Source organism: Haliotis cracherodii, unplaced genomic scaffold, assembly GCF_022045235.1.
Source record: "Haliotis cracherodii isolate W230 unplaced genomic scaffold, xgHalCrac1.p SCAF_14, whole genome shotgun sequence".
Taxonomy (NCBI): Eukaryota; Metazoa; Mollusca; class Gastropoda; order Lepetellida; family Haliotidae; genus Haliotis; species Haliotis cracherodii.
In genome coordinates this window covers 24,699,472-24,752,210 of record NW_027266269.1, presented here as the reverse complement: position 1 = coordinate 24,752,210, position 52,739 = coordinate 24,699,472, and the positions used below count along the sequence as shown (strand labels likewise).

Below are 52,739 nucleotides of genomic sequence, written 5' to 3'. Positions count from 1 at the left end.
ACCGCCCCGCTCCTCACCACACCTCACCTCACCGCCCCGCTCCTCACCACACCTCACCTCACCGCCCCGCTCCTCACCACACCTCACTGCACCTCACCTCACCGCCCCGCTCCTCACCTCACCGCCCCGCTCCTCACCTCACCGCCCCGCTCCTCACCACACCTCACCTCACCGCCCCGCTCCTCACCTCACCGCCCCGCTCCTCACCACACCTCACCGCCCCGCTCCTCACCACACCTCACTGCACCTCACCTCACCGCCCCGCTCCTCACCTCACCTCACTGCACCTCACCTCACCGCCCCGCTCCTCACCACACCTCACCTCACCGCCCCGCTCCTCACCTCACCTCACCGCCCCGCTCCTCACCACACCTCACCGCCCCGCTCCTCACCACACCTCACCGCCCCGCTCCTCACCACACCTCACCTCACCGCCCCGCTCCTCACCACACCTCACCGCCCCGCTCCTCACCACACCTCACCTCACCGCCCCGCTCCTCACCACACCTCACCTCACCGCCCCGCTCCTCACCTCACCTCACCGCCCCGCTCCTCACCTCACCTCACCGCCCCGCTCCTCACCACACCTCACCGCCCCGCTCCTCACCACACCTCACCGCCCCGCTCCTCACCTCACCGCCCCGCTCCTCACCACACCTCACCGCCCCGCTCTTCACCACACCTCACCGCCCCGCTCCTCACCTCACCTCACTGCACCTCACCTCACTGCAACTCACCGCCCCGCTCCTCACCTCACCGCCCCGCTCCTAACCTCGCCACACCTCACCGCCCCGCTCCTCACCTCACCACACCTCACCATGCTTGCCGTAAACGGCGACAATGCTTGTCGTAAGAGGCGACTAACGGGATCGGGAAGCGTGGATCGATGCTCATGATGTCAATCACTGAATTGTGTGGTCCAGACTCAATTATTTACAGACCGACGTCATATTGCTGAGTGCGGCGTTAGGCTAAACAACAAACAAACAAAACAAATCATATAATTTCCATAGTTGTTTTCCCTTTACGCCAAGAGGAATCTGTTTAGGCAGAAAATCTACATTGGTTATTCCCATGCATTGACAATTCAAATTTGTTTATTTCAGGCAGAGTGGTCAAGATTGGCTCCTTCGCTCAAGAGAGTGCAGTTCCGTTACACATACTTGGGATGGCGCTGTGCACCGGAAACATCTTGGGACCACTGATTGTCTCCCCTTTCTTAACGAGCACCAACAGGCATAGCAACTCTTCCAACGCCTCTCTCGATGCTGACCAGAGAGCCCAGTGTTCTCAATCACAGTCGGAGATCTATTATGCCTTTCTGATAATTGCTGCCTTTGGTATACTTCTGACTTGCGGGTTGATTATCATAAATTGTAGGCAAGATAAACACGATGAAAACGTCAAATTTAAGATGACCGAAACGAAATATAATCTGGGGATGTATAAAGTTGCTTTAGTATCAGGCCTCATCCTGTTTTTTGGTAATAGGAGGAGCGACCAATTTTGTATATGGTGCCTTACTCTCACTCTATGGAACCCACTGCAGCCTGAGCATTCCTGGGATAACCATGGCACTGATGACGTCATCGTTTTATATTGTGAGAGCGTTAGGGCGTGTGTGCGGGATCTCCCTGTGTTTGATAATGTCTCAGATAAGTCTGGTAATAACATGTTTGATTGGAGTCCTAGCTTTGTCCCTTCTTTTGTTATTTACTGCAGAAATGAGTACAGTATTTCTGTGGAGCGGGTCTCATGTTTTAGGGCTGTTCTACGCGCCTGTATTCCCATCTGTAGTTGCTTGGGGAGTTGAACACTTACCAGGCAATGACAATATCTACGCAGTCGTGGTTTTCTCCGACTTGGCTGGAACTTCTTTAGTGTCGTTGATTGTTGGAGAAGTTGTGGCTTCGCATAGCCCTCAAATGCTGCATGTGTGCATGGTTTCAATAGCTTTGTAGCAAATGGTGATATTTGTAGTATTAATCTGGCTTGGAGCTCAGGTAAAGAACTGCGCCAAAAAAAACGAGGTGAGGTGAAATGGGGTTTGACGTCGCGTCCAAGATTATATAGCGACGTGAGGATTATAAGGCATTGAGAACAATATAAATATGCTTTTTCTGCAATTTCTTATTAACTTTGAGTTGACAAAGTAAAAGAAAGGTTTGAATTTCAGTGAATGTGTGTGTGCGTGTTCGTGCGTGTGTGTGTGAGAGAGAGGGGGAGGGATAAGAGGGGAGAGAGATAGAGGGAGAGGGGAGAGAGAGAGGAAGAGAAAGGGAGGGGAGAGGAGAGAGAGGGAGAGGGGAGAGAGAGGAGAGAGGGAGAGGAGAGAGAGAGGGAGAGGAGAGAGAGAGGGGGAGAGAGAGGGGGAGGGAGAGAGGGGGGAGGGAGGAGAGAGAGATAGAGGGAGAGGGGAGAGAGAGGAGGGGAGAGAGAGAGGAAGAGAGAGGGAGGGGAGAGAGAAAGGAAGAGAGAGAGAGAGGGAAGGGAGAGGAGAGAGAGGGAGAGGGGAGAGAGAGGGGAGGGAGAGAGGAAGAGAGAGGGAGGGGAGAGGAGAGGGAGAGGGGAGAGGGAGGAGAGGGAGAGGGGAGAGGGAGGGGGGAGAGAGATAGGAGAGAGATGAGGGGAGAGAGAGGGGGGAGGGAGAGAGAGGAGGGAGAGGGGAGGGAGAGAGAGGGAGAGGGGAGAGAGATAGAGGGAGAGGGGAGGGGGAGAGAGGGAGGGAGAGAGAGGAGAGGGAGTGGGGAGAGAGATAGAGAGGGAGAGGAGGGGGAGAGGGAGAGAGAGGGGGAGGGAGAGAGAGGAGAGAGATAGAGGGAGAGGGGAGAGAGATAGAGAGGGGAGAGAGAGAGAGAGAGAGAGAGAGAGAGAGAGAGAGAGAGAGAGAGAGAGAGAGAGGGGAGAGGAGAGGAGAGAGAGAGGAAGAGAGAGGGAGGAGAGAGAGGGGAGAGGGGAGATAGAGAAGGGGGAGAGGGGGAAAGAGAGGGAGGTCTTTAGCAACCCATGCTTGCCGTAAATGGGAAGCTGGAATATTGCTGAGTGCGGCGTTAGGTGACAAACCAAGAAAGATAAGTGTGTGCCTGATATTGTGAGCATCGATCCACGCCGTCGGGGGACGATGACACACTTTCAACCAAAAAACATAGTTTGTCCACCCGACCAAATAGGTCTCCTCATAATTATTACCCAGAATCCCAAAGGTCGCTTGTATTACAGTATATTGTATTATGATGCATCGTCGTCGTCGTTGTCATGATGTGAAAGACAAGCGTTGTTTAACGCCGCACTCAGCAATATTCCAGCTATATGACGGCGGTCTGTAAATAATCGAGTCTGGACCAGACAATCCAGTGATTAATATCTTGAGCATCGATCCACGCATTTGGGATCGATGACATGCATCAACAAAGTCAGCGAGCCTGACCACCCGATCCCGTAAGTCGCCTTTTACGACAAGCATAGTCACCTTTTACGGCAAGCATGGGTTGCTGAAGACCTATTCTACCCCGGAATCTTCACGGGTCTAGTACATGTATTGCTGCATGTCATATTGTCTGCTGTAGACAGGCGATATATGGAAATACATGTAGTTAGGCAGCTGGCACACCGTCGTGATAACTAGTACCACATTGCTGTTGTCTTATCGTGTTGATGACAGTTTCCCGCAACCCTCGCCTACCTCAGTCATACATCTGACTGGACATCTGGCATGGATAGAATCTGACAAGCTGCGGCAAATTACGGATTATATATTTGGAAGATTTTGAGCTTTCCTTCCCAAGGAACAGATAATCGATGATTCAAAACTTTTAGAAGGTTATTCAGGAACAATACTCATTCAAAGAAAGAGGGGCGGTCGGGTAGCCTAGCGGTTAAAGCGTTCGCTCGTCACGCCGAAGACCCGGGTTCGATTCCCGACATGGGTACAATGTGTGAAGCCCATTTTCCGGTGTCCCCCGCCGTGATATTGCTGGAATATTGCTAAAAGCGGCGTAAAACCATACTCACTCACTCAAAGAAAGAAAACGAAGAACAGTTAGAGGCTATCATGTTATGATCTGTTTGTATTGTTTTTTTATTGTTTTTTAAATTGTTTTTTATTATTATTATTCTCAAGATAGTTGCCACGGTAATATGTCTACGGTTATCAATCAGTTGCCTGTTGATAATAAATACAAACAGCTTGTGTAGAAAATATATCATTATATTATTCCCTGTAAGAAACACCTACATACTAGTAGATAAATATAATGACTCTGATGTCTGTGAAGAATGTTTGTTTGTTTTGTTTGTTTGTTTGTTGTTTAACGCCGCACTCAGCAATATTCCAGCTATATGACGGCGGACTGTAAAATAATCGATTCTGGACCAGACAATTCAGTGCTTGACATCATGAGCGTCGATGACATGCATCAACCAAGTCAGCGAGCCTGACCACCCGATCCCGTTAGTCGCCTAGCTTTTACGCCAAAAGAAGTTAAAATATGGTACTTGTTACCTTATATCTATAAATAGTATATATATTCATGGCGGGATTTTTCCATCAATATCTCCAGAAATGTCACAGATTAAAAAATAACGCCAAGGCACTGTAGCTCCCCAGCTAGCACACCTACATCGGGCCGACGTTGGCTTTGCATCGGCAACCGCCGGCAATATCGGCAACGGCAAACTGCAGCTGTCCGCCGTCGGGCCAATGCTGGTGATTGGCACTGACATTGAACCTAATATATGATTTGATTTTGTTATGGGCCTACCTTTAGAATACAGTACCACAAACTTTTCAAACACGTGATCATACCCTATGACGTAATTTGTAGTATTTTGTTGCCAGTCACACTAGACTGGTTCCCGTTCGTTCCTGCGACACAAGCCACTTTCACCGGCTACATTTTTCATTACTGATTCAAAAGCGAACTCACCGTTGTGTCGTCACTAGTCATGCTTATTCCTCCATCGTTCCTTACTATTATCCACATCATCCATACAGTGTTCCCTACCACACTTTTCTGTCACAAAAATCACCCGACGAATTATTAAATACCATATCATTCATGCGCACTCGCGAGTTCGACGTCTGACGTCTGACGTCTGACGCCTGGAGCCGTTTTCAGTTCGCGGCATATCGGCTCATTCCTCACCACCCGGTATCTTGTAGATTACGGAATGGGACGAGTGTGCCAAATGCCATCGGGATCATTCGTAAGTGTCCGTAGACTAAAGTCACGAGACACCATGCCTACCCGTAACCTTCGTAAGTGTCCGTCACCTATTCGACCCTTTTCGTACAGTTCCGTAACGTCATAGGCATGACTAGGTAAACTTGCACTAAGTTTAACAGAGTGGACGTAGCTCAGTCGGTTAGCTGTCAGGCTAACAATCCGAAGGTCGCGAGTTCGCGTCCGACGGATTCTCACTAAAACTGGTTGCTTGGCTTGTGACATGTGACCTACGGCAGAGATCGTCATCACGAGAAGTTGTGGTACTGTATTCTAAAGGTGCTCCCAACATCAAGCTCCTCACAGCGATAGTACGTTCTCGGAGCTCTCTATACTATCGCTGCCACCAGTCAAAACTCCCCACTGTGAAAAGGTGGCCACAACCATGCTTGGAGTTGAACTCGCAACCGAATGACCGTTATGTTTACAAACAAGTGACGACTGTCGTGACGCCGAATACACTTATCGCTGCTTAATTACTTTCTTCATTTGTCAATTTGAATTTCTATTTCATTAAAACTATCATATTATTGATATAGTAAGAATGTAAGGGAGAAGTTGGTTGATTTTCCGTTAGTCTGCAATCTCGAACCAATCTGATTATCAAAACAACAAAGTAAATTCATCTGGAAAACATGGTCAGTCGTAAACCTTTTCAAATTGAAATATGATGGCATTCCCAAAGACATAAACAAAAGTATAAACGTTACTACATATGGGGTTGGAGGGCAAATTTCAAGATTCTTGAAATGGCCGCGCCCACACTGGTGGCAGCGATGTTACCGAGAGTGTAACGAAGGTGTCACGCGCTGGGAAGGAGCTTGCTCCCAACATGCTTCAAGGGAAGCTACTCTTATAGAGGGCGCTGTTACTCACGCGCGTCTTTTCAAGCAGACGACGAAAGGATGATGCGTGGAGGGCTGAGGGAAGACCTATTTTGCGGTAAATGTTTACTTCATTACTGTATTTACGAGGTGTTCTTTTTATTTTCAAACCTTACAATTGAATCGAGAAACAGTGTTCATTCAAAAGTGTCAACGTGAGTAGATAAATCTAGGCCTGTGTGTTTTGGAAGTTCGAGAACCACACTCCTATCAATGGATCCTGCCTATTTTACGTCCGTGGAATATGTCGTGACACTGCATCCTCACTGTTTATATTTTTTAAACACCATATTCATATTTCTAGCAAAACGCGGGGACAAGGGAAAATGCAAAACATGACAAGATATGTTTCATTACCATGTAGATTCTGCGATGTTCAACCCACGAGTCGCAAACAGCAGCAAGCAAATGAAAAGCCAAACAATTACTTACATTAGTATTTTTGAATGAACATTGCTTCATTTGTCATTGTCGCAGTCGTATTTGTTAAGTGTGGGGATGGATGAGGTTGGGAAATTAATTTCAACCTCGAATTTACAAGTCAATTTTGTGATTGCGGTCAGCACAAAAAGCAGTGAACATGAAATTCATAACGAGGCTTTCGGAAACTTTCAGCATTGCGTGTGCATGTCATGCGGTCTAGCTAATGTTCCTACTGATCGATGAACGGAGCTACACTGCCGAGTTCGGTTTTCGATCACCAAACAGTTGAAATAATTTATTACGGTATGTACGGTAGTCTTATAAATTTTTATTTTTTTTATAATGTTTTTATTTTTTCAATCATTTTACATGTATTTGATAAAATGTGACATTCCAGTACATAGTTGATTAATCATCTAAATAGATGATGGCATGTTGACCAAAATCTATAGAATAGGCCAATGTCACACTCAATAATCACTGCACATTTAGTAAGGTTGTAGTAGTCTTATCATGTTAAGAAATTTATTATGTACATTTGTGATGAAATACTAAATATAATATTTCAAAAATGTACTATTTCAAAGGTAATTGATGCGAAATATATTACAAGACAATTTAAAATGTCATTTATTTAATCAAAATTCAAATTAATGGTAAAACTTTGATGAGGAAGAATAGATACTGCAGTACAGATGTTTCAGGACATTATCCATTGTACAAAAACACCCAGAGCCTTGTTTCAAATTTGATTTATTCCAACTAAAGATATATTATTTCAGTTTATCATTATCCCTTTTCCTATGTTTACAAGCAATGAAACTCTGCATAAAATTACTTTTCCCCTCACACAACCAGTCCCTCAGACAACCACTCCAACCCTCACACAATCAGCCCCAACCCTCACACAACCACTCCATCACACAACCACTCCAATCCTCACACAACCACCCCACTCCTCACACAACCAGCCCCAACCCTCACACAACCACTCCACCCCTCACACAACCAGCCCCAACCCTCACACAACCACTCCCTCACACAACCACTCCACCCCTCACACAACCACTCCCTCACACAACCAGCCCCAACCCTCACACAACCACTCCCTCACACAACCACTCCACCCCTCACACAACCAGCCCCAACCCTCACACAACCACCACAACCCTCACACAACAACAACCCCTCCAACCTCACACAACCACTTTAACCCTCACACAACTACCACAACCCTCACACAACAACAACCCCTCCAACCTCACACAACCACTTTAACCCTCACACAACTACCACAACCCTCACACAACAACAACCCCTCCAACCTCACACAACCACTTTAACTCTCACACAACCAGCCCAACCCCTCACACAACCACCACAACCCTCACACAACAACAACCCCTCCAACCTCACACAACCACTTTAACCCTCACACAACTACCACAACCCTCACACAACCACTCCAATCCTCACACAACCACCACAAACCACACACAACCACAACCACCACAACCCTCACATAACCACTCCAACCCTCACACAACCACTCCAACCCTCGCACAACCACTCCCTCACAGAACCACTCCAACACTCACACAACCACCACAACCCTCACACAACCACCACAACCAGCACCAAAACCCTCACACAACCCTCACACAACCACAACCACCCCAACCCTCACACAACCACTCCAATCCTCACACAACCACAACCACTCCAAACCTCACACAACCACTCCAACTCTCACACAACCACCCCAACCCTCACACAACCACAACCACACCAACCCTCACAGAACCAGCCCCCACCCTCACACAGCCACTCCAACCCTCACACAACCACTCCCTCACAGAACCAGCCCCAACAGATATTTACCACTCCATCCCTCACACAACCACTCCAACCCTCACACAACCACTCCAACCCTCACAAACCACAACCACCACAACCCTCACACAACCACTCCAATCCTCACACAGCCACAACCATCCCAAACCTCACACAACCACTCCAACCCTCACACAACCACTCCAACCCTCACACAACCAGCCCTAACCCTCACACAACCAGCCCTAACCCTCACACAACCAGCACAACCCTCACACAACCACAACCACTCCAACCCTCACACAACCACTCAAATCCTCACACAACCACTCCAAACCTCACACAACCACAACCACACCAACCCTCACACAACCAGCCCCAACCCTCACACAACCACTCCAACCCTCGCACAACCACTCCAACCCTCACACAACCACTCCAACCCTCACACAACCACTCCAACCCTCGCACAACCACTCCCTCACAGAACCAGCCTCAACAGGCATTTTACCACTCCAACAACCACTTAACCCTCACACAACCAGTCCAAACCCTCACACAACCAGCACAACCACAACCACTCCAACCCTCACAACCACTCCAATCCTCACACAACCACAACCACACCAACCCTCACACAACCACTCCCTCACAGAACCAGCCCCAACAGACATTTACCACTCCAACCCTCACACAACCACTCCAACCCTCACACAACCACTTCAACCCTCATACAACCACTTTAACCCTCGCAAACCACTCCAACCCTAACAGAACCAGCCCCAACAGACGTTCACCACTCCATCCCTCACACAACCACTCCAACCATCACACAACCACTCCCTCACAGAACCAGCCCCAACAGACGTTACCCGATCCCACCCTCACGCATCCAGCCCCAACGCTCACACAACCACTCCCTCACAGAACCAGCCCCAACAGACATTTACCACTTTGGTGAAACCTTCAAACATGTGTATTTTTGCTGACAAAACTAGACAAATAAATGAAGCCTCAAGACTAAACTGCCCAACTTAAGGCCTTGTGAAGGCTAAACTGCCCAACTTAAGGCCTTTTGAAGGCTAAACTTCCCAACTTAAGGCCTTATGAAGGCCATCTTCAACCCAGGAGCAAGGGAAGAGACAAACCAATAAACCGAAATTCAAACCCACAGTGAACGGTTCATGGAGTGACAAACAGACACAGCTTGCTCCTAAGGCTCCAGGCCACCTGTATTACATAGTGTCACGTTATTACCATGATCATAGCTGACACGTTATATTACATTATATCTATAAATAGTGTATATATTCATGGTGTGATTTTCCCATCAATATCTCCAGAAATGTCACAGATTAAAAAATAACGCCTAGGCACTGTAGCTCACCTGGATTAGGTAGTCAACTGTAAAATGTTCAAGAAAGACAGACACTGATAAACTGATAACAACATCAATACGTTATCAACATTAATACTGTGGCCCAAACTCTAACACTAAAAATGGAGAGGTGAGGTGAAATGGGGTTTAACGTTGCGTCCAAGATTATTGCATTTATACAGCGACGTGCATGCAAGTGTGTGTGTGTGTGTCTGCTTGTACTATGCCAATTTACAGTGCTAGTCCACTGAGACACCATGCCGCAGTTTAACATGAATATCCCGCTCAGACACAGTATACTTACTCCGAGCAGACCAGTCCTTGTTTTAGCCACTTAAAGCCGAGCACCAGACAGGGTAACATCAAGCACTATCTCCTGTCGGACGCTCTACCACTAGACCACAGAGGTGGTCCCTCTTGATGAAGATAACAGATGATCAGTTCAAGGTCAAGATATAAAATATTCCAAGTGAGTGAGTGAGTTAATATTTAACGTAACATCGGAAATATTTCAACCATATCGTGACAAGAGTGAGTGAGTGAGTGAGTGAGTGGGGTTTTACGCCGCTTTTAGCAATATTCCAGCAATATCATGGCGGGGGACACCAGAAATGGGCTTCACACATTGTACCCTTGTTGGGATTCAAACCCAGGTCTTCGGCGTGACGACCGAACACTTTAACCACTCGGCTACCCGACTGCCCCTTACGTTTTGAACACAAATGACACAGTAAGGACCATACACAGAATTTTCAACATGGCTGATGAGGTAGATGAGATTCGAACCTCTTGAGTAAGTTAGCAAGTTGGGCTCAGCACAGCTTTGAACAGCATTTCAGTTATATCACAGCGTGCAAGCTGTGGGAGGAAAGTTCGATGTGATACATTCTCAGACATTTACCACTTTGGTGAAGCCCACGAGGGTCTGGTGCTGAAAAACCTAGAAACAATTGAGTGACCCGGGATTCGATCCCATGAACATAGAATTCAGGTGTGCTCCATGACCGCAACTCTGCACAGCCAATTGCAGTGCCTTAGACGACTGGGCAACTAATTCGATCCCATGAACATAGAATTCAGGTGTGCTCCATGAATGCAACTCTGCACAGCCAATTGCGGTGCCTTAGATGACTTGGCAACTAATTCGATCCCATGAGCATAGAATTCAGGTGTGCTCAAGGAACGCAACTCTGCACAGCCAATTGCAGTGCCTTAGACGACTGGGCAACTAATTCAATCCCATGAACATAGAATTCAGATGTGCTCAAGGCACGCAACTCTGCACAGCCAATTGCGGTGCCTTAGATGACTGGGCAACTAATTCGATCCCATGAACATAGAATTCAGATGTGCTCAAGGCACGCAACTCTGCACAGCCAATTGCGGTGCCTTGGATGACTGGGCAACTAATTCAATCCCATGAACATAGAATTCAGGTGTGCTCCATGAGCGCAACTCTGCACAGCCAATTGCGGTGCCTTAGATGACTTGGCAACTAATTCGATCCCATGAACATAGAATTCAGGTGTGCTCAAGGAACGCAACTCTGCACAGCCAATTGCAGTGCCTTAGACGACTGGGCAACTAATTTGATCCCATGAACATTGAATTCAGGTTTGCTCCATGAACGCAACTCTGCACAGGCAATTGCGCTGCCTTAGACAACTGGGCAACTAATTCGATCCCATGAACATAGAATTCAGGTGTGCTCAAGGCACGCAACTCTGCACAGCCAATTGCGGTGCCTTAGACGACTGGGCAACTCGTGTCCCCGCAAACCTCTTGGACAGATCGGGGTGTCCTCATGGTGGGTACAAACATGTAATATTCAGCTCCATTGGTCTAGTGGTTTATAATGTTTACAGTGCAAAGAAATGCAGAGAGAATTGAGAAACATAGTTCAAGTGCAAAGGTTAAATAAAGCTTCATATCTAAAATGTCGTGAAAAACAAAACGTATGTTCAGCCCGATTTTCAACTAAGAATGTTCATTTCATTCCATTTTTGAAAATAAATGACCATGTGGTTATCGTTGGCGATACGTTAGTGGTCTACAGACAAAAGGCAAACGTAGAGGACTTGTGTGAAATCAGACAACCATTTATTGTTTGTTTTCTCTCGTTACAGTTTCGTCAGAAAAGTTCATTCACTTCCAGGAGTTATAGGTGAACAGATGCCGCCACTAGAGAGGTGAACAGAATGGGTAAGATAAAACAATGCCTCTACTTACTCATCTTTTAACAAACACAATTAAAGCACTAACAATGGCATCAAAAATCATCTACAATCAAATGTTAAGTGGTCGCAAATGTTCTAAAAATCTCTAACTGCAAATGAATTAATCAGATCATTGGATATATGAACGTTTGCTGAAATATTCAACATAACAAAATAAATATGATAAAGCACATGAAATGGGACATCTTCAATTGCAGAATATGAGTCATAACGTCCCCCACATTAAGGATTACACATGAATTGGGACAACCTTCGCATGCGGAATATGAGTGATACCGTCCCCCACAACAAAGGATTTAACACATGAATTGGGACAACCTTCGCATGCGGAATATGAGTGATACCGTCCCCCACAACAAAGGATTTAACACATGAATTGGGACAATCTTTGTTTGTGGAAAAGAAGTCACAACATCCCCAAGATTAAGGATTTCCACCCAGTGGAAGCAAACCTTTCCTCTCACCTTTAGGCTAAAAAAATAATAGTCTTGGTTCTCAGGCACCACCCGCATCATCATAAAGTTTGCAGCATGTTTCGCTTTTGTTTCCATTTTAAAATAAACAACAAAAATCCTTAAATATTCCAAGTCCAACTGAAGCCAAATATTGTATTCCTGTATTTTACTCATCAAGGAATACATTTATGTAGGGAGGCCCTTTCTCGGGTTGATTGTACACAACTATTTTGGGGGTTATACAATTATTTATTTGGTTACATACTAGTTTGAACAAAGAAACCAAAACACAAAAGATCTTTTTAGAAAAATCACCACCCGCCCACACTATATTTTCAAAAGCCATTGCCTGAGAACCAATTCTTTTATTCTTATTAAGCCTTACCGAGAAAGTGTATTGACAGGCCTAAGACTGAAGGTTGATACATTTTCTCATGATGTGATACATATCTGGATAGTTTCGGTGAAAGGATACACAATAACACTTTTGTATCTGGTTTTGATACATATTAGGTTTCATTGGCAGGCCTGTGGAACACAACAGTCCAGAACTATGGGTTTAACATGTGATAACAGCTTCATTACCAATGGCAACACTATACACATGTACATTACGCTCCTCCATCACCCCTAAATACATCTGGCTGGTCATCAAGTAGTGTGGCCTTGTAGCGATCATGGAAGTGAAATGACCCCAACTCTGTGCATGAACCTCGAATGAACCCTGCCAAGAACCACCCTACCACTGCCTGATGCTGGAGCAATGTGGAGTGAGTGAGTGAGTATGGTTTACGCAACTTTTAGCAATATTCCAGCAATATCATGTCGGGGGACACCGGAAATGGGCTCCACACTTTGAACCCATGTCTGGAATTAAACCTGGGTCTCCGGCGTGACAAGCCAACGCTTTAACCACATGGCTACCCTTCTGCCTTGGAGCAATGAGGCCATCAAGATGTGGCATGTGTTAAACGTCGAATATTGCCATCTCGGGGATGTAATCGTACTCATGGTCAGAGCACCTGTTCAGTTTTTTATCAGAGACTCAACTTTCAGGTTTTTACAGTCCAAGTAAGTAAATAACTCAAACTCATAAGTTTACGCTGAATATGAACCGAAGCAGCTATAAACCAAGTAGAGTGAAAAAATATGTTGACATCCCCCAAATCTCTACAGAATAAAGAGCTACATGAAATTGCAAAGCAGAATTCGCTTGACAAAAGAATCTCTTTCAGGATTCCAACATTTTTCCAATACCTGATGAAGGAATAAGAATACTCCAAAACATTGTGTTCCTCATTATAAAGAATTTGACATCCATAAATTCTCTTCCTTATTTTTCCAATAGTTTATTTTGTGGGGTATTTCTAAAAAAATAAGAATTGCAGTTTCAAGTCCTACACTGAACTTTTGAAGCAATTCCTTGAGGGTCACGGTTCTCCCCTCTAATCTCAAACACAATAATCAATGACTATAACACTGATGCAAGTCAGTGTTCATGGAAATAGTCTCAGTGCAATATCGCCCATCTTCCCGAGGCAAGAGCGTTAAAGTCTTGTTTCCACCCTTGCCACATCAAGCCCACTTTCCTGTGCTAAATATGATTGGACCATCCCAATTATCGATAGTCCAATCAGAGAATCAAAATCAACATCCACGACTGGTACACCTTTGTATGAAAGTGATTACCACTGCCTGTCTTTGTTGACACGAATGTCTTTTTCATGCAACGATTGCCCATGTTTTTATGTCAGGAATGAAATGGTGAATGTTTTCGTTATCTGATCGACTAGGTCATCGCCAATGGTAGTCACCATTTTTGTGAAGCTATACGAGATAAGAACTGTGATCAGATTGGATATCGCATTTTCATTACAGGGGGCACAACTAGTGTCCTATCGAGGTGGCACCAGGGTCGAGACAAGAAAAGTGGGACGTGATGCGGCAAGGGTATAAACTAGGCTTTGATATAGACTAGTGTACACACTGGCCTCGGGAAGATGAATATCACTATGCTACACTGTCCCTACCAGCTGCACAGTTCAATCACAGCATGAAGAGTCTTAAATCTTTCACTTTACAGACATACCATAGAGAGTCCTAAATCATTCACCTTCAAAGACATATACAAGTCAAAGCACCGTGAAACAAGAAGCCTTGAGAAACAGAGCCCAAGTTATTAGTATAAAGGTATATCTTCCAGAACATTATCATTTGCAGAAGCCCGAGGTCTTCAATTAACTGCCCAACAAAGGCAGCCATAGCTAAAATGGATAAAATTTGTTATCAAACAGAAATAAACAACATTATCGGTTTTGAAATATTTAGTCTAATCAACACAAATTTCACTGACCCACTTTTACAAATATGGAAAAGTCATAGAACAAATCAGATGACGTCACTATTGAATGTGACGTCACCTATCCGGGCGTGATAATAATTCTATCCATTTTAGCTGTAATACAAGTTAGCGCCCTCCTCTGCTCGTGATAGGGACTTCAGCTGAGACTTTAGTTTATGTCACCAACTTATGCCAAATGGGCCGCAACACACTCCGGCGCAGTGGTGACTCAGCATAACACCACTTCCACATGCTAATTTGCATATCACGTGACCGGGCTTTTCTCTTGTTAGTAAACAAATGCGCTTTTTCAGAAATCAGAACAAAACAGACTTTTGCAAGTATTTGGGAGTGCTTTACATATTGTTTTGCATAATTATATAGATATGCTAATACAACTGCGACAGTGAGTTGCATGACAATATATATTTACACATCAAAGTGACTGTATCGCTAGCTCTCCGTAGGGCTTCAAGACAGCACATGGAGCCGTAGAACCAATGTAAACATAGGATAACTACAGAAATGGAAATAGTTTTTCAAGATTTAGGATATTTTCTCAATGAAAGTTAACCATTCTATGACATGTTTATCTAGATGTCTAAATTTGTCAAAAATGAAACAGATGAAAAACATATGCAATATCTTGAATAGATTTTGTAAGATGTGACGAATCATCACATGACGCTGGCCTGTGTCAGAGGTACTATGCTGGTCGCATGGAAATCTGGGTAGGAGAGTTGGGCCAAAAGCGTGATGCGCTTTCTATGAGGAGGCAGAGCTGTGAACCAAGGCTTGCTCTCACTGAATCATCCAACCTCCACACATGGCATGTGCAGGGTCATGACAAACAATCCCAACCCACCTCTATGAAAGACATGATGGCCCCTTGTCAGTTACTGGAGGGGTAGTTTTCAAGTCCTTAAAACATTCACATACGGCATGGATCAAACAGATTTATGTAGCCTTTCTCTGAGGAGTGAGTGAGTGAGTATGGTTTTACGCCGCTTTTAGCAATATTCCAGCAATATCACGGCGGGGGACACCAGAAATGGGTTTCACACATTGTACCCATGTCGGGAATCGAACCCATGTCTTCGGCGTGACAAGTGAATGCTTTAACCACTAGGCTATCCGACTGCCCCTGCTTTCTCACAGGGGGCCTAAAACTGGCAAATGTCAGTAAAAACAAATTAGAAGAACATGATGTCCACTGCAGAACATTAATAACTTGTGTTATGGGATGTATTTCACTGATGAGTAAAGGATCTTATATGTTTAGTTACATGAGTGCATTGAATGCAATCTGAAATGCAATGTGATACTACCTGAACTTAGAAAAATAAAATAAATAAAAATCTATTTTGAACAAAACTATTTTCTCCCAGTTTGTCGACCAAGGGAACTTAGTTTTGAACTAGATAAACCCCTGTTATGATGCTACAAAATATTACATGGCCAATATATGGTCAAAACTGACCGTGTGAAAACAGAGCACTTGTTGCAGGGATTGAATGCACGTGTTGACAAGGAATTACTAAATTATATCAAAGCAATATATTTTTCACAAACTGATAAACACATACTATACATGGGTGGATACAGCTTTTTTGAAAAGGGGGGAGTGCACAATTAAGATCTATTTATTGTCTTTGGTGGTAATTTATACAGAAATAAAGATTTTTTCGAAATAAAAGGGGGGGGGGTTGGGGTGGGTATCTGTATCCGCCCATGCTATAACTTGTTTCAAAGTTTATTTTGTTAGTCACAATATGCAGATCTGAGAACCTGTACAAGTTGAAAATGGATAACTTGTGTGCACGGGCAGGCAAAACAAAAATCTTACCTTAAATTTAAGGCCATTATTTTTCATTTGTTGGATCACATGTGTGACAAATGGCGAATTTATTTCCTTTCTTTTTATCTCTCCTACAGGTAACGTCTGTAAAAACATTTTGTGATCCAGTTGTCAAAATAGAGAAAATATGAATCCCTCTTCGGACTTTCACAATAATAACCCATGATCCAACTAAATAAAAATATAAACTGTTTATGGGAAATGCAAGGATGGGTGAAACAAATGGAGTTATCTCCCTTGAGACACCAACAGAATGCATCAACACTTCATCAAGGTGGCCAGGTAAAGACAACTATAACAATGCACCTGACATGATGCAACACTTCATTAACCCTGGCATATACTACTCAAAAGAAGTTAAAGAACACCCTATTTTGTCATATGACCATAGTTAATCTGACATGGCTGGTGGGTCTTGCAACACAACATTCCAATTGTTCCTTAACTTGTTTTGAGAGGTATATACCATGAAGCCATTTTCAAGGGCAGATCCAGCATTTTTAAAACAGAGGGGTCCAAAATATCAAAATCCTCTCTGACAAATTTAATGCCTACAACATACTACATTTGGTTTTCAAAAAGTATGTTGAGGGGAGATGTTCGTTTGGTTGGTTTGTTGTTTAACGCCGCAATATTCCAGCTATATGACGGCGGTCTGTAAATAATCGAGTCAGGACCAGACAATCCAGTGATTAATATCATGAGCATCGAACCACGCAATTGGGATTGATGACATGCATCAACCAAGTCAGCGAGCCTGACCACCCGATCCCGTTGGTCGCCTTTTATGACAAGCATAGTCACCCTTTACGGCATGCATGGGTTGCTGAAGACCTATTCTACCCCGGAATCTTCACGGGTCCGGACCCTCTGGACTCCCCCTCTAGATTTGCCCAGGCACCTGTCTAAACTCTAACTCAGCACAGGATTCTGTCTCTCCTGAACTTGACATCAACAACCATCTCCTGAATGACTGGCATAGATCACTTTGTACAAACAAGCCCTCAAAATATTTCATCGCTTCAGAAGACCGTTGTAAGTTAAGTTACTGCTGGAGGATTGTTTCTGGAGTACTAAGATGGGGAAGGGGACAGTCCTTTTGCTATAATGTCACGGTTGTGTTTCAGGCAGCACATAAGGTTATGCCAGCATTGGTAGTATCACTGCTTATTCCACAAATGAGAGCTAAGTGATTTGTGTATTTTAAATGGACATATTTTTACCAGACTCAAAAAGAGCATATGCCGGCAGACTGTATCACAATCAAATGGAGTTCAAATACACTGGATAATCATGGAAATGGTTAGGGCCGTCACGATACAGGAACCTCACGATACGATACGTATCTCGATTTTGAGGTCAAGATACGATATGTATCTCGATACAGCAATACCGACCTTTTATGCATAAATTTAGAAGCAAACTTTTTAATCTAATCACTATCAGTAGATTATTTTGTAAAATAATAATACTTAGAAAAGGTTGATTCTGTTTATTCAATCAAGTGTCAGACACTAACAAGTTTTCGTATGTGTCAAATTCAGAAAATATTATGACATTTGATTCAAAAAGAAAAATCAATCAATATGCGAACAAATGGATACCGATTTCAATAATTTTTTCTATCGGTGTAAATTTACATGAATCTTGTATCGTATCATGAGAATTATTTGCCAATGCATCGTTACAATCGGTGAATCGTGACTTCCCTAGAAATGGTACGGATATATTTTTCAGTTCTTTGGCAAACAACCCTGAACCCATTAAAACCTACAAGGATGATGGTGCAGTTCGTGCCATGCTACCTCACTTAGCACTTTGTTTGAGGACAAATACAGGTCACCTTACTGCATAGCCTCACCAGCATCCAGTTCAATCTCACGGGACACAAATTTGCTCTGAATATATATATAAGTAATCTTTGTTCTGTCAACTGGAAATGGATATAAATCATCAATTAAACAACGCAACACCTGCCGGCTGGTCAACACATGGGTCATATGGGAGGATGGGCGTGGCAGGGGGAAATTAGGGGCGGGGAAGGGCAGAGTCTGGGTCGGTGGTGATTACTGTTAGTTTAGCAGGGGACCGCAATCATTGTATTTTTTCACTTTTACCTATTTCAGGTGAGCTACGTGAGATATTCTCCATCAATGTGTTTATTGTACTTGATAAAACATCATACATGTGAAATACCTCTATTTTTCATTAAATCTTGTCAATTTAAAAAAGATTCTGTTGATAATATTAAAATGAAAAAATTGTAGCCACCCTTTTGCCGAAAATACTTTTGTGTTTTCAACATTTGCAAAAACAAAAGAGCTTTCAGAGATAAAAATCATTTAATTCCATATTCAAGCAATTTTCAAAGATACACCGAAACAGCGTAATTTTCTCTGAGAACATGTCTCCAAAACCAACCACACTGTGACCTTGCAATCTTTGCCTGCCCACACTCAAGGAGACCAGAAGACAAAAGTGTTATATTGCATAACAGTGTCGCTGTCAAGATGAAAGACATAACAAGCTCAGCCTATAACTCTAGCTATATTTCAGTAAGAGCATGTCAAAAATATGTACAAAATGTCAGGTAAATAGTCTCTTATTGCAAAACTCATATATGTACAGAATGATGCTTTGTACCATACAATAACTTAGCCTGGAGGAGCACACACCAAGCTGAGGGCACACTGATAAAGCACATGGAATACAGTACCATAAGGAGCCACGAGGCCATCCTGTATAGAGTACCACGAGGCCATCCTGTATAGAGTACCACGAGGCCATCCTGTATAGAGTACCATGAGGCCATCCTGTACAGAGTACCACGAGGACATCCTGTATAGAGTACCATGAGGCCATCCTGTATAGAGTACCACAAGGCCATCCTGTATAGAGTGCCACGTGGCCATCCTGTATAGAGTACCATGAGGCCATCCTGTATAGAGTACCACGAGGCCATTCTGTATAGAGTACCACGAGGCCATCCAGTAAGTAGTACCATAAGGCCATCCAGTAGAGAGTACCATGAGGCCATCCTGTAAGTAGTACCATAAGGCCATCCAGTAGAAAGTACCATAAGGCCATCCTGTATAGAGTACCATGAGGCCATCCTGTATAGAGTACCATGAGGCTATCCTGTATAGAGTACCACGAGGCCATCCTGTATAGAGTACCTAAGGCCATCCAGTATGGAGAACCATAAGGCATCCACAATACCAGGACTATAAGACCATCCAGAACACAGTACCATGAGGCCCTCCAGTATACAGTACCATCCTCCATCCAGTATGGAGAAACATAAGGCAATCCACAATACAGGACTATAGGATGCTCCAGAATACACTATAGGGCCATCCAGAACACAGGGATTTAGGGCTACACAGAATACATACAGCACGGTAGGGCCATCCAGAACACAGTACCATAAGGCCATCCCAAACACAGTTTTAGACTTGAGTATAATCTATCTGGATTTTCTTTGCTTCTCATCTCCTGTCACCCATTTGCTCACTCAAATAGCTAGTATCTCGTCTTGGAAAACAACAATTAATTAACTTCCCATTTTACTGAACGATTCATAATTCACGTTAACCTTATGCGAAGAAGGGAGGTAACTCTGACCATGAAAGTATAAACTCTCAACATCAATATAGCAACTGCTTGAACATAGCAAAATAGTGATTAAACTGCAAAACATTTTTGCGCACATCTTTAACAATGGACAACTTATCAATTCCCGACCAGAGGCAGATTTCTAATGTTAATTTTCTTAAGGCCTACCAGTAAACATGGAGATGGGTGAGTGAGTGAGAGAGTGAGTTTGGTTTTACGCCGCTTTTAGCAATATTCCAGCAATATCACGGCGGGGGACACCACAAATGGGCTTCACACATTGTACCCATGTCGGGATTCGAACCCGGGTCTACGGCGTGACGAGCGAATGCTTTAACCACTAGGCTACCCGACCGCCCAGATGGGTGAGTGAGTGAGTGAGTTGGGTTAATAACGCCTCTCTTAACAATATTCCAGTTATATCATGGTGTGTCAGCTTAATGTGGGAGTAAAGCTAGAGTGTTGCTGGTCTCAGACGTTTACGACTTCGGTGAACCCCACGAGCACAGGTATGGAAACTTAATCAGGCAGAACTTAATTCCGACCATAGTTTCGGGCCCAAGGGACGCAACTCTGCAGCAGGGAGGTGAAGAACACACAAAACTTTAATGTAGCATGCTTTTGTTTGTTTGTAATTTAACGCCGCACACAGCAATATTCCAGCTACATGATGGCAGTCTGTAAATTATTGAATCTGGGTCAGACAATCCAGTGATTGATATCATGAGCATCGATCTACGCAATTGGGATACGACATACCAAGTTAGTGAGCCTGACCACCCGATCATGTTAGTCGCCACTTACAACAAGCATAGTCGACTTTTATGGCAAGTAGGCCTCCTCACTTAAAGCAATATACACAGAATCTGTAAAGTTACTCTTGCGCCTCAAAAATATTTCCAAGCGATGAATAAAAGAGGCTGAAAATGGTTGTGGCTAATTAACAGCAAGAGTAAGTGGGTAACCATGCCAACAGAATTTTTCAGCTTTTGTCAGTCATATATGCCTGCCTAATGTCATGCTAGGGCATTTTACTGATCCAAGCAGCACTGGAGCACCCTGACTCCAAGCCCTTCATATATGGGCTACTACAGGCTCCCCAGCCCAACAGTATATATAGCAAGATCAGCTGAACTGTGAGTGTTGGGCTCTCATGCTACAGATCTCAGTTGCACCACAGAGTGAGTGAGTGAGTATGGTTTTACGCCGCTTTTAGCTATATTCCAGCAATATCATGGCGGGGGACACCAGAAATGGGCTTCACACATTGTACCCATGTTGGGAATCGAACCCGGGTCTTCAGCGTGACGAGCCAACGCTTTAACCACTAGGCTACCCGACCGCCCCGTTGCACCACAGAAAATAAAAGGAGTAGGCTGTAGACCCTTACAACTTTGCTGCAATCCACAAGCATGGTACAATTCTGGAACACCAAGGTTCTTAGTCGGACCAGGGTTTCAAAGCCCAGATCAGCAGATCCTGGCACTGCTATGGGCCATAACACTGCACAGCTAATAGAAAAAGACTGATTGATAAATGTAACAGAAAGTGCCAATAACATTACAATGAACTCCTTCAGGCATCAGAAAGGATGTATGTCAGCTAACTGCATAAACAACTCATTGTGGACCAAAGCTTCTGCTGAATAACCAAAACAAATCTTATTTGTGGTCATGTGACCAACAATACCGCTGACTTTTCTGTTAGGTCTTTTTCCTTTTCATTGTCTGGCGAAATGTCAAATCATATGAATTTCCAGAACGCTCTGTACAGAGATTGCAATGGTTTATTTAGCCCTCACCAACACTCACTGAAAGAAGGCGTATTGTGTACATCAGAAAGGTCCCTGAAAGTTTCAATGCAAAACAGTCAACAAACTAAGGAATCCAAAGATCTCCCTTAAGGCACTGGTCATTTATCATAGGGTGGGGTGGGGTGGGGTGGGTCAGAGGGAACCAGGAGGGTCTCTAGGGGAGGGTCATAAAAAATAATACACATATTTGGGGAGGGTCATGAATAAATGGACATTTTATTATCAAATATAAAGCGCTTTTGCATTTTGTCTGTTCTGGGAGAGTCATGAAAAAAATGTACAGACATGAGGAGGGTCATCCTAAATATGACGAGAATTGGGGGAGGGTAATCATTTTCTGCACCCAAAAACCTCTGAAACACCCACCCACCCACCCCTAAAGTAAATGACCGGTTTCTTGAGGTTTCTTCCTATAGTAGTTGGTCCTAATTTCAATTTTACACTCTTAGGGTGATGGACCCCTTGACTTTCACGTTTAGTATTGAACACTGATGATGACAATATCCCCCGGGATCAACAATCCGGATCAGATACGCTGCAGAACCATCAAAAGCACAAATATTTACATTCATGACACATCCTGGAGGTTGTTTAAAAATCATAGTAACTTTTGTACGACAATGGCAGTTGTCAACAGCCACTGTCCTGGCTGCCATCTTGAATAGTAACCATAGTAACATTGAAAGGATAGTGAAGAACAAGCAGGACAAGCCAGCGAAGCACAGAACGTAGGCTCCGGTTTCTGTCAGCTTGGTCTGTGCTCTGTTCGTAAGTGTCCATGTTTTTATGCATCGTGGCGGGAACGCACCAAGTTTCTGCCCAGGGTCGCAATAGTGTCCATGACAACGACCCTACGATTGAGTAAACAAAGGCCAATATTATATGCACGTATAGCCTTCAGTTCAGTCAGTAACAAAACTAGTTCAATCACATGACAAGGTTCTGCCAATCAGAGAATCGAACACCTCCAGAAAGACTTCTTGGGGGTGTTTTCCTTCTTTAATTGGTAGCCTCCTCCCCGGCTTGATTGACCTGAGGCATCCTGCAACGACAAAGAAGAAGGGGGAGTAAGTGAAAGGGACGACTTAGTCGTGGTCAGCAGTCACACATTTTCACCAGCGAGCTTTCACATAACCTAAATCCAGGCTACACAATACATTTAATGATTAGCACAAATGTTCAAGTCTGCACACCCTGCAGTTTAAATGTCACCATAGAAAATCATTCTCAGCTAGATCAACTGATCCTTGCAAAGCTAAGGGACATAACTGTGCACAGTAAACAGGCAACAAAGAGGTGAAGAACTTAGTATGTGGCCAACCATGGGTTTATACTGACCTGCTCAGAGGCTGCTATTTGGCCTCAAGTCAGCAAAATTCCCAAATTGGAACTTAAATCCTTCCCAGTTATAATAATAATAGGCTATTTACATTGCACATATTTCCACACCACTCAGGGGCATGTTCAAAGCACTATTATTACCCCAGCCACTGGATCAATGTGTACTCAAGAATCATTCTCAGCCCCCTGGGGAGTATACATCCCAAGCTGCCTGTCATGCGCTAGAAGGTTAACAACCACATTGCCATCACATCCTACCGGGTACCCATTCACTGCTGGGTGAACAGAGGCCCATATTCGAACAAAGTCACTTGCCCAATGAGACGCCACATGTGTTATGTGTGATTCAGAACGGGGCAGGACTGAAGCCCTGGAAACTCTCAGGAGCCAAGCTGCCGAAATGCTGTCACCCATCCAAGGACTCTCTGCAACCGACATTGCTTAACTTCACCTGTTATGAGCACTGTGTCCCTCTACTTACTGATTTCCTGTCCATCTTGAGCTTAATGTCTCTTGCTAGTGTGAAAAAGGCCTCCTCCACGTTGTTGCTGGCCTTCGCACTCGTCTCCATGAACTTGATCCCGTGTTCCACAGCAAGCTGCAACAGACAGGTCAGTTAGCGGAGCCATCGCCTGTGTTTTGGTGGTCAGTAAGTGGGAATCATCGCCTGTGTTTTGGTCAGTAAGTGGGAGCCATCGCCTGTGTTTTGTTGGTCATTAAGTGGGAACCATCGCCTGTGTTTTGGTGGTCAGTAAGTTGGAACCATCGCCTGTGTTTTGGTGGTCAGTTAGCGGGAACCATCGCCTGTGTTTTGTTGGTCAGTAAGTGGGAATCATCGCCTGTGTTTTGGTCAGTAAGTGGGAGCCATCGCCTGTGTTTTGTTGGTCATTAAGTGGGAACCATCGCCTGTGTTTTGGTGGTCAGTAAGTGGGAACCATCGCCTGTGTTTTGTTGGTCAGTTAGCGGGAACCATCGCCTGTGTTTTGTTGGTCGGTAAGTGGGAGCAATTGACTGTTTTGTTGGTCAGTAAGTGGGAACCATCGCCTGTGTTTTGGTGGTCAGTAAGTGGGAACCATTGCCTGTGTTTAGGTGGCCAGTAAGCGGGAACCATCGCCTGTGTTCTGTTGGTCAGTGAGAGGGTATTTACCATCACTTGTGTTCTGTTGGTCAGTGAGCGGGTATTTACCATCGCCTGAGTTCTGTTGGTCAGTGAGATGGTATTTACCATCGCCTGTGTTCTGTTGGTCAGTGAGGGCAGTGGGGCAATTTTGCATTGATTTTTAGATTCCATTGGGTATAAACACTATAAAAAAGGTTTAAAAAATCCTGAATATCTGGTCTCATATTTGAAAACAAATTTCAATCAATTTCTTTCAAGTTTAAAAGAAAACAACACCAGTTAGAAAAAGACCATAACATAATTTAAGTCTTAAAACTATGTCCATTGTACAATGTAAATATAGAATAAATTAATAATCATAAAATTGTTAATTAGAAAGTAGATAGGACCCATTTTGCCAACAAAGTAATTCCACTGCTGTTCCAAATTCTCCATGTGTGAATCGATACAGAAGTTAAATATGAATTGATAGAGGATACATAGTGGATACACTATGAGGCGAGTATGATACATATCATAAATATAGGGTTACGAATACGAATATCTATTCACGAATACAATAACAAGTTACTTCCGGTGTTACGTGCTCACAGTAATCAGCTGGTATTTTCTTTCCATTGGGGAAAAACATTGACTCAGTGTAAAACGAGAATTTTACAAAAATGTACGTAATTGTATGTCATGCAATTGCTTAGGTTGGAACATTTCTGAGATATTTTTTTGAGAAGCAAACAAGCAATACATTGCAACAATGACGCTTATACTATAGCCTAATGTTTAGGTTGACAGCACCATTAGGGGCCTTGACACACTGACACAAGTTATGCTACTGCTGGATGGCTTAAATTCCATTTTGCATATCTCGCTTTGATAAATAACTGTCGAGTTAAAAAACACTGTTTACCAAAAAGTTATACATATTCAATTCTAGGGACCACGAATAACAAATTCAATTCATGAAGTATACAGTTCGATTCATCGAATGTGCGAGTGAGTCGTAACAGCCCTAATTAACAGTATTGGGGAATCATAACATCCCCAATAAACACTGTAACCAATCCTCGTCAGAGGGCTTGACAACCATCCCTACCTGCTCGCCCTTCTCCTTCGACACCTGTCGCCTGTCATTCATATCACACTTGTTGCCCAAGATCATCTTCTCCACATCCTTCGATGCATGCTGAAAACACATCAACCATCAACATCCATCAGTGCAAGGTTCTACTTGTCTGTTTGTTTCTAATGTCGCAATCAGCAATATTCCAGCTGTATGACGACAGTCGGTAAATAATCGAGTCTGGACAAGACAATCCAGTCATTAATATCATGAGCATCAATCTGCACAATTGGGATCGATGACATGCATCAACCAAGTCAGCGGGCCTGACCACCCGATCCCATTAGTCGCCTCTTACAACATCCATCAGTGCAAGGTTCTATTTGTCTGATTGTTTCTAACGTCGCAATCAGCAATATTCCAGCTGTATGACGACAGTCGGTAAATAATCAAGTCTGGACCAGACAATCCAGTCATTAATATCCTGAGCATCGATCTACATTATTGAGATACGATGACATGCATCAACCAAGTCCGTGAACCTGACCACCCGATCCTGTTAGTCGCCTCTTACAACATCCATCAGTGCAAGGTTCTATTTGTCTGTTTGTTTCTAACTTCACAATCAGCAATATTCCAGCTATATGACAGTCGGTAAATAATCGAGTTTGGACCAGACAATCCAGTCATTAATATAATAAGCATCGATCTACATTATTGAGATACGATGACATGCATCAACAAAATCAGTGAACCTAACCCCCCATCCCGTTAGTCACCTTACAAAAAGCATTGATTGATAATGACACAATTGTTTAACGCCGCACTCAGCAATATTCCAGCTATATGACGGCGGTCTGTAAATAATCGAGTCTGGACAAGACAATCCAGTGATTAATATCATGAGCATCGATCCACGCAATTGGGATCGATGACATGCATCAACCAAGTCAGCGAGCCTGACCACCCAATCCCGTTAGTCGTCTCTTACGACAAGCATAGTCGCCTTTTACGGCAAGCATGGGTTGCTGAAGACCTATTCCACCCCGGCTCTTCACAGGTCTGGTTGGGTGTCGGACTGACAGAAATGAATGGTTTAAGCTCTTACCTCTTCTATGTTACGGATCCAATTCCGTATGTTTTCAAAAGATTTCTCATTTGTGATGTCATAGACCAGCATGATGCCCTGAAACACATAACGATGTATTGAAAATAAAATTGTGAATTTTTTTTGTCAAGGCATTTTGTCAAATACGCAGGAGTGCTCTGTCGATGCATAAGCAACTGGATTTCTGTCACTGCTTGAGTGAGTATGGTTTTATGCCGCCTTTAGCAATATTCCAGCTATATGACGGCAGTCAGTAAATAATTGAGTCTGGACCAGATAATCCAGTGGTTGACATTATGAGCATTGATCTACGCAATTGGGATATGAAGACATGCATCAACCAAGTCAGCATGCCTGACCACCCGATCCCGTTAGTCGCCACTTACGACAAGCAAAGTCGCCATATGTTTTTTGCACCCCCCCCCCCCCCCCCCCACCACTATATATCTTTTGCATACATGTGTACATATTGTGTCAGACGCAATATTTTTCACACGTCTAATCCTGCTCTCAATTTTTATAGATGTAGGCACAGTATGTTCCATCCAGCTAAAGCTTTGCCTCCCCTATTTGAGTGAGTATGGTTTTACGCCGCTTTTAGCAATATTTCAGCAATATCATGGCAGGGGACATCAGAAATTGGCTTCACACATTGTACCCATGTGGGGAATTGAACCTGGGTCGTCGGGTCCCACCCATTACTGTGAGGCTTACCATAGCCCCTCGGTAGTATGCTGTGGTGATGGTGCGGAACCGCTCCTGTCCAGCTGTGTCCCTGAAACAGATAAATCATAGTTTTGTTTGTTTGTTTGTTTGTTGTTTAATGCCGCACTCAGCAACATTCCAGCTATATGACGGTGGTCTGTAAATAATCGAGCCTGGACAAGACAATCCAGTGATTGACAACATGAGCATCGACCCACGCAATTGGGATCGATGTCATGCATCAACTAAGTCAGCGAGTCTGACCACCCGATCTTGTTAGTTGCCTCTTACGGCAAGCATGGGTTGCTAAAGATCTATTCTACCCCGGATCTTCACTGGCTATGAATCATAGTAACCATAGTAACAAATAATATCATAGTAACAGGGCTTGTTAACCGGGCTGGCAATGTTCCGGGGAAAGCTGCATCCCTGCATTATACCAAAAATATTATGTCTAGCATATAGGAGTGTAACGAAATATCGAACTATCGCAATTGTTGGTCATATGATTGTACTGTGTCGATAGTAATGTATAAATACCAATAGTGTGTAGAGAGTATGCATAACAATCCATAGTTTCAATAGTTTCACTCAGTTACAAAAAATACAGCAATAATGCGAATGGCAAGGCAGCCCGTGTGTCAGTTTTCAACAACTTCAGAGTACAGTTACCTCCCTTTGGTTTCATTGGTGAATGGGAGGAAAATGGTCGGTGAATTCAAATGGCAATTTCTATCTTGTGTTTCATGTTATGCATTGGTCAAATACCTAAAGCGTGAATCTGGAGCGAGCATCCACGTCTATTTATTGAATGAGTAAACATTTTGTTGTACCATTATCTTGTTTTGTTCCATTTATGAACTTCAATTCATAAATTGATGTTTCAAATTGCTTCTGAATTCAGTATTTAGAATAATGCGATATGGCCTTGCACATTGTAAAATATTGTGATACACTTTAAAACTCTAAAACCCATCCCTAATAAATAGGACTGCACATTATCACAGTTATTTAAGGACTAATCGAGTTGTTGTTTTTCATAAAATAAAACATGGAAGGAGAATAAACAATGCATGAGTCGTTTATATCTTATGAGATATCAACATTATGTAAAGGCACTTTAGAATATTGATAAAATGTACAATCTTTAAAACTTGCCCACATTTTTATAATGACGCCCCCAGAAATGTCAGACAAATCTTTTCACGAACAGGTGGGTTAAGTTTGGTATTTCCCGCATATTATCACGATCCTCATCATGCTCATGTCAATCATCTGTACCATCTAATACGGATTGTCATATGATTCTCTCCCACTTTTGGAGCGACTGTTTGGCTACTGCGTTTATTTGCGTACTCCAGCTACATCTCTGGGGAACAAGTTACTAGACAGTTCTTTCTAAAAAATAACATCATCTGATCATCAATTTGCGAGCACATGTTCGAATTACCAGAAATGACATCATGAGAGAAAAATGTTTTATTGTGAAATAAACAACGCTTTGTTCTTTCTTAATTGTTCTTTGCGATACACCTTACGTAGCTATCTTATATACTGCAATACGAGTATGCTTATTGCGATTTATTTTTCTGTTTCGGTATACCTGTATACTGTCCACTGTACACGTTTCAGTTTTATTTTTTAATTTATATCGTTTAACCTAAACTCTACACAGAAATTCATTCACAAATGATGATACACTTGCTAAAATAAACTACTTACTACTCTCTTAAGGACCACCCAGCAATTCTGTCAGTCAAGTATCGCAAAATGTGTTGTAATTGGCATTCCAAATTTACTGATAAAAAAGGCCGCTACGAAAATGTGTCTACAGCTAGCTTTTCCTTTTGAACATGCTCTGAAATTATTTTAGTCAAGACGTTTGCACTCGATATGACTTAATATGTGTATGATGATGCATATTGTATCGCAAGCTTACTATATCGTTTCACCCCTAGTAAATATGCAGCATGGTGAAACATGGAAGCACACTTACCATATCTGTAACTTGATCTTTTTCCCATCAAGCTCGATAGTTCGAATCTTGAAGTCAATTCCTGAAAAACATAAAGCAGGTACAAACAAGAGTGAGACACTGTTAGTACAGGCGTCATTGAAACATCACATACGAGAAGAATTAACTGCGGTGGAGAGTAAGTGAATGCCGCACTAAACAGTGAGTGAGTCAAGTTTAACGCCACTCATAACAGTATTCCAGTTATATTGCGGCGTGTCAGCAAAGCCCAAATTGATGCAGGTCTCAGACGTTTACCAATTCCATGAAACCCACGAGCAAGGGTATGCTGCTGCCAAACCTAGAAACATAATTGGGGCCAACCGGGATTCGAACCCATAATCATATGTTTCTGGCGAGCCCAGGGGACGCAACTCGCCTTAGACGACTGCGCCCCACACTAAACAGTGCTCCAGCTGTATCAAGGTGGTGATAAGACATGAAGTCTGAACCAGCCATATTCTTACTGATTTAATGATCAACTTCCCACATTGTCAAGGTAGCATCACACACAATGAACCAAAGTCACCAAGTCTGACCATGGTACGATCACACGTAATCAACATGATCAACCAAGTCACTAATCCTGACCAAGCAACCAAGTCACTAAGCCTGACTAAGAAACCAAGTCACTAATCCTGACCAAGCAGCCAAGTCACCATGCCTGACTAAGCAACCAAGTCGCCATGCCTGACTAAGCAACCAAGTCACTAAGCCTGACCAAGCAACCAAGTCACTAAGCCTGACTAAGAAACCAATTCACCAAGCCTGACCAAGCAACGAAGTCACTAAGCCTGACTAAGAAACCAATTCACTAAGCCTGACTAAGTGAGTGAGTGAGTGAGTTGGGTTTAATGCCGCTTTTAACAGTATTCCTGTTATATCGCGACGTGTCAGCTTAATGTGGGAGGAAAGCCCGAAGTGATGCAGGTCTCAGGCATTTACGACTTTGGTGAAACCCACGAGCATGGGTATGGTGCTGACAAACCTAGCAACATAATCAGGGCGAACTGGGATTCGAAACCCACAATCATAGGTTTCTGGCGTGCCAAAGGGACGCAACTCTGCACAGCGAATCGCGGCGCCTTAGACAACTGGGTCACCCCTGCCCCCAAGCCTGACTAAGCAACCAAGTCACGAAGCCTGACTAAGAAACCAAGTCACTAAGCCTGACCAAGCAACCAAGTCACTAGGATTGACTAAGCAACCAAGTCACTAAGCCTGACCAAGCAACCAAGTCACCATGCATGACCGCCCAATCCAATCTCAGTAGGTCTTCAGCAACCCATGCTTGCCATAAAATTGACTATGCTTGTCATTAAGAAGCGACTAACGGAAAAGGGTAGGTAGGCTCACTGACTTGGTTGAATCATGTCATCGTATCCATATCGTGTGGATCGATGCTCATGATCATGATGATGTCAATAACTGGATTGTCTGGTCCAGACTCGATTATTTATGATTTATTGTTTGTTTGTTGTTTTGCACTCAGCAATATTCCAGCTACATGACGGTGGTCTGTAAATAATTGAGTCTGGACAAGACAATCCAGTGATTGACATCATGAGGATTATAATTATTGGGATACAATGACATGAATCAACCAAGTAAGCGAGCCTGACAACTGATCCTGTAAGTCGCCACTTACGGCAGGCATGGTCGCCTTTTATGGCAAGCATGGGTTACGGTTACCTTTAAAACCATACTTGCTCACTTATACGACAATGAACAAATCAATGGCTAATTTACAGACATAGTCTAGTAACATAAAGCAGAAGTATAGGTTCAACAGTCTAATCATCAGCAGATAGTCAATGTTATCATACAACATAGCAGGACCGCAGTGATGGGTCAGAATTGTGTCCATGGTACTGACGTCATGATAACTCATTCTAACTGTACACATTATACACAGAGCTTCAGATAAGCTGTATATTTGCAAGAAATACATTGACTTAATCACCGTTACCCAATCAATGTTAAGTTGCTTCCATACGTACAAAATACGCACAAAAATATTTCAAAGATGGACCAAAATTATTATACTATTTGTGATCTTTAACTTCAAAACATTAGAGTGAGCTGTGGCACATCTGAAAGAAACAAACCACAAAATTCTCGCGATATAAAGTGGCACTAGACCTTTAGTCCTTGCGAAAGTAAGGCTGGCCATCTATACAGATCACAGAGATTGATAATCAGTAACTACATCTCGATCAATTATCAATAAATATCAGAGAAGTAATATTTGAGAAAATACACAACAACAAAAATCTGAAAACAATCAACATATTTCACTCCACTGGTGAGCGCTGGCACATTTATGCAGTGATTACTTCGTGGACATTTGAGACATAACAAAAACAGTTACTTTCCGTTTTCAGCAATTAACATTATTGACAATAAGAAGTTTGTTTTGGTAAATCCATTACTTTATTTCATCACAATAGTTTATGTAAGATGGTATTGATGACACAATTTTCATATCGATAATCATTAATATTTCTTTCCATTGACCATGTTGACGATATTTCCATTTATCGATCTTTTTTGCCAGCCCTATGCGACTCTGCCCAGTACTAGCTAAGGTATCATAAGGACCCATGGCCATTTGTGATTTTTAAGGGTTATGCTATATCATATGTTATCATCATAAGGACTAGCAGACTAAAAATATTAGTTTCTACTGCAGCTAACCAACCACTACATTTTGTCTATATCACACACTTTGTCTATTATGTCTATAGGGAGACTTAGTACACATAGACAATAATTATTTTGATCTTGTATCCTTCTAAAAGACTATGTCAATTCTGAACAACTGTTCATTTTAATGAATGAACAAATGAATGAATCATCCATTTACAGTCACATAAGCACAGTGAGTGAGAGAGTAAGTGAGGTTTTACACTTCTTTTAACAATATTCAAGCAAATCACGGAGGGGGGCACCATAAAAGGGCTTCACGGATTGTACCCATGTGGGGAATCGAACCTGTATCGTTGGTGTGATAAGGGAACGTTTAAAGTACTAGGGTACCCCAATGCGCAAACATAGGCTTCATCATATGCATACATAATGCAGAGGATCAAAATATTTTTCATAACACAAACAGTTAATTTTGCAGCTGATTAGTCCCCTCAGACTGTAGATTTTAATTAATAACTGTCTGTTTTGAATAAACAACAGATATAGCGTGAGCTAGCAGGGTCACTATTCACAACAACAGATGCAGTGTGTCGAAGCGGAGTCACTTTTCACAACAACAGATACAGCATGAAGCTGGCAGTGTGACTATTCACAACAACAGATACCGTGTGCCAAAGTGGTGTCACTATTCACAACAACAGATATAGCTTTTCGAAGTGGAGTCTCTATTCACAACAACAGATACAGCGTGTTGAAGTGGAGTCTCTATTCACAACAACAGATACAGTGTGTCGAAGTGGAGTCTCTATTCACAACAACAGATACAGTGTGAGCTAGCGGTGTGACTATATTCACAACAACAGATATAGCGTTTCCAAGTGGAGTCTCTATTCACAACAACAGATACAGCGTGTTGAAGTGGAGTCTCTATTCACAACAACAGATACAGCGTGTCGAAGTGATGTCACTATTCATAACAACATATACAGCCTGTCCAAGCGGAGTCACTATTCACAACAACAGATACAGTGTGAGCTAGCGGTGTGACTATTCACAACAACAGATACAGCGTGTCGAAGTGGAGTCACTATTCACAACAACAGATACAGCGTGTCGAAGTGGAGTCACTATTCACAACAACTGATGCAGTGTAGAACTAAAAGCAGTGTCACTATTCATGATAAAAGATACTAAATGAACTTGGTGTGTCAATATTCACGATAATAGATTGTGTATTCTAGGGATGCGTCTATTCACCTTTGTTACTGGTCTGGTTGTGGTATGATGAAACACAATCGACAATGACTAATGCTATTTCATAATATATCTTGAATGAGTAAAATTAACCAGTCATGCTAATTGAACACAAACTGATTGATAGCAAAAACCTGTGACCCTAAACAGTGTGGTAATAACCTTACAAAAAATACAATTTAAAGCTTCCATACCTTGTACTTAGATTGTGAGAAAGGTCTTTTTTTAGACCATTAAACATTGGTAAAAAATTGTCATAGATTAATGCCAAACCACTAACAGCCTATCATCAACATAACTAGTAATTGTTCAAAACAACAAGCTTCATCGTGTGATATGTTTGCCTTCTTGGAATAACACGGAACATAGCCAAATATGACATAGAGCAGATAGGCCCAATGCGGCAATGGCAATGTGTCTCGATCTCTACTCTCAAAACATGAGTCAAAAGTTTCAGCTGTGAGTTGAGTTATGATAGTCCAATTCCTAAATACCTACCGATATACGACACGCTTTTATACATGGTATACAGTTCAGTATAAAGTACATAATATGGCTATTATATCTCAACTGAACTCTTGCAACTTCGGATTCCTGTCGTCTCGCCAACAAAACAACTAAAGGTAAATATGTCATTTTCTAGTGGTATGCAACTGGTCCGTGGTCTGATCAAGTGGCCATAACTTGTCACACAGGGTCTATAACATCAACATGCCTGCCTCTATGACTACGAAACACGGTTTTTTAAAATCTGTAATCACGGAAGACATATGGAATATAAGTAGAATAAGCATACGTGTGACTAATTCGACGATGTCAGAGGAGAGCGTGAAATTTTTAGAATTTCTGACATCGGACATCAAAACTTTGAGACCGAGGGACCATATGTGTGGACGTTGATGCTGACTCACCTATCGTTGATATAAATGTAGAATTAAAGGCATCTTCTGAAAATCTGAATAATAAACACGTTTTTCCTACACCGGAGTCTCCAATCAGTAAAAGTTTGAAAAGATAGTCGTAAGTCTTCGCCATTTTGTCTGAACAGGAAACACCCTCATTTGCATAAATGACGGTGACGTATAAGAAAGTTCACTTCCGGTTTTCTAGGGTCACGCGCAGATGAGTCAGCTGAGCCTTTTCATTGTGAATGTATGCAAGCGAGTCTATTTATTGTTAACGCGTGTTTCAGATAAGATATTGAATGCATACCGTTACGATAAAAAGGATTTTACCAAGTTCAAACTGTCAATGATGAGGGCAGATCAGCGAGTGCAAATCAGTGTTTATTTATATGTAAAACAATTTTTGTTGTACTTTATTCCGGAGAAAAAACCTCTATAGAGTCAACGACATGATATTCACAAAGATACTTTTACAAAATTCTTTCTGACTTTTTTTTTGTTTTCCTTACAAACATTGTGTTGAATTGTGTGATTATTGTGAGATGGAGAACAGTTGGTTTTCTTTTATAGCCCGACATTTCTTTTTTTTTTAAATTTCATAAAATAACCACAAGACCACTTTTTTTTCGTTTGCAGATACCACCCAAAACGTGTAAGGAAGGTGTTCGTAATTAATCATTCTTTTTTTTTATAACTGTTCCCATAGTGTTGTCGTTTATGTCCTTAAACGTAATAGCTGGTGACAGAAAGAAAATAAAAGGATTTTAATGAGGGTGAAATACAACTGCTCTTATGTTAGTTAACATGTTCAACGAGAAGAAATGTACATTTTATTTCATATTTGTAAACCACTGTGGGTCCAAAGCCACACAATAAACCACAATTAATAATGAATTATCATTAAAACTAAACTAATATCGTCCAAAACCTGCAAAGATAGTCTTCTCAAGTAGTATATTACATTGTCGGGGGGTTGTGTGGGTGATTGCGTGCGTGCGTGTGTGTTTTCACCATCCCAATGTGCGTTCATGGGGTTCGAACCTCCCACTGAAAAATAATATGGTATACGATATCTTAGTGTTATTGAAATACAGATCCACTATCCAGATCATCAGTATCCGCCGTTATCCTTGTCCGATTGTTTGGACTGAACCCACTGGCATAGCTCTTGTGTTTTTGAACGCAATGGTTGGTAGAAATATGTGTTTGTTTGTTTGGTTGTTGTTTAACGCCGCACTGGAATTTATACATATACTACAAGGAGAGGCAGTTCTATGTCATGTTAAATCAAAGTTTAGTTTCCTTGATTCCACAGTAGAGGAGGAAAGGTTCTTTCGAAAACTATATATCACAATTATTTAAAAGAAAATGTTATCATAGGCTACCTGTTTGTTTATTGAAATGTGGAAAACGCAAAACGCAAAATATTTTGTCATTAGGGGGGGAAATGTCTTATAACCAAATAAATAAATTTAAGAAAATAAATTCGGTATAACGGAAAACATATATTTGTCATTTCTGATAAAAGATGCGTCATAACCCAAATATATTTGTTACAGTTAACAAAAAATCGTTAAAACGGAAATAAGTTTAATAACGGAAATATTTCCAGTTTACGGAAAAAGATAAGTTATTTCGAAAAAAGATGCGCTATAACGAAAACACATTGTGTTATAACGCAAATAAACACACAGATCGATATGTAAACTAAGTCCAATTCTTAGTTTTGTTTGTTGTTTAACGCCGCAATCACCAATAAGCAAGCTGTATGACGGCAGTCTGTAAATAATCGAGTCTGGACCAGAATGACATCTTAAACATCGATCTACGCAATCGGTCAACCATGACATGCATCAACCAAGTCAGTGAGCCCGCCTACCCGATCCCGTTAGTCGCCTCTTACGATAAACAAGATCTAACCCGGATGTTCAAGGGTGCATTCTTACTTATTGCAAGTATTGATCTGTGTGTTGTCATGCGTCTGTGAATGCGAGGCTCTTGCCTGGTGGATGTCATTTATTTTCGTTATAACAAATATATTTTCGTTATAACGCATCTTCTTTCGTGACGACTTTTTTTTTCTGTGAACCGATTTTTTTCCCGTAATAATTTCGTTATAACGGATATACTCTTGTTGTAACAAATATATTTTCGTTTTAACGAATCTTTGTCCTTAATAATTAATCTTTCTTCTGTTGTGAAGAATTTTATTAATGTCGAAATAAGGAGTTTATTTTCGTTATAAAATATCCCCCCCGCCGTGTCTTTTCCATAGTAAACCTGAACAAATATTTTTTTTACATACGTAGGGTTAACATAAGCCATATTGTGTTAATTACAGAATTGAGAGATTTTTTCTAATAGAAGGAATATTTTGATTAAAAAATGATACCTTACCGACTCTAGGGATACAAAGAATGGATCATCGAAGAAACTGTTTTCATATTATTTCGGGTTATTCAACACACATGCCGATCAACTAGGCGAGACAAACCAGTGACTGATGGTATGAACAACGCCCCAAGCCTTCGGGGAACGATGACACGCAATCCACCAAGTCCTGACCATCCGATCCATGCAGTCGCATCGAACGACAAACACACACTCTTTTCTCATCCGAAAACCCCAGGTGTAGCATTGGTTTGACGGTATGACGGTGGTCTGTAAATAATAGAGTCTTGACCAAACAATCCAGTGATTAATATCATGAGCATCGATTCACCCAATTGGGATCGATGACATGTATCAACCAAGTCAGCGAGCCTGACCACCCGATCCCGTTAGTCGCCTTTTACAGCAAGCATGGGTTGAGCACTGAAGACCTATTCTACCCAGGACATTCACGGGTCTAGTAGTAACTATACGTTTGTTTGTTTATATACGAAATATCCATATATGTGTTATAGTCGTCAGTTTGCACCTCTTTGAAGAAACTCTCAAATATGGAACAAAATTAAAGTTGTGAAAACGGCCTCTTCACTGATTTTAAACAAAACTCCCAATATTCTAAAAATACTGTTTTTTCCTCAGTTTTTCTTTTCTCCACACTGGCTGAGAGTCAGGAGATAGACGTTGCATGTTTTCAATCTGCGAGTTTTATTGAGCATTCTAGAGTACTCCATTAATTTAAAAAAAATCGCCACCTGATTAAAACAGGTGATTTGATGACCGCATCACTGCGGAAATGAATATTGATAGAAATGTCCTTTTTGTCTCCTAGTATGAAGACATTTTAAAATAGAGATATTAAAAATTATACGCCACCAAACTCAGAGCGGTTAAAACAATACCCAAAGTGAGTTTGGCGATATATTGTAGGCAAATAAACGATATCTAGAACTCAACTTCAAATTGCAGGCCAACAGACAGCTTAGGTGCTTCTCTATATCTGACTAGTGATATAGCTTGTTAAAAAATGTGGTGTGACGTCATAATAACTAAACCGTGCAGGACTTGATACAAATCTTAATAAATGCCCACTTCATGATAGATTAATTACGAAGTAGCTAGGCTGCACAATGTCAGTGGTGGGGCTTTAACCCATCATCAAGCTGACACGTCGTGATATAACTGAAATAATGTTCAAAGCTGTGCACGTAATTTAACGTAGATGGGGTATGTTTTATTAAACAATGGCTCCAGAACACACAGGAAAAATGTAATTTGTCCTCAGGTGAAGATTGATGAAATGGGGTTTAACGCCGCGTTCCAGAGTAGTTTGTGTGTGTGTGTGTGTGTGTGTGTGTGTGTGTGTGTGTGTGTGTGTGTGTGTGTGTGTGTGTGTGTGTGTGTGGCTGCTGGTACTAGTGGTACTAGACTACCCATGAAGATCTGGGGTAGAATAGGTCTTCAGCAACCCAATGCTTGCTTTAAAAGGCGACGATGCTTGTCGTAAGAGGCGACTAACGGGATCGGATGGTCAGGCTCGCTGACCCGGTTGATGCATGTTATTGATCCCATGTAATCGATGATCATGGTGTCAATCACTGGATTGTCTGGTCCAGATTCGATTATTTACATAACCGCTGTCATATAGCTGGAATATTGTTGAGTGCAGCGATAAACAACAAACGAAATATGTACGTGCAAAGAATATAGACTGTCAAGTTGTCAACTACATATACTGCTGTTTTGATTGTCATTATGAGTTCGCTAAGTACGGTGGCCCATAATGGACATGGAGTCTGTTTTTCAATATTTTGATATTTCACTTACTTTTATCGTAACCTTTTGCAAATTAACACAATTTGTCATACAAATATGTGATACATCATGTATAAAAACAACCGAAAAACAACTAGAAAATGTACTTTCAAGTAGCTATTAAATTGCTGAAATGTGAAGCAAAAGGTCAAAAACTAAAATGGAAATGTCAAAAACAAAAACGAAAATGTCAAAAACAAAAGCGAAAATGTCAAAACTAAAATGAAACTACAAGAAAACTATTTCCACTGCGGTGATAATATTCCCATCGCGGTGATAATATTATCACCGCGGTGGAAATAGTTTTACTTTGCAAAAGCTTACGATAACAGTAAGTGAAATATCAAAATATTGAAAAACAGACTCCATGTCCCTAATGGGCTACCGTACCTAAGTTTTGACAACCATGATTTACTAAGCTGAGCAATTCCCTACTTGTCGACTCTGAGACCCACTGCCAAAAGTTGCTTCGTCGCCACGCTGGTCAGGAACCCTCTGTCCACTAGTCCACCGGAGACAGGTATTTGTAGTCAGGTCACCACCCCCACACCCCCACACCCCTACACCCCTACACCTTACATAAACCACCAGAAACGAGCGACCAGTCACTCAAGCTCCTCACAGCGATAGTACGTTCCCGGAGCTCTCTATACTATCGCTGCCACCAGTCAAAACTCCCCACTGTGAATAGGTGGCCACAACCATGCTTGGAGTTGAACTCGCAAACGAATGACCGTTATGTGTACAAACAAGTGACGACTGTCGTGACGCCGAATACACATATCGCTGCTAAATTGCTTTCTTCGTTTGTCAATTAGAATTTCTGTTTCATTAAAACTATCATGTTATTGATATAGTAAGAATGTAAGGGAAAAGTTGGTTGATTTTCCGTTAGTCTGCAATCTCGAACCAATTTCATTATCAAAACAACAAAGTAAATTCATCTGGAAAACATGGTCAGTCGTAAACCTTTTCAAATTGAAATATGATGGCATTCCCAAAGACATAAACAAAAGTATAAACGTTACTACATATGGGGTTGGAGGGCAAATTTCAAGATTCTTGAAATGGCCGCGCCCACACTGGTGGCAGCGATGTTACCGAGAGTGTAACGAAGGTGTCACGCGCTGGGAAGGAGCTTGCCAGTCACTGTGTCAAGGGAAGTGACTCTTCCGGATAATATAAAGTTAGACAGAATTGTCTCCCCTCGACCAACATGAAACAAGATAACTTTGATCTGAAGGATCAACGCGGCGCGAAGACATTTTGTAGCATACCTACCTATTGTTTGTTTGTTTATTTGTCGTTTAATGTCGCACTCGGCAATATTCCAGCTATTTGACGGCGGTCTGTAAATAATCGAGTCTGGACAAGACAATCCAGTGATTGACATCATGAGCGTCAATCCATGCATGGGGTAAGATGACATACTTCAACCAAGTCAGCGAGCCTGACCTCCCGATCCCGTTAGTTGCCTCTAGCAAGCATAGACGCTTTTTAAGGCAAGCATGGGTTGCTGAAGACCTATTCTACCCCGGATCTTCACAGGTTTCCTTGTATTTACGCCAAAGTAAATTACCTACACTGAAAAACAAAATGTGTTTTGATTGTAAACAAAGACCAAACATGTTTAGATCTAAACATGATTAGGAATGATTACATATTGACGCAAGTACTTATACTGTCATAAATCGCACAAAAGTAACCAAAAGGTGAAACAAATTGTTATTTGTATGTGGTATTTGTATGACACGTTTGAGGTTAAATACTTATGTAATAGAAAAATAGAAAAGAAACATTTCGTCAAAACAAACGTAGTAATATATGTCTTCACAACAATGACTTCCCGAAACATTTGTCATTGTTTTCAAGGCACAAGAGGTATTAAGTGGACACAATCACAGTGGTATACAAGATAAAATGTTTAAATGTTTAACTGAATGGAATGGCGTAAACAAATTTTTGTTGGCACATCATTTGCCAGGAACATATGTTGCATTGTTTAGAAATGAACGAAAAATTATGACAGTGACAAAATGGCTGGGTGGAATGGCATAAAAATGTTTTGAATATCTACAGTGGTAAAATTATTATTGTTTTTCTTTCTTCTTATTATTATCTAATCTTTTCAAAGTGATAGTTACGTAAAGATCAGAGATAGAATAGGTTTTCAGTTTTCCCAATTGCGTGGATCGATGTGCATGGCGTCATTCACTGGATTGTCTGGTCCATACTTGATTATTTACAAATATCTGTTGGCTCACCTTGATAGGTTTCCACCTTTTGTTATCTTTTTATTTTTGTTGTTCTTACATGTACATACATACATACATACACACATATGCCCTCATATCATTCATTCACCTGATGAAGGAGTCAGCAGAAACTCCGAAACGTTGTGTTCCTCATAATAAAGAAGTTGACATCCATAAATTCTCTTCCTTATGTGTATCACTTCTAACTGCCTTTTAAAGACGTGGTATAACGTAATTTCTCGTAATTTAACGCAATGTAATTTATTTTTTTGGTTTGTTTTGGTTTGTTGTTTAACGCCGCACTCAGCAATATTCCAGCTATATGACGGCGATCTGTAAATAATCGAGTCTGAACCAGACAATCCAGTGATTGACACCATGATCATCGATTACATGGGATCAATGGCATGCATCAACCAGGTCAGCGAGCCTGACCACCCGATCCCGTTAGTCGCCTTTTACGACAAGCATTGTAAATATTTAATCTATATGATATATAAACTGGATTTACCGTCTCCTTGTTTGACGGTATGACGGTGGTCTGTAAATAATAGAGTCTTGACCAAACAATCCAATGATTAATATCATGAGCATCGATCCACGAAATTAGGATCGATGACATGAATGAACCAAGTCAGCGAGCCTGACCAACCGATCCCGTTAGTCGCCTTTTACGACAATCATTGTTAATATTTAATCTATATGATATATAAACTGGATTTACCGTCTCCTTGTTTCGTCTACCTACAGCAGCAAACAGACAGTTTACAAGTGTGTTGAAGAAAGTATGTGTTATAGATCACAAATACCTCTTCCACAAACAAGGGTACTTACATGCTTACTTACCAGTTGGTGTGTCGTCGTCTTTAGCAAAGTGAAGCATCAGTTCCACTTTGCCGACATCCGAATCCCCGATCAATAAAATTTTATAGAGATTATCAAAGGTCGCGTCAGTGTCCATCTTGTCTGTGGTGAATAAGTCTGGCCTCCTAAATGGCCCCTCGTCACCATGGCGACCACATTGTTCATACCGCTGTACTCTCAATAGTCAAACTAAACTAAATTTGCAGGCCTGTTTGATTCACGCCACATGCATATGGGAGGGTCACATTGATACTTTGTGACCGCCTCCGTGGTCCAGTGGTAGAGTGTCCGCCCGGAGAGCGGAACGTTCGGGGTTCGATCCCCGACAGCGTAATACCAAAAAGGCATGACGGTACTTGTTGTTACCCTGTCTGCTGCTCGGTATTAAGGGGATAAAACAAGGACTGGTGAGCTCGGAGTCAGTATACTGCGTCTGAGTGGTGTATTCATGTTAAACTGCGACATGGTATCTCAGTGGGCTAAAACAAGGACTGGTGAGCTCGGAGTCAGTTTACTGTGTCTGAGTGGGGTATTCATGTTAAATTGCGACATGGCATCTCAGTGGGCTAAAACAAGGACTGGTGAGCTCGGAGTCAGTATACTGTGTCTGAGTGGGGCATTCATGTTTAACTATGGCATGGTATCTCTGCACTATAAAATCGGCATCATTCCGGACTAGTACAAGCAGACACACGCAGGCACATTCGTCATCACTCGACCCTTTCCGTCACCTGCAAGAAGACTCGTCCCCCTATCGATGAATGTTATGTGCGAAAATACGACAAACCAATCAGAATGCGCGTATGATTTCAAGTTCGTCGTCAAAGAATCCCTCGGAAATAATTTTTGATTTTATATATGTCTTGCATCTTAAAATATACCCAAGACACAGTTAAGTGTGTTCAATCATACTGTATAATTCCGCATCTCCCGATGTGCTGTAACTTGCATCTGAAATATATACAATATATAGGGAAATATATGTGAACCATTACGCAAAGAGTTGACAATTGTTTTAGGTATGCCCGTTTGCGCAAAGACGGAACCCGGTCGCAAAAATGGCCACCAGAGGGGCACGAGTCGCTATTCGGCTTGTCCCGGAATAACACGAGTTGGTCACGAATGACGCAGGCACGCACGCGCGCGTAAATGCACGTCGCTATATAACTGCAATTATCTTGGACGCGACGTTTAACCCTATTTCACCTCACCTCACCTTCATATTTTATGTAAATCAATAGCATCAATATTGGAGCTATGTTGTCACAGAGGCCCATCAACAAGTACGTCAAGCTCATGAAGATGTATGGTTGACTGCTGCGGCAGGTCACTCATTGTGATCGGCTGAGAGTGGCAGCCGGGCGGAGCAAGGGGGGCCGACCCACCCACCTTTTCCCGACGAAGTTTTTTTATCAACACATTTTCACAAGGAAAATGTTGATCATCCTCAACCCCCAACCGCCAGATTAGAGCCCAGTGAGTTGTTCGCCATAGATGTAGCTGAGCAACGCGGACTTGTATGGGTTTTCAAGACGGCGACTAGCCACAAACAGATGTCTTCATTTTATTGGACTTAGTGCTTTCTATAACCGACTGTAAAAGTCCAGTTTCCACCCTTGCCGAACTAGGCTGGAATTCCTGGTCTCGATCGTAGCGCCACCAGTGACGTTTTCGAGTTATGTTCCTTCCATGCCTCTCCTATGGACCAATCAGATTCCACCTCTCGTATCACTTGCATTTGATTCAAACAAAATGGCGGCGCCCAGTCAAGACGATCTGATCGATAATCAGGATCTATATTGTGATAAAACACATCGTCTTACATCGCGAAGTGCATGAAATCGCGTGAGAAATCTTGATAAAAAACATGAAAAGATTTGGGAAATATCTGTTTACAACGGGTTGGCGGTACACATGCTTTGCAAATCCTGCTATCGACCGAAATCTGCGCGACAGTTTACGAACTGGTCACACCGAAACTCGTCATGTGTACTTTATGTAAAACCAACTGTGATATTGAAGGACTTTTCATCAAAAGCGGCGTAAAACAATCTATATATATATTTAAATCATTTTCTTATGCAGCAAAAATAGGGTTGTTTACGACACACTCTCCCCAGCATCCGTGTACTATTGCACGTATATCCGAGGTCACTCAACACGTCCGATGGGCGTGGCTACGCGATGGACCTGGCCATGTGTTTGTCTTTGTTCGTCTGTTGTTTAACGCCGCACTCGGCAATATTCCAGCTATATGACGGCGGTCTGTAAATAATCGAGTCTGGACAAGACAACCCAGTGATTGGCATCATGAGCATCAATCCACGCAATTGAGATCGATGACATGCATCAACCAAGCCAACGAGCCTGACCACCCGATGCCGTTAGTCGCCTCTTACGACAAGCATAGTCGCCTTTTACGGCAAGCATGGGTTGCTGAAGACCTATTCTACCCCGGATCTTCACAGGTTTCCTTGTATTTACGCCAAAGTAAATTACCTACACTGTAAACAAAATGTGTTTTGATTAAAACAAAGACCAAACATGTTTAGATCTAAACATTATTAGGAATGATACGACCGTATCTGTTTTTCACATGTCAATCACTGGATTGTCTGGCCAAGACTCGATTATTTACAGACCACCGTCATATGGGCTGAGTGCGGCGTTCGACAACAAACAAACGAACAAACATCAAATAAGGACATTGTAAAGTGTGAAGAATATTTCACAAGGCAACAATGTTATATTTGTGATGACAATTTATTTATAGTAAAGCACAAATTCTATACTTTTTGGGCAGAGACACGTGCGGGACTAGAACCCACATTCGCACCTTATGGTGACATGCGTCTGGCCGTGTCTTAACAAAAGATGGTATTTGTTGTTACCCTGCCTGGCGCTTGGCATCAAGGGGAAGAAAGTGAGGTGAAATGGGGTTTAACGTCGCGTCCAAGATTATTGCACTTATATAGCGATGTGCATGTAGGTGTGTGTGTTTGTGTGGCTGCTTGTACTAGTCCGGTCTGATGCCGATTTAAAGTGCAAGCTCTCTGAGATATCATGTCGCAGTTTAACATGAATACCCCACTCAGACACAGTTACTTGACTCCGAACCGACCAGCCCTTGTTTTAGCCCTTTATTGCCGAGCGCCAGACAGGGTAACAACAAGTACCATTTTTAACGTCTTTCGGTGTGACGCGACCGGGGATCGAACCCCGGACATTCCGCTCTCCGGGCGGACGCTCTACCACTAGACCACGGAGGCGGTCGAGAAGAAAGTGCTTGTCAGCTCGGAGTCAGTACGCTGTGTATGAGTGGGATAACCATGTAAAACTGCAGCATGATATCCCTGTATCTTAGAGGGCTAGCACTGTAAAACCGGTATAAGCCCCGACTGGTACAAAAAGCAAGAATTTTGAACGCGACGTTAAACTCAACTTTCCCCTCTGAAATACTGTTCAAAGCGGGCACAACTCAATATTTTTATTGAATTTTTGAATGTTGACTTCCTCCAAACATTATTGGTATTAAACGTTCTTCCCTAATCAGGGGCGGTCGGGTAGCCTGGTGGTTAAAGCGTTCGCTCGTCACGCCGAAGACCCGGGTTCGATTCCCGACATGGGTACAATGTGTGAAGCCCATTTCTGGTGTCCCCCGCCGTGATATTGCTAGAATATTTCTAAAAGCGTCGTAAAACCATACTCACTCACCTACCCTTCTCTAATGGGCTCACCATCATCGGTATCGAAAGTCGTTCCCTAATCGGCCCAGCATCATCGGTATCGAAATTCGTTCCCTAATCGGCCCACCATCATCGGTATTAAACGCTGTTCCCTAATCGGCCCAGCATCATCGGTATTGAACGTTGTTCCCTAATCGGCCCAGCATCATCGGTATTGAACGTTGTTCCCTAATCGGTCCACCATCATCGGTATCGAAAGTCGTTCCCTAATCGGCCCAGCATCATCGGTATTGAACGTTGTTCCCTAATCGGCCCACCATCATCGGTATCGAAAGTCGTTCCCTAATCGGCCCAGCATCATGGGTATGGAAGGTTGTTCCCTAATCGGGTCTGCATCATTGGTATTGAACGTTGTTCCCTAATCGGCCCAGCATCATCGGTATTGAAAGTCGTTCCCTAATCGACCCACCATCATCGGTATCGAAAGTCGTTCCCTAATCGGGTCTGCATCATCGGTATTGAACGTTCTTCCCTAATAGGGTCTGCATCATCGGTATTGAACGTTGTTCCCTAATCGGCCCACCATCATCGGTATCGAAAGTCGTTCCCTAATCGGCCCAGCATCATCGGTATTGAACGTTCTTCCCTAATCGGGTCTGCATCATCGGTATTGAACGTCGTTCCCGAATCGGCCCAGCGTCATCGGTATCGAAAGTTGTTCCCTAATCGGCCCACCATCATCGGTTTTGAAAGTCGTTCAATAATCGGCTTAACATCATCGTTATTCATCTAACCTTAGTTTGTATAATTTGGATTTCGGATCTGCCACCCCGATAATTCATAAACGTTTTAAAATTACGGAAGCTTTTACGGCCATTTGGTTTCTTTATGTTTTTCTTGAAATTTCAAGATACCAAGTTGAAATTTCAAGATACTAAGGTGAAATTTCAAGATAAGAAGTTGAAATTTCAAGTTATATTAATATACTGAAATTTCAACTTATATATCTTGAATTTCAACATAACATCTTGAAATTTCAACTTACGTATCTTGGAATTTCAACTTACGTATCTTGGGATTTCAACTTACGTATCTTGGAATTTCAACTTAGCATCTTGAATTTCAACATGTCTTCTTGAAATTTAACTTAAATTATACGGAAGCTTTTTAGGGCCATCTGTTTATTATTGTTTGAAATTTTCAAGATGCTAAGTTTCAAGTAAGAATCTTAAAATCTCAAGTTATTATGTTGAAATTCCAACTTAGTATCTTGAAATTTCAAGAAAACATATACAAACAAATGGCCCTAAAAGGCTTCCGTATTATATAAAAAAAGATATTCCACTTTAAATATTGTGGAGGACGGGGCCTGATAATTTCACTTCTTAAACAAATCACAACTTGTTTCCCAGCCAGACAAACGCTAAATGTACGCTGAAATACAGTTGATAGTTTCACGGGTACTCAAAGTACTCTGTCGCTTTAATGTTCCCGTGCACTTATAACACACTTACAGTTCCTGTCAGGATTCACAAGTAGTGCAGAACAAATAAGAATTTCATTTTTTCGCTCACCCTTCTCACAAATATATATATATATATATATATATATATATATAATTAAAAAGTTATTCTTATAACTCATTTTATCACCCACTAAAGGCTTTGAGAAAAGAATCCGATGACCGTTTGATGTGTGAGTGAGTAGGACGCCGCTTTTAGCAATATCATCTTCACTATTGTCTTTATTGCGTCTCTATTATTTATGTTGAGATGTGAAAAAGGTGAATTGATTATGGGGATATTCGACATAATTATATGAAATTATAAATCTATTTGAAACGTCACTTTACAAATGTTAGAAATTAAGTTAAAACTTTCTTAGCACTGTTTACCCGCCATACTTTCTATTTCATAAGCGATCACACTATGACTACAATTACATAGCCTCTGGTTGCATTTAACTTCAAATTAAAAATATGATTGAATAATGTCACGATTCTCTCTTTTCTATAGCATGTACATATGTGTGAAATAAAACATGTATACAAATTGTAAGTGCGCAATAAGAGTTGAAAGAGAGTTACCTTCCCTTGATCATATTTATATCTTATTTTAATCAATGTTCCTTTTCAAATCAACGTGCTGAGATCACAGGTGCAATTTGAACATGATTCTACATAATTGTTATTTTTCTCAATCAATAATATGTTCTGTCATTACAGACAGATTGCGAAACTAAGGCGAATTTCACCACAGTGGTGCAAGCGACCCCCGTGCTATATTAGTTGTAGGCCCCAGCTCGGCCTTTTCTACCAGGCTTCGCTTTGAACAAGATGCCAGTGAGTTGCTCTTACCAAAACTGCAATTTCTTTATTATATGTCAAAACTGATGTCTCTAACTTGCAGGTGTTCAATTTGAAACATAAATCTTGATGACCATGGTTGTATTTCCTTCAGGAGGTGTTTCAAATTCTTGTATGTGTGACTGTAAAATCGGTCATGATCGATGATTGTATTTTCTACGAGACGTGAGCATGTGAATGACGTGTGTATATATTTCCATGAAATCTCCACTGCAACATATCACGTGTGTTAAGGTTGCGTGAAAGGAGGATTAATTGGCGTAGTTCACGAGAAATTTGGATTGGGCTGTGGTTTTGTCAAGTGGATAACAAAACTGAAATCTGTCGAGGTCGAATCAAGTTGTAAACAAAGATGGCGGATCCCATGCTTTCCACATGTTATGCAAGAAGTGAATGGAGTTATTATCGGAATAAGGAAATGTGGTGACTACATTGGAGGAGACTATGAGTTTTATTTTTGTAATGTTCGATGTTCAATCCTTTCCCCATATTTAACAACATGGTATTATGGGAAACTAAACAGAAAATAGACCCAAGACGTTGACAAGGGGAGAGAATCCACACACATTTCTCACACTTAACTTGGGTGATACCAACCATGGCAACCGATAAGTGCTGTGGCCCCACTGCTGTTTTTTTAAGTTGATCTATTATTGGACGAGTGCCAAATTTAGAAAGTTTTCGTCACCATATTTAGTCAAGATAACTTTGTAAGGTGGGCAGTTCACGTGGAAGACACTGGTTCGATTCCCCACGAGAGGCCCATTTCTGGTGTCCCGCGATGTGAAGTTCCTGAAATATTTCTGAAAAAGGCGTAAAATCATACTCACTCATGTTCATTAATTCGAGAGTACACCGGAGAACAAAAGTCAAAGATGTCAACATCCCTGCTTCACAAATGATTAAAAACGTCTGCAAATGATATAAAGGGCAGTCAAGTTTATAGCAGTAGATATGACATATTGTGTTTACTGTGCTGTTGAAACGATTTAAAAAAGTCTTAAGAGTTAATTATGTATTTACACCCAAATTGCACTGCAACTGTTTGTTCTAATGCCAAAATTGACGGAACCACTGATTGATAATTAATCTTATTCAATTTACGAACTGTTCACTTGACTTTTTCCATTTTTCTGTTGTAGCTCGCGAAAGACCTTCTCCACCCCTCCCTTGAGGAGGAAAAGCAAAAATGTAAACTGAAGCGTTTGGTGCAGTCACCCAACAGCTATTTCATGGACGTCAAGTGTCCAGGTAAGCTTTCCATGCATTTAGAATTCTAAACAAGGTGCCCTTGGTCATGTTGGCAGGGATAGAAATTAGCAGTATTCGCTAGCCTACGCATTTTCATTACTCTTAAAGGTATCAAAAGGTGTTAAGACAAGCACCCTTGACTTTCATTCTCAGTTTTGAACACTGATTTGCAATGGAGCATTCTTCATTGGAATGCCTGGCCAGCTTTTCATTGTCCTAGTGGGTCAAGTCAGTTTATTTGTCCTGTTATCGATGAAATACAATTTATTTCCACAAAGCCATAAAATCTATTAACCTAAATGGGAAACTTTAAATTCAATTTTGGAATTTTTTTTATGACATTCACTGCAGGCTTGTGGTCGAATATCAGCCTCTGAGCTGGTGTCCCCTGTTGTGATATTGCTGGAATATTGCTAAAAGGGGCGAAAACCATACTCATACAAACCATTAAGTACGAGTAAACCTCTAAGGACGTCAGAACCCCTGTCCTTTGAACACAGGTGCGGTCAAACTCAGTGACTTTGTTATACTCGTTAAGATCCTGGGTGGAATAAGTCTTCAGCAACCCATTCTTGTCGTAAAAGGTGACAATGCTTGTCATAACAGGATCGGGTGGTCAGGCCCGCTGACTTGGTTGATGCCAGTCATTGTATCCCAATTGTGTGGATCAGTGTTCATGATTTCAATCACTGGATTGTTTGGTCCAGACTTGGTTATTTACAGACCACCGTTATATGACTGGAAGGGGAATATCGCTGAGTGCAGCATAAACAACATCATTCGTTGTCAGCATATTTAAATATTACGGCTATATGACGGCGGTCTGTAAGTAATCAAGTCTTGACCAGATAATCCAGTGATTGACATCATGAACATCGATCCATGGAACTGGAATTGATGTCATGTATGAAACAGTCGGTAAGCCTGACAACCCTAACATGTTAGTTGCCTCTTACGACAAGCTGAGTCGCCTATTATGGCAAGAATGGGTTCCTGAAAGGCTATTCTTCCCCGGATCCTCACAGGTCCCTAGTTTTAAGAGGCTAGGGCAAACCCTGTGGTAAGAGGCGATGTGATGAATGATGTGGTCAGGCTTTGTAGATGTCTATCTTTATTTACATGGCTGGAATCATATGTTCCATGTAAACAACCTGTTTGAGTTTGACTTTCATGAATCGTTAATGTAGTCCTGTTATGATAGGGGATTCAATGATTGGAAATTTTAGTTGACTAGTGACTGTACAGCAATAGAAATTGGCACTAGTCCTATAGTCCTTGCCAAACTGCCAAATAGTTAAGGTATCATAAAGACCAGTAGAAATTTGCCCTTTTTAAGGGTTTTGCTATATGTTATCATTATAAGGACTAGTGGATGAAAACTGACTGTTTCTAACGCTGCTGTATGTGCCTCCACTATTGCACTGACAAGTCAGAAATGTGATGTGATTGCCTGTTGATGAAGTTGAGTCTGTATAGTTGCTTTTGTTCCAGGTTGCTACAAGATTACAACTGTATTCAGTCATGCACAGACTGTTGTGCTGTGCGTGGGCTGCTCCACAGTGCTGTGCCAACCCACAGGGGGCAAGGCTAGGCTAACTGAAGGTTTGTATGCATTTGACTGTTACCATGGTTACACCCTGGCAACCCTAGAGATGTGGAGTAGAATAGGTCTTCAGTAACCATGCTTGCTGTAAAAAGCGACTTTGCTTGTCATAAGAGGCGACTGAAAGGATCGGGTGGTCAGACTCGCTGGTTTGGTTGTTTCATGTCATCGTATCCCAATTACGTGGATCGATGCTCATAATGTCAATCACTGGATTGTCTGTCCCAGGCTTGATTATTTACAGACTATCGTCGTAACGATGGATTTGCCAAGTGCTGCATCACACAACAAACAAAAGCAATGTGGGGTGGTTTTTGCTCAGTCCAGTTTGTGTGATTTGTCAAAAAGTGTTCCCGATTAGCAGCATTTATCGTATCTGATTACACCATGACAACTATTGACCCTAGAAAATATGGGTTTGGAATAGGATTGGTGTTCAGCAACCCATGCTTGTAAGAGGGGACTAACATGCTCGCTGACTAGATTGTCTGGTCCAGACTTCAATTACAGACCATCGTCATATACCGTATTTGACGTAATAAGCGCCCACAGCAATATTGGCTAGTGAACAATCCCAATCAGCACCCCTTCCGATTGATCAATGTACACAAGACTTATTTATTTGTGTATAATACACACTCGTGTGTTATATCACCTTTAATCATGGGCAATTAAATTCTTGAAAAATATATCTGTCGTATGTAAACATTTCAGGCTGTTAGCATAAACCACGAAATTAACTCAAAATAATATTCTAATAAGCGCCCCCTATTTCTAATTTTGAGAGCGCCCTGGGGGCTTATTAAGTTGAATACAGTAGCTGGAATTTTGCTGAGTGCAGGGTTTAACAAACAAAACTTAATGGAGTGTGTGGTCCGATTTGTATACTTGGTTGATTTGGATATCATTGTCTGTCAACAGTGTGGGATATTGCTCGATTGTTTACAGGCTGCCACCATATTGATAGAATATTAAAAATTTTCTTCATGTCTTTCAAATACCCTTTGAAGTTCCTGTCCTGATTGTTAAGATCAATACTGTGTGTGCCCTGTGATGATTGTTTAGACCGACTGTGTGTGTCCTTCTGCAAGACATCTGTGATGCTCCATTCTCATGTGACCGCCTCCGTGGTAGAGCGTCCGCCCGGAGAGTGGAAGGTCCAGGGTTCGATCCCTGGCCGCGTCAAACCAAAATACGTTAAAAGATAGTACTTGTTGTTACCCTGTCTGGTGCTAAAACAAGGACTGGTCGGCTCGGAGTCAGTATACTGTGTCTGAGTGGGGTGTCCATGTTAAACTGCAGCATGGTATCTTAGTGAGCTAGCACTTTAAATCGGCATCAGTCCGGACTAGTACAAGCATCCACACAAACACACATACATGCACGTCGCTATATCCCAACTTCACCTCACCTCCGTTCTCATGTGAAATTTCTCTCAACAGGTTGCTCTTTCCGCCGGAAGCAGCACTAAGTTGGAGAAAGAAGAAAAAAATGGAAAAACCCAGAGGTTCTGTTTATCAGGCTTGTAATTAACATATAAATAAACATTACTTCGTCCTCTGGGATAAACAGGCGTTTCTGTTATATTTTTTTATACTGGGACAGCAAGACGTAATGGGATTCGTACAACAGTTTCTGACACCTCGTCAACCTGACCAATCAGGTTAACCCCATCAGCATGCGGACATGGCGAGGATGCCATCTGTGGGATGACAGCGCGATCTGCCTCATACTCTTTCTTCAACAGAAGGCGCATAGAATATCCACATTGTGGGTATGGCAACTTATTTTGCTCAAAATTAATATGAACATGCTCAGCCCTACTTTAGGCACCAATGATATAACGGGACCTTATTTAAGGAACTTGAGGTGTATGTTGACCTGAAAACTATTTGCACAAGATAAAAACCATGTTGCATCTGGTCCCATATATTTATCAAGGTTGATGCTTAAGCCAGCCCTTTTTTATTTTTAGGATTACAGATTTTTCAGCCCCAAGTCCAGGGTTGGAGGAGGGGTTAAAAAAAGTAAAAAATCCAGATACATTTTTTTTAATGCAGAATGCCTCTGGCATACTTCATGAATATATTCTGTGCTGAAAAGACTGCCATTTGTGACGATAAAGCCCCTTGTAACAATAAAAATTCTACCGCTTACCACACAGACAATTGTCAAGGGAAGCTATTCATGTTTCGCTCGAGATCAACAAAGATAATTATGTATCTCTTTACAACGGTAAATTCATATATTGTATAACAAATACAATAACTGACTACGCGGTCAGATTTTTTTTTTATACG

The 52,739-nt window shown here is 42.0% G+C and overlaps 3 protein-coding genes across 4 annotated transcripts; 2 read left to right on the top strand and 1 right to left on the bottom strand.

Annotated features, from left to right (window-relative positions):
• Positions 1–7,100: 7,100 nt before the first annotated feature.
• LOC139460322 (uncharacterized) lies at positions 7,101–9,323 on the top strand. The gene is made up of 2 exons (XM_071241814.1): positions 7,101–7,116; positions 8,110–9,323. The coding sequence occupies exons 1-2, from the start codon at positions 7,101–7,103 to the stop codon at positions 9,321–9,323; spliced, it is 1,230 nt and encodes a 409-aa protein (XP_071097915.1).
• Positions 9,324–22,169: 12,846 nt separating this feature from the next.
• On the bottom strand, positions 22,170–41,645 carry LOC139461132 (ras-related protein Rab-8B-like). 2 transcript variants are annotated; one of them, XM_071242679.1, is made up of 7 exons: positions 41,517–41,645; positions 29,387–29,447; positions 27,400–27,460; positions 26,686–26,763; positions 25,611–25,700; positions 23,882–23,998; positions 22,170–23,101 (listed from the first exon to the last, which is right to left on the bottom strand). In XM_071242679.1, the coding sequence occupies exons 1-7, from the start codon at positions 41,629–41,631 to the stop codon at positions 23,009–23,011; spliced, it is 615 nt and encodes a 204-aa protein (XP_071098780.1). In that variant the 5' UTR covers positions 41,632–41,645; the 3' UTR covers positions 22,170–23,008. The 2 variants fall into 2 exon arrangements, with proteins under 2 accessions (XP_071098780.1, XP_071098779.1); XM_071242678.1 differs by lacking the exon at positions 41,517–41,645 and adding an exon at positions 34,219–34,361.
• Positions 41,646–47,463: 5,818 nt separating this feature from the next.
• On the top strand, positions 47,464–52,008 carry LOC139461135 (small ribosomal subunit protein eS27-like). The gene is made up of 4 exons (XM_071242682.1): positions 47,464–47,561; positions 48,728–48,836; positions 50,328–50,438; positions 51,882–52,008. The coding sequence occupies exons 1-4, from the start codon at positions 47,556–47,558 to the stop codon at positions 51,908–51,910; spliced, it is 255 nt and encodes an 84-aa protein (XP_071098783.1). The 5' UTR covers positions 47,464–47,555; the 3' UTR covers positions 51,911–52,008.
• Positions 52,009–52,739: the final 731 nt, after the last annotated feature.

What these genes read in the sequence shown, in the direction of transcription:
- LOC139461135 (XM_071242682.1), top strand. An exon ending in CATGGACGTCAAGTGTCCAG is followed by an intron (nt 48,837 to 50,327) that starts GTAAGCTTTCCA and finishes CTTTTGTTCCAG; the next exon opens with GTTGCTACAAGATTACAACT. An exon ending in CAAGGCTAGGCTAACTGAAG is followed by an intron (nt 50,439 to 51,881) that starts GTTTGTATGCAT and finishes TTCTCTCAACAG; the next exon opens with GTTGCTCTTTCCGCCGGAAG.
- LOC139461132 (XM_071242678.1), bottom strand. Translation starts at nt 34,342, where the DNA reads ATGGCGAAGACTTACGACTATCTTTTCAAACTTTTACTGATTGGAGAC. An exon ending in CATACTACCGAGGGGCTATG is followed by an intron (nt 26,764 to 27,399) that starts GTAAGCCTCACA and finishes TATGTGTTTCAG; the next exon opens with GGCATCATGCTGGTCTATGA. An exon ending in TCAAGATGGACAGGAAATCA is followed by an intron (nt 23,102 to 23,881) that starts GTAAGTAGAGGG and finishes TTGTCGTTGCAG; the next exon opens with GATGCCTCAGGTCAATCAAG.